Raw genomic sequence first — 72,089 nt, forward strand, 5'->3', positions numbered from 1 at the left:
GAATCTTGGAGCTTGGACACATGCTTATATGTGTTCTGAATGCCAGATCCGGAGACCTTCATCAACTGACTTAGCGACCACATTTCACAAGGTTATCCTCCGACAATCCATCATCTTCATTCCCAACATCCATAATTGCTGATTGCTCCTGGAAAGATTACCTTGTCCTCTTAAGGAACAACTCAAAAATGAAGCACCCTCTTACATTACGATACTTAATAAACTCGGTGGCCCTTCAAGTAACGGTATTCAGGGAATATTACTTGTAGACCTATTCAACAGAAAATTGTCATCTTGATCCAAAAGAAGATCTAGCTTAAAAACAAGTAGAGATAAAAGAAGGCATGCCTTAGTGTTCATTAGAATGCTCCACGTTTTTTACGGTAGCGAATACTTCCACTGTTGCATTGTAGGGAGTGCAACATCATATGCAAGCACTGCAGGCTTTTACACCCAACTAAATATATGAAGGAAGGAACTGCGGATGCTGGTTTACACCGAAGGTAGGCATAAAATGCTGGAGAAACTCAACATGGCAGGCAGCATCTCTGCAGAAAAAGAATAGCAGCATTTTTGACCGAGACCCTTCTTCTGACTGAGAGTCAGGGGAGATGGAGACTAGAGGTATGGAAAGGTACAAAGAACAAATGAATGAATGAAAGGTACGAAAAGAACAAATCAAAGCCAGCAAAGATGACCGAGGAAAGATGGAGCCCACAATGGTCCAATGTTGGCTGTGGAGAAGGTGATAATGAGTGGATACAAACAGTGAAACCAAGCTGGGGTGGGGTGTGAGAGTGTCGGAGGAAGAGGGAATGCAAGGGTTTCTTGAAGTTAGAGAAATCAATATTGATACCGCTGGGTTGTAAGCTTCCCAGGCAAAATATGAGGTGCTTTTCCTCCAATTTGGGTTTGGCCACACTCTGACAGTGGAGGAGGCCCAGGACAGGAAGTAAGCATTGGAGATAGACACAAAATGCTGGAGTAACTCAGCGGGACAGGCAACATCTCTGGGGAGAAGGAATGGTCAGTATTGGTATGGGAATGGGAGTTAAAGTGTTTGGCAATCAGATTTTGTGATGGTTAACAGTTAAATGTTGGCCGAGACTTTCTGCATGGTAGCTTCCTTTAAATAATGACATGAGATTGTTTACATTTAAACTGGGTGGCACAGTGGTGCAGCAGTAGAGCTACTGCCTTACAGTGCCAGAGACCCGGGTTCGATCCTGACTACAGGTGCCATCTGCACGGGGTTTGTACGTCCTCTGTGACCTGCGTGGGTTTTCTCCGGGATCTCCGGTTTCCTCCCACACTCCAAAGACACACAGGTTTGTAGGTTAATTGGCTTCAGTAAAATTGTAAATTATCCCAAATGTGTAGGATAGTGATAGTTTTCGGGGATCGCTGGTCGGCGTGGACTCAGTGAACCAAAGGGCCTGTTTGTGCACTGGTCCTCTGAACTAAACTACACCTGTCTGGGAGGGCAGAGATGGTTTCAGATTAAGATTTCATTCAAAAGATGGGATCTTCGACAGAGCCAAATCCTTTCAGATTGTCACTGAATTATCAGTCTAAGGTTTGGACTGACATTTCCAGAGAAGTGCTTGAGTCCACATCTCCCAGGTTAAAACTGAGTGCTTGACCAACATAGCAAAGCTAAAAAGTAATTGCAAAAGGATATTGAGGTTGCCGGTATCATGCTTAATAAGAACAACATGTTAAATCGAATGTACTATATTAGATTTTCAGCCAAACACTAAGAAAACAATGAATCATATATAAATTGTATTACTGTTCCTTAAAAATATACAATCATTCTTTATCCGCGTCTTTCGGTTTACATCATTCTCATCATCTTTAAATATTGTCCTGGCTCTCGATCACATGCATTAGTGTATTGCGGGCTGAAGACATCTAAGTTCCTTATTTTGATCAGAAATTTAAAATGCCAGGAAATGGGCTACAGTATTGCTGAATAATAGAGCAGCATTTAAACTAAATTACACATTTTATTCAGGATTGATTAGTTGCCATTGTCTGTGGCCTGAGTCGTTAGTCATTCACTTACCACATCCTATCTCTTACGTACTGAGGCGCCACACTGTCATCTTCTCTTTAACTTAAGAGTTCACCGAAAATATCTTACGTGGCGGAAGTGCAAATTGCCATTCTCTCGTGGGCATTTGTAACATTGCGAAAAAATGATTCCTTTATCTGTCAGCTTTATTGGCCTGTGCCCCCTTGGTAAGGTTTCTACTGAGAAACAAATAACAGGTACGATGTTTTAATTTTTTTTTCTCTCGTGGGAAAGATTATGCTTAAATATATTAAATTTTCGTTTTCCAAATCCTCCTCTCAGTGTGATTGATTCAGCCGGCAGCCCACATCCTTACTGTTTCAATGACTGCAATTCCTAAGTGGACCAGTAAATCAATTAGTTGCGCCCAGGGGTGGCTAATGAAAAGTGGCATTGTCACTAATGCCCAAAGTGGGGACGAAATGGCAATATTTCTTACTCATGGAAGTCCGTTCCATTATGTTTTTAGGACGCTAGAACTAACTCGGACCATAAGTCAAGTCCTTGGCATATGTACAAGTATAATGAGTATAATCGCTGGTCGGCGTGGACTCAGTGAGCCAAAGGGCCTGTTTGTGCACTGGTCCTCCAATTTGGGTTTGGCCACACTCTGACAGTGGAGGAGGCCCAGGAAGGACAGGAAGTAAGCATTGGAGATAGACACAATGAAGAAAGACTGGATAGACTTGGTTTATACTCTCTAGAATTTAGGAGATTGAGAGGGGATCTTATAGAAACTTACAAAATTCTTAAGGGGTTGGACAGGCTAGATGCAGGAAGATTGCTCCCGATGTTGGGGAAGTCCAGGACAAGGGGTCACAGCTTAAGGATAAGGGGGAAATCCTTTAAAACCGAGATGAGAAGAACATTTTTCACACAGAGAGTGGTGAATCTCTGGAACTCTCTGCCACAGAGGGTAGTCGAGGCCAGTTCATTGGCTATATTTAAGAGGGAGTTAGATGTGGCCCTTGTGGCTAAGGGGATCAGAGGGTATGGAGAGAAGGCAGGTACGGGATACTGAGTTGGATGATCAGCCATGATCAATGAGGTATAGGTACAACAAAAATATTGCTTGCAGCAGTGTCACAGGCACATAGACTCACAACCCACACAAAAAAAGCCCCATAAATTATACTTAAATTACACATATGTTCCAGAAAATAGTGAAAAGATAACGACTGCCAAAAGTAAGACATTGCTGCAAAACGACATAATTAGAAAACAAGCCCATGGATAGTGAAGGGAGGGGGGGCGGGGGGAGCGGTGGGTGGGGGGGGGGGGGGGGGGGGCTGTAGTGTTGCGTTGCCGAGGTAGGATTAGGCTTGTGCAAGTCGGTTCAAGAACCTGGTAGTTGTAGGAAACGAACTGTTCCTGAACGCTGGTGGTGTGGGTCTTCAGGCTTCGGTACCATCTGCCCAATGGTAGAAGCGAGGACGGGGCATGGCCCAGATGGTGGAATTCCTTGATGACAGATGCCGCCTTCATGAGGCAGCACCTTGTGTTGATGCTTTACAATGATGGGCAGTTATCCACAGCCAGACATAAAAACAAAGCTGTTAAAGCTTTATGTCTGTCAAAGCTGCCACAGCCGGACATAAAAACAGTTTTTATCCACCAGTAGTTGCTCTACTCAACAGCCAAAAATCTGTAGCCTCCCTTTGATCTGGTATTTTATTGGTTCACATGCTTGATCAATGGTGTTTTATCATTAATGTTTTATTATTATTAATATTTAGTGTTTTCTGAGTCATTCGTAACTGTCACTGTATGTCATGTTGTTACTTGTGGGCGGAGCACCAAGGCAAATTCCTTATATGTGAATACTTGGCCAATAAACTTACTTACTTGCTTACTTACTTATTACAGTGGATTTAATTGTAGCATTGGCCTTCAAATCGCTGGGTCCAAGTACCAAGCTCCCAGAATATGGCAACATAAGTAGATAGAATTGTAAAAAAAACATATGCTTGTCTTCATTGCTCAGGGAATTGAGTATAAGAGTCAGGAAGTCATATTGCAGCTTTATAAAACTTTGGTTAGGCCACATTTAGAATATTGTTTGCAGTTCTGGTTGCCCCAGTACAGGAAGGCCGTGGAGGCTTTAGGGAGGGGGCAGAAGAGATTTACAAAGATGTTCAGAAGATAAATACAAGATGCTGGAGTAACTCAGCGGGACAGGCCGTCTCTCTGGAGAGAAGGAATGGGTGAGGGTGTTGTCTAGATTCGAGTCTATAAGGAGAGACTAGACAATTTGAATTATTTTCACGGGAGCATCAGAAACTGAAGACGATGCTGAATTATGAAAGGGTAGACAATCAGAATTGTTTTCAAATGGTGGAAATGTCAAAACCAAGAGGCATAGATTTAATGTGAGGGAGATTTGCAGGATGTTATTTTAGACAGAGTGCGGTTGGTGCCTGGAGCGTGCTATCAGGGTTTGGAGTGGAGGCAAATACGATGGTGGCATTTAAGAGTTTTTCCGATAGGCACATGAATATGCAGGGAATGGAGGCACGGATTATATGTGGGCATAAAGGGTTAGTTTAATATGGTATCATGTTCGGCACAGACATTGTGGGCCAAAGGGTCTTTCCCTGTGTTGTTGTGTTCTATATTCTATGGTTTAGGCACTTTGGGATGTTTAATATTTGAGCATTCACCAAACTCAGTTGTCATGGTTATTAAAGAAATAGAAAAAATAGGCTTAAATTTAAGATGGCTTTTTGGTCCTTCAAGCACAAATAAATCAAAATAACATTTGTACATTGAAAATCATAATATAATTTAAATTGATTTAATTTATTGCTTGTACTTGATATAAACATGCTTCAATAAAAATAATAAACAGTTAAAGCACATGTTATGGAGAATATATACCAGATAGAAATAGATTCAGTGAATCCATTGTTGTAAATCACACCATTCACATTAATGTTCTGTCTTTATGGTCAATAATGGCGAGAATTCAGGGAAAGGAATTGGCTATGGGCATCATAATAGCAGCATAAAATAATTGGCTAATTCTGTCCATTGTGCATGCTGAACTTTCAGTAATCTAATGCTGTACCGTTGAGCTAATGAGGACCAGAGGGAGAATGTAGTTCATAAAATCATTCTGCAGCACATCTTAATCATCATCCCACGTAGACAGTTGAAGATTAAACTGTGATCTTCAAACATTTGGGAAAATTGTTCTCTGTGCAACTGATCTATAACCGAAAATGAATCTCCAGCCAGAAATAACAGAGCCTTGACTATGTTTCCTGTTGTTTGCCTGTCGCTTGATACATTTCATACAGAAAATAAAAATAGTTGCAACAGACATTGCATGTATTGAATGATGAACATTTAGCAAAGCATACTGTAGGTTTTAGGTTGCTCGCTAGAGTGTTCTTCATGTTTTTTGACAAAGTGGATTTTATGGATAAGGAAAGGTTGAGAGGGATATGGAACAAAAGTGTACCCCAGAGTCATGATGTTTCTTCTGATAGGTCTTAACACACAATATCTCTATTTTCTAGTTTCATTAAATCCAAATGCATCATGACACATCTTCCCATTAATATGTCAGTAGAGCCTGTCCTGTATTCAGTGGTAATTTGAAAGAAATGTAACTCTTGTCTCAACCCTTTCACATTTTTTTTCAATGCATTCTCAATATACAATATACAATATACAATTTATTAATTGTCATTTGAACCTCAAATGAAGTTCAAACAAAATTTGGTTTCTGCAGTGATACAACAAGAAAAGAACCAAGACACACAACCGACAAAATTTACACAAACATCATCACAGTGAATCTCCTCCTCACTGCGATGGAAGGCAAAGTCTTGTCTCTCCCCTGTGTTCCATTCTCCTCCCGATGTTAAAGTCCCCAGTGGGCGATGGCAAGTCCCGCGGCCGTTAAGGCCGCGTGGGGCGATGTAAGGCCCCGCTCCGGGTCTTAATGTTGGAGTCCCCGGCAGCCGATGGCAAGTCCCGCGGCCGTTAAGGCCGCGTGGGGCGATGTAAGGCCCCGCTCCGGGTCAATTTAAACCCCGCAATTCGGGCGGGAGAAGTTGCCGTTGCGGGAGCTCCGAAAAGCACTCTCCAACCAGATGTCACTTTCCACCGGACCTGTGGCTGGAGCCTCCGAGCTCCGGAGTCGAGTTGCAGCTGCGCGCCACCACAGCTCTCCACGCTCCGAAGCCGGCCAGCCCCACGATGGTAAGTCTGCAGGCTCCGCGACTGGAGCACCCAGGTCGTTCCGGTTGGAGTCCGCTCCACGGCGCTAGACCCCAACAACAACAGAGACCCGACAGGGAAAAGGTCGGGTCACCCGTTCAGGGAAGAGATTTAAAAGTTTCCCCCACCCCCTCCTGCCCCTCACATATACACAGCTAAAAACAATATAAAAACCACAACAAACTATACATTCAACGGGAAAAAATAGAAAAAAGACAGACGGACTGTAGAGGCCGCTGCAAATGTAAAAGAAATGTAACTCTTGTCTCAACCCTTTCACCTTTTTTTTCAATGCATTCTCCAGTATCTGATACCACAAAAGGCACTGATTCTTCCTTCACTTATCGGGTGCTTCACTTCAAACCTACAGCACCTTGACTCAAACTGGATTGTTTAGAACATAGAACATACAGCACGGGAAAAGGTCCCTTAGCCCACAATGTCCACAATGTCCAAACATGATGCCAAGTTGAACTGGCTGAAGAAGGGACATGTTCTTATGTCTAAAGTCTGAAGAAGATTCTCGATCAGCAACATCACCTTTCCATGCTCTCCAGAGATATTGCATGACCCATTGATCTATTCCACTTTGTGCCAAGTTAAAATATTCTCCTCTGCCTGCATAAGATTCATATTCTTCATATCCAAGTGTCTATGTAAAAGCCTCTTAAATGCCACTATCATATCTGCCTCTCCCATCACCTCTTGCCGTGTGTTCCTGACCCATGCACGGAACTCGCTATCAAAACATGGAGGGGACCGGGGGACAGGGGGGACACAATTATTTGGCGGACCCGCGTGCAAGCGAACACTCGCACACACATGCACGAGGCTTCGGAGGCTCAATCAAGCACTAAATGCAGCTCAACTCTGCCTGTCTCGCCGGGTTAACCTACAGCCCTGCCTGGACTGATGGCACACCAGCGCTGCTAATCCGAGCTGGCCATATTTCCCGCAAGCCCAGGCAGGTTAACCTGGCGGGCAAGCAGAGTTGAGCTGGGTTTAGCGTTCCTTCTCTGCGCTGGCTGTGGGCCTGGTGGGTACAGCTCATAGAAACATAGAAACATAGAAAATAGGTGCAGGAGTAGGTCATTTGGCCCTTCGAGCCTACACCGCCATTCAATATGATCATGGCTGACTCTGACTGCCGACCTCTCTGGCCACCCGTGGGGGGGGGGGGGGCACTCGGGAAGGGACAGGACAGTGCCCAGTGCCGAAGACCTGGCCGGGATCGATCCTGGCTGTGGAAGATGCGCAGGTCTGTGCCACATCTCCCCCCTCCAATCACCGCACTCTATCCTCAGTCCCACCCCCCCCCCCACTCCTCCCTCCTCCAATCATCACGCTGAATCACCATGTCCCGCCCCCATTGACGGACGTCTCTCTCGTCCAATCGGCGCCCTCGATCATCAGTCCCACCCCCACTCTCTTGTTCTGCACATCTGCCCATTCCTATCCAGAGATGCTGCCTGTCCTACTGAGTTACTCCAGCATTTTGTGTCTATCATCTTGTTTAAACATTACCCATCTCACCATAAGGGCCTCTAGACTTTTACAGTAGATTTCCACCAGGGAAAAAGATTGTCTACTTACCTGTGCCTCTCAGAATGGTTATATACTTCGATCGGGTCTCCCCTCATCTTCCAATGTCCCGTGTAGGGGTTTTGTTTTTCCCTTTACTCCACAAAAGGATTCCCCTAGGTTCTAGACCTCGGAATTATGGTGGGATATGATAAAAGGTTGAATTGACCAGAGTGTGCCGATGAGAGAAAACAGAAACCAAGATGGACTCAAAGCAAGTCTAAAATTTACAGGCTTTATTAAACAATGAGAAATCGAATCTCACCAACACTACACAATGCGTGGCTAAACTTATGCTTTAAACTAAAACTATGGACGAAAACTATCGGGCACGTCGTAAAACTTACTTTAACACAAGTTACTTGCAAGCATACTCCCCCTTGACCTTTCTCCCCTCAACCTCCTATTTCGGGAAATTCACCAGGTCACCAGGATACTCACAGCGAAGTCGATGCAGGCCCACGAGCTGTCCAGCAGAGCAGGAAGAGCAGGAAGAGAGAGCGAGTTCTGGCTTGACTTCGGCTTTTATACCTGAGCTTCCTTTGAAACCCCCAGGTGGTCCTCTGGATAAAAGGGGTTCTCTTGATGTTGCCCAGTTTCGATCTGGCATGAACAATAGGCTTCCGATGATAAGGGGTTTGCTGATGTCATGATCCCTCAGCCTGATCGTTATCATCCCCGATGGTGATTGTGCTTGTGCTGGCCTGTTTACCAGCGTCTGCTGAGGCTTGGTTCCTCCCTTTGTGTATCCAAGAGAATCTCGTTATCTCCGTCTCAGCCTTCCCTGTTCACACCGTTGTGTGATGTCCAAGTCCACAGGCCAGACGGGTTTGATTCTTGATGTGTATTGGGGGGGGTTTTTTCCGTTGCAGCCAGCAAATTTGTCTTTTAAGATATCCATGTGCTTATTCAATTTCTTCCATAATTTTGGAGGATTTGCCCAAATAACTTACATGCCCCTACGACACGTCCAGGCTCGCACGGACCGTGTCGATTGACAAAGTTAGTGGGCAATCCTCCAGCCTCAAGAGCTGTAAACACTCCTGGTGAGAAGGTGAAATTATGTACCCCGAAAGCCCCCTTAATCGCTAAACTAGGCCCTCGAAGCACATTAACTTACACTATACACATTTTACTTTACATCAATCCCACAAACCATACAGTACCCTCACGACCATTCCCTGAAAATGCAGGGATTACAACTTATGTACAAAAACTATTGCACTAGAGTACAGACATTTTACAGTGATGGGGTGTCGTTATGGTGACGTCGGGCGGCTCGATTTACCAGCCGTTGTAATTTGGCCATCCTCCTCCGCCTTTTAAATTTGCAATTAATGCATAGCAAATACACCACAATTATCATCTGGCAGATGATCAGAACATGGGACACGATGCGGACCCATGCTGGTACTATGATCCAGGACTCCAGGTCCCACCAACTTGGAGACTTGATCTCTTCGATCTCCCTGGCGATATCCAGAGTCTTTTGTTCCAGGGAGAAGAAGTGTTTGTGCGACAACTCGACCGCCACCAGCAACTCTTTTAATTTTTCATTCACTGGGGGAATATCATACCCAAAATGGGCAACATAGTCAAATAAGTCAGTTACATTTTCTCGTACCGAGAGGTGAACCGAAGAAGGTTCCGGGATGGGTAATATTCGCTGCTGTGCCACATGGACTTCTGCCCTGGGTTTAAAGCAGAAGCTGCTGTGCGGTATCGGGCACCACAGCTGTGATCCGTGCTGATACCGCTGGGCACTTGTGGTGACACAGTACGTCCCACTGCCTATATACGCCACCTGTGGAGGGACATGGTCTGCCGCCATCGCCTCCATGGTGCAGTTTATAGGCTGTGCCCCAACAGTCCTGAACCCACACTGAGGCCTAGCCTCAGCGCCCATGTGCTGGGGACACAGGATTACCTGTGCTCCCCGGCTCCGACAACCCAAAAGGTCAATGCCTGTCACAGCTTGCTCCCTCACTATGACATAGGGCGGGACCTTCCCGTAGCGAATATGCACCCCCCCACGAACAACTCCCACGTTCTCCACTCGGTACAGAGGAGCTGGTCGTGCCGAGGTTCCCATTACCGGGATTCGTACGACCACTCCCATTATGGTGTGATTGGATTTTCCGCAATCCACCGGTACCGGGTAGGCCTCGGAGGCCACACGAAGCTGACAAGGACTCAAAGTGCTGTTATAAGGGTGTAGCGCTGCTAGGTGCTGGTTGCTTATCCAGGAGGGGACCCGACCTTGCCTCAGGTCTTCCAGGTTGCTCCTCCCCTCCCCTAACAACCACGCACCATACAGCCCACACACCTCATTCTGTGCAGCCTGATCGGACGCATTCCGGTCCTCTTTAATCAAAGCGTTTATCGTTTTTGCATGTGTCTCCAATTGTGCTATGATTTCTTTTAGATGTAGAGTCATTGCCACCTCTTCGTGCAGTCCCGATCCTACCACCGCATTTTCCTCCCCCAGAACCTTTCTTAACTGGCCCTTCAACTGATTGATCTGCAAGGCCAGTTCTACGTTGTCCATGCTATTAATAATAGATGTCCCCGTGTTAAATGCTGTAAACCCGTCATTAACCACCCCTCGTCTTTGCCTACCGGACCCCAAAGTGAAATCCCCTCCCCCGCGGTACATCTCTTCTATGTCTATGTCCCCAAAATCCAGGTTGTGGAATTTCTGGAACATGTCTTTTAGCAGGGCCTGATATAATAATTCCGTCTCGCGGGGGCACCATGCGGGTAACCGCACTTCAGTCAAATTTAATACTACTGAGGCCACAGCGTAATGCACTCCCTGGTACAGCACCCTTTTTGTTGGGACAAGTGCTAACCCATTCTCCGGCCCTTTGGTGGTGGATGGACAGTTGTGAGGGTCGATCGGTTGGGCTGTGGGTAGGGGCTTCTTCACCTGAACCAGCAATTCGGTGGCTTTTACTGTCATCCCAGCCCTTGGGGCCACACATGCCTGCCCACTGCGGTCCCAATCTATCCCGTTCCCGGGGTTCTGCCACCACTTGACGAAAGTGATTGATGCCCCTACCGGACACGCCTTGGCAGACCCCCATAGACATAAATAAAGCCCCTGGTCATAGGCCCACCATTTGTCCCAACATACAGTGATCCCTCCCGGTGACCCCGTGATGGTCCGGTAGGTATCATTGTCCAGTCTTTCCCAGTCCGAGGATCGATCCCTCATGTTCAAGCTCAGCTTCCTGAGCCACCACCATCTCCCCAAAGGAACGTCCCCCTTACAGGTTAAACACACCCGCCTGCCCTCAGTCACCCTAACCCGGTCGGTAGCCATCTGTATCTCGGCACAGGGTATGGATGCTTCCCCGTAGGCGAAGCTCCTGTGGCTGGAGAACCTGGTCGAGTTCGACCCCAGCCACCCAGGCCATCTTCCCTCATGGGAGTATCCGGCCTGGCTATCCGCTACCAGGTTTCCTTGCCCAGTAGACACGAGGGGTGCTCTATCCCCTGAGCACCCATATACGATGGACTCCTCCGTGTCCCCGCGACGCGCCACGCACATTCGGAGGCACATCATTGCCATCATCCATACGGCGGGGTTATCCATCTGGAAAACAAAGCAAAACACCTCCTTGCCTCCACAAAGCTATCCGCCTAAAATGGCATTTGGGGTTTTGTTTTGTCTGTTATGGTCCACTTTTCCACAGCACATCCCTTCGATCCCGTACTGTCTGTCCCTGTACTCCCCTGTAGCTATACAAAACCTTATATCTAATTACCAAACACTACATCTACTTACACACAAACCAATGCTATATACAACGCCACCCGTCTCCGGGTGGCCAACTCATAACTGGTCCCCGTCACGCTGGGGCCACCCCTCTGGTGGGCCCTCCCGTGCAGGCCAGAACTCCTCCTGTCGAGGGGCCTGACTGCCCCTCACCTCCCTTTGCACTACGGGGTTTTGAGTTACCCCTACGTTCCCTGTGGAGACTGGGCTCCCTCCAGCCGCACTCCGTAGTGCCCTGTTTCGGCCACTCTCCTTCCCGGCCCTCCTGTGGCCGGCCCCAGTCCTAGGTTTAATTAGGGATGGGGACCACCTTACTGGGGGTTTAGGGACCCTGTCACTCCTACGTCTGACCGGGGGTTCCCACACCAGAGGTGATACCTCCATCTCCTCTGCTTCTGCTAGTTCTGCCTCTCTTAGGCAGTCTACGGTACCTGCCTGCGGAGGGCTGGAGTCAGCCTCCTTCTCCGCTGCTTCCAGTCCTCGCCCTGGAACACAGCCGGCTACTTCAGGCTGACTACCTGTGGACTCACCTGGCTCCCCTACGGTTTCCACATCAACCCGGGTCTGTTCTTGATCTTTACCCCCATACTCCTGCCTGAAAATGGCTGCTGAGGCAGCCTTTAAAATGGGGTCTTGTGCCTGGACCATGGTCAGGTCCGGGGCCAAAACCACTCCCGCACTCTCCTTTTCTCGAGGCTGCTCCCTGGCTGCAGCTACCTGTCCTTCCTCATGGGGATCCCATGCTTTCCCACTCCTGGCTCCTTCCCTGGCCAAGCAATCCGCCCTCTGATTTCCCTCGCCTCGTGGACTATAGGGCGCCCTACTAGATGGAGGGGATGTATGGGGGTTGTTCGTGTGGACAATGCTACTGGAAGCACCAATGTCCAGCAGATAACTCCCGACCACATCCTGGACCTCCATCTTGACCCAGGGCCTCCCACATGGGCCACACTCTAACGGGCATAGGAATGTGGGCTGTTTCACTGGCAGTCATAAAGGTGCCGGGGGTGCGGATACGGGCGCGCCCTGGCCTGTTGCCATGGCTACCTGTCCGGACCCTCCCGCCTTTGACTGCAAATAGGTAATTAGATCTTTTATATCTATTGTTACCGGGGTCCTATCCCCCACTGCTCTACTTAGGTTTCTGCACTCCCTCTTGTAGTGCCCGGGCTTCCCACACCCGTAGCACACCGGCCTCATCTCGGAAGAGGTCTGGCTGCCTTCCTCTTTCCACTGCCTCCTTTTGGGGGGTGCCGGTACTATTTTGTGCACCTTGCCCTTAAAGGGCTCCTCCTCACTTCTCACCCCATTGCGATACGCAAGGGTGAGCTTCCTGATCACCTCCGCCTCGTTAAGGTTTGGGTCAGCTGGGTCGAACCAGTGCTCGGCCCTTGCCCTAACTCGCGGGAGGCAATTCGCCACCAGAGTCTTCAGCCAGTGAGCTGTTCTCCCATCTAAATTCTGCCTATCTAAAGGCATCCCACACGCTCCCTCATACACTGCCCACAGCCTGTCTGCGAACATGTCCGGGGACTCAGCTACCTGCTGCTCCGTCTCCCCCACCCTGGTGAAAGGACTACCCTGATTCAACCCCATGGCCTCCAGAACCGCTGTCTGTGCCGCTACCCATGTTTCAGGTCTTCCCCCTTCCCTGGAGGTCACTGCCTTGCATAGGTATGAATCTAGGGTCATCAGTAGCAGCTTTACCCGTTCTACCTCATCGCAATCGTTTATTTCGGCTGCCTGCTGCACCTCCATAAAATGCAATGACGGGTCTCCTGCCCTGGTTAACTTGGGAACCTGAGCCACCATCCCCCTCAGCACATGTGCCCCATGGGGAATGATGATATCACTCTCTATGGGCCCCCTATCTGCCTGCCCTACCGGGGGACCATATTTCCTTTGCCGTGCCGGGCACATCTGCCCTACTCTGGGCTGTTGCCCCTTTACCCCTGGCTCTCCCACCATGATCGGTAACCCCACCACCTCGTGGTGTGCTACACATGGCGCGGAAGCCGCTAACTGAGGGTGCTCTCCCGCCCCTCCTTGGGCCTGTCCCTCCCCGGACAACCCGAACCCCACCTGCCGACCCGGACCTATCCCCGGCGCCTCAGGAGGCGGTCTATTCCCCTTTGCCACTGGGGAATCATCTGCTGAGGGAAGCCCTCTGCCCCCGGGGGACCCCCCTGGTCCTACCAGGTGAACCCGTCCCCTAGTCTTGGACAGAGTCTCCTCCAGCTGCGCTATCCTCGCCTGGCAAGGCCCGTGATCACTATTGCCTAGCTCGCTACGGGCCACCCTGTATGCTGCTTGTATATCCTGGAACTTTCCCTCCAGCTCCCTGCACTTCTGTGTACTCTGAGCCAGGAGTTCCTGGGCGTTCCTTTCCCTCTCCTTTGCCTCTACCACCTGGCATTGGAGGAATTCCTGGGCATTTCTGTGGGACTCCCTCGCCTGCAAGATACACTGCCTGGCTTTACTGCATTCTTCAGATAGCCCTTCCCCTTCTCTAGCGCTTTCTTCAGCGCTGGCCCTAGCTTCTCTCTGTTGCTCTTCCAGTCTATCTATCTGTCTCTGCATATTGGCTACCTGCTGTGATAGGCACGCTAGCCAAACTGCCTTTTCCTGCCCTTTATTATACAGTTTGCTTTCCGTCCATTGAGCTGCAGCTTCTGCGGGCTGCTCAGCTCTCAACAGTGCTATCACCCATTGTTTGGTGAGATTGATCTTTTTAAACAGATAAGAGGAGATTCTCTCCTCCATCTTGCTACGTTCTCTCACCCCCTCTGACAAATCACATATCCCAAACCACCGAGGTCCTGCCATGGTCGCCATTCTGTAGGGGTTTTGTTTTTCCCTTTACTCCACAAAAGGATTCCCCTAGGTTCTAGACCTCGGAATTATGGTGGGATATGATAAAAGGTTGAATTGACCAGAGTGTGCCGATGAGAGAAAACAGAAACCAAGATGGACTCAAAGCAAGTCTAAAATTTACAGGCTTTATTAAACAATGAGAAATCGAATCTCACCAACACTACACAATGCGTGGCTAAACTTATGCTTTAAACTAAAACTATGGACGAAAACTATCGGGCACGTCGTAAAACTTACTTTAACACAAGTTACTTGCAAGCATACTCCCCCTTGACCTTTCTCCCCTCAACCTCCTATTTCGGGAAATTCACCAGGTCACCAGGATACTCACAGCGAAGTCGATGCAGGCCCACGAGCTGTCCAGCAGAGCAGGAAGAGCAGGAAGAGAGAGCGAGTTCTGGCTTGACTTCGGCTTTTATACCTGAGCTTCCTTTGAAACCCCCAGGTGGTCCTCTGGATAAAAGGGGTTCTCTTGATGTTGCCCAGTTTCGATCTGGCATGAACAATAGGCTTCCGATGATAAGGGGTTTGCTGATGTCATGATCCCTCAGCCTGATCGTTATCATCCCCGATGGTGATTGTGCTTGTGCTGGCCTGTTTACCAGCGTCTGCTGAGGCTTGGTTCCTCCCTTTGTGTATCCAAGAGAATCTCGTTATCTCCGTCTCAGCCTTCCCTGTTCACACCGTTGTGTGATGTCCAAGTCCACAGGCCAGACGGGTTTGATTCTTGATGTGTATTGGGGGGGGTTTTTTCCGTTGCAGCCAGCAAATTTGTCTTTTAAGATATCCATGTGCTTATTCAATTTCTTCCATAATTTTGGAGGATTTGCCCAAATAACTTACACCCGGGGAAAACAATCCAAGTTTGTCTAACTTTTCCTTTCAGCTAATACCCTCTAATCCACGCTGCATGCTGGTAATTAGGCTGAAAATCTCCCATAAACTTCCATAGCATTAGCAAAATGATTCTTAAAAGATACATCCTGTTTATCATTACCATTCAATTGGTTCATTCATGCATGGGAACAGCTCACAAAGTCACGATTCTTCGTGAGATAGTCAAACACAAGTTGTGTGAGTAGCAAACAATATTATTATTATTATTAGAAATATAGAAAATAGTTACAGGAGGAGGCCATTTGGCCCTTCGAGCCAGCACTACCATTCATTGTGATCATGGCTGATCGTTCCCAATCAATAACCCGCGCGTGCCTTCTCCCCGTATCCCTTGATTCCACTAGCCCCAAGAGCTCTGTCTAACTCTATCTTAAATCCATCCAGTGACTTGGCCTCCACTACCCTCTGTGGCAGGGAATTCCATAAATTCACAACTCTCTGGGTGAAAACGTTTTTTTCTCACCTCAGTCTTAAATGACTTCCCTTTATTCTAAGACTGTGGCCCCTGGTTCTGGACTCGCCAAACATTGGGAACATTTTTCCTGCACCTAGCTTGTCCAGTCCTTTTATAATTTTATATGTTTCTATAAGATCCCCCTCATCCTTCTAAACTCCAGTGAATACGTGAATATATTATTATTATTATTATTATTATTATTATTATTATTATTATTATTATTATTATTATTATTATTATTATTATTATTATTATTATTATTATTATTGTTATTATTATTATTATTATTATTATTATTATTATTATTATTATTATTATTATTCAACACCCCACACTAGATGGTGCTATTCCCAAAACAATATATTTTGTGTAAGCACTACTGTGTACATTTGGTCCAAGTTTGCTGCCATTCAGTGCTGAAGACTGCAGATGGCCTTGGAGAATGCCCTCAAACAACTTGCAGTCATTCTCCATGACCCTCAGAATAAAACATCTCAGCGAGTGTGGCGGAAACCAGGAATGGAAGAGATGCTGTTTGCAGGATTGAGGAAGTGCAGCGTAGGTTTACAAGTTTATCTCCCGGGATGGCGGAACTGTCATGTGCTGAGAGAATGGAGCGGCTGGGCTTGTATACTCTGGAGTTTAGAAGGATGAGAGGGTATCTTATTGAAACATATAAGATTATTAAGGGTTTGGACACGCTAGAGGCAGGAAACCGATATTGGGGGAGTCCAGAACCATGGGCCACAGTTTAAGAATAAGGGGTAAGCCATTTAGTACGGAGATGAGGAAACACTTTTTCTCACAGAGAGTTGTTAGTCTGTGGAATTCTCTGCCTCAGAGGGAGGTGAAGGCCGGTTCTCTGGATACTTTCAAGAGAGAGATGGATAGGGTTCTTAAAGATAGCGGAGTCAGGGGATATGGGGAGAAGGCAGGAACGCGGTATTGATTGGGGATGATCAGCCATGATCACATTGAATGGAGGTGCTGGCTCAAAGGTTCGAATGGCCTACTCCTGCACCTATTGTCTATTGTCTATTGTCTATTATCATTTGCATGAGGCTAGAGCTGCTGCCTCACAACACATAGAAACATAGAAACATAGAAAATAGGTGCAGGAGTAGGCCATTCGGCCCTTCGAGCCTGCACCGCCATTCAATATGATCATGGCTGATCATCCAACTCAGTATCCTGTACCTGCCTTCTCTCCATACCCGCTGATCCCTTTAGCCACAAGGGCCACATCTAACTCCCTCTTAAATATAGCCAATGAACTGGCCTCAACTACCTTCTGTGTCAGAGAATTCCAGAGATTCACCACTCTCTGTGTGAGAAATGTTTTTCTCATCTCGGTCCTAAAAGATTTCCCCCTTTATCCTTAAACTGTGACCCCTTGTTCTGGACTTCCCCAACATCGGGAATAATCTTCCTGCATCTAGCCTGTCCAACCCCTTAAGAATTTTGTAAGTTTCTATAAGATCCCCCCTCAATCTTCTAAATTCTAGCGAGTACAAGCCGAGTCTATCCAGTCTTTCTTCATATGAAAGTCCTGACATCCCAGGAATCAGTCTGGTGAACCTTCTCTGTACTCCCTCTATGGAAAGAATGTCTTTCCTCAGATTTGGAGACCAAAACTGTACGCAATACTCCAGGTGTGGTCTCACCAAGACCCTGTACAACTGCAGTAGAACCTCCCTGCTCCTATACTCAAACTTTGGCTTTGGCTATGAATGCTAACCATACCATTCGCTTTCTTCACTGCCTGCTGCACCCGCATGCCTACTTTCAATGACTGGATTACCATGACACTCAGGTCTCATTGCATCTCCCCTTTTCCTAATCGGCCACCATTCAGATAATAGTCTACTTTCCTGTTTTTGCCACCAAAGTGGATAACCTCACATTTATCCACATTATACTGCATCTGCCATGTATTCGCCCACTCACCCAGCCTATCCAAGTCACCTTGCAGCCTCCTAGCATCCTCCTCACAGCTAACACTGCCCCCAGCTTCGTGTCATCTGCAAACTTGGAGATGTTGCATCCAATTCCCTCGTCCAAATCATTAATATATATTGTAAATAGCTGGGGTCTCAGCACTGAGCCTTGTGGTGCCCCACTAGTCACTGCCTGCCATTGTGAAAAGGACCCGTTTACTCCTACTCTTTGCTTCCTGTCTACCAGCCAGTTCTCTATCCACATTTGAGCCCAGGGATTTGTGTTTAGTTTTGTCACGTGTGCCGAGGTACAATGAAAAGCTTTTTGTTGCATGCTAACCAGTCAGCAGGAAGCTGGATTCAATCCGGACCTCATGTGCTATCTGTGTGGAGTTTGCACGTTCTTCCTGTGACTGCATGGGTGCTCCAGTTTACTCCCACATCCAAACAACTGGCAGGTTTGTAGGTTAATTGGCTTCTGTAAATTGCCCTTCGCATGCAGGGAGTGTGTGCAAAAGTGGTATAACGTAGAACTAGTGAGAAGGATGATCAATGGTCAACATGGATTTGTTGGGCCGAAGGGCCTGTTTCCATACTGAATCTTTCAATCAATCACCCGATGTGGTTCACCTGGATGATGATGGTTAAGCTAATCAAAGCTCTTTACGACATTTTACTCTGAAACCCATGGTATCATCACACAATTATGAAAGAGTATTCACAAAGATATTAATAGATTTTTTAAAAATGAGCAAAATCCTGGCAAGTAGATTTCAATGTAGGCAAATATGAGGTAATGCATAGCGAACATAAAAAGGACAGAATGTGGCACGTTTAAATGGTGAAAACCTCATGGAACAGAGATTCAAGGAGTCTGCTTAGTCTGTGATATTTCAAACGTAAAATAAACAGAGGTTACAGGGTTACAGGGTTACAGAGTTTCCTTTATTGTCATTCAGACCGAAGTCTGATCGAAATTTCGTGCCTGCAGTCATACATACATACAATACAATAAAGAAAAAAACGAGATAATGAGAGAGATAAAGGGACTGTTTAGTGTAGTGATACAGGGCGGAAACAGGCCCTTCAGCCCACCGAGTCCACACTGACCAGTGATCCCCGAACATTAGCACTATCCTACGCACACTAGGGACAATTTACAATGTTAACAAGTCAATTAACCTACAGACCTGTGTGTCCATGGAGTGTGGAAGGAAACCGGAGATCCCGGAGAAAACCCACGTGGTCACTGTAGATGACATGTGCATGTGCCTTTAACATAGTGACCTCACCACTACTAACCACTCCCCATATCAGAAGTATAAATGTAACCTCCCCACCCATTGATCTCTCTCTAGCTCCTGTGACAGACCACGTACAGCTAGGGCAGCAATGTTTGTGTATTACCAATAAATGTAGTAAAGACAACAGTGTGTTATCAAGATCTTTACATGGTGTCAGAAGTGGGATTCGAACCCACGCCTCCACTGACGCCTCGGCAATGTCGCCTGCTGATCATGACATTAACTTTGCCAGTGCTGCTGGCCGCCGGCGAAACGCAGGTCCGCCACGGCAACAGGTTTCCCATGCCCCCGGGGTCGGCAGCCCACGACGTTGCCCCAACTGCAATTTTTCTTCCCATCAGTTCAATGTGTGCCCTGCTTTGGGCAAAACATGTAATTTTTGCAGGAAGTTAAACCATTTCTCTGCAGCTTGCCGCTCCAAGGGGAAGCCAGTACCCGCTCCACGGAGAATGTTAAACAACATTGCTCAGGCTGATAGCGAGCTTGGTTCCCAGCACCATCCTGACGAACTCCCTTTGTCTGATACCAGTTCCTCCCAGGGGGAGGCAAGCATTTTTGCGCTCTTGGATGCACATGCCCTGATAGCGGACCCTTCAGTTAGAGTTACTGTCAATGGTTCGACCTTCTCCGCGAAACTCGACACGGGGGCCGTGACCAATGTAATGTCAATAAGCCTTTTCAAAAAGAGCAGGAGCCGGAGCGGTGGACGGAACCGGGGAACCCGGAGGAGAAAGAGCCAGCGGAGGCAGAGGAGGGGACGTAGGTGCAGCAGCGGGTGGACGGGCAGTCGAGCCAGGGCTGGCAGGTGGCGAGTGAGGCTGAAAGAGCTGAGAAGGCAGGGACCGAGGCACGCGCGGGGCGGCAGGCAGCGTGGCGGACAGGGGAGGGGAGAAAGGGGCGGCAGGCGGCGGTGGTGGCTCGTTGACAAGCCGCAGATGTTGGCGGGTCCGGCGGTAAATGGTACCGTCGTGGTCGACCAGGTAGGACCGTGGCGAGCCAGCTTCACCGACAACGGTGGCAAGCCTGGAGGGACCGGAGGGGGACTGCATCCGGACGACTTGGCCGGGGAACAGACGCGGAAGGAGGCGGCAGGACTGGTCGTGGGAGCGCTTTTGCACTTCGTGCTTGAGGGCAATGCGCTCCTGGACAGCAGCTGGCTGGAGGGCAGATGGCACGAGGGACCGCTGGGTCACAGGGAGTGGAGGTCTCGTAGTGCGAGACATCAGCCGCTGAGCTGGCGAGCCCAGGGCAGTGTTGCGGGAGATGTTACGAAGATTGAGGAGGGCCAGGTAAAAATCGGATTCGGACAGTCTGCAATGTTCCAGCAAGTCCTTGGCACTGCGGACAGCGCGCTCCGCCAGGCCGTTACTCTGCGGGTACTCTGGGCTGCTGGTGTAATGTCGGAAGTTCCAGCAGGCAGCGAAACCCCGGAACTCGGCACTGGTGAACTGGCTGCCGTTGTCAGATTGGAGGGTCGCCGGGGAGCCGAAGGTTGCGAAGTGGCGGCGCAGCTTCCCGATGACGGCCGAAGAGGAGAGGGAGTGCAGCTGATCGACCTCGAACCAGCTGGAATAAGAGTCAACAAGGACCAGGAAGTGCTTGCCACGCCACTCGAAAATGTCAGTGGCGAGGGCCCTGCCTTCTCAGCTCTTTCAGCCTCACTCGCCACCTGCCAGCCCTGGCTCGCCTGCCCGTCCACCCGCTGCTGCACCTACGTCCCCTCCTCTGCCTCCGCCGGCTCTTTCTCCTCCGGGTTCCCCGGTTCCGTCCACCGCTCCGGCTCCTGCTCTTTCTGCAGAGGGAGGAGATGGCGAGCTGCGTACCTGGTCCGGCCGACTGGTTAAGCCGCCTGTCCGCTATGGTGAATTTGCTTAGCTGTTTGCTCCTCTGTTTGTTTAACTGTTTGCTTACCTGCTCGTAGCGCATGAGACGTGGTCGCCCCGTCACTACTGTATTGCTTTGTTTCCAAGGGGAAGGATGTAGATGACATGTGCATGTACCTTTAACATAGTGACCTCACCACTACTAACCACTCCCCATATCAGAAGTATAAATGTAACCTCCCCACCCATTGATCTCTCTCTAGCTCCTGTGACAGAACACGTACAGCTAGGGCAGCATGTTTGTGTATTACCAATAAATGTAGTAAAGACAACAGTGCGTTATTGAAGCTCTTTACAGTCACAGGGAGAATGTACAATTCCGTATAGTCAGGGTCAAACCCGGGTCTCTGGCACTGTAAGGCAGCAACTCTACCGCTGCACCACTGTGCCACCCTAAAAGAGATTGTAAAGGACCCACACCATCCTGGCCACACACTCATCTCCCCGCTACCTTCAGGTGGAAGGTACAGGAGCCTGAAGACTGCACCGTCCAGGTTCAGGAATAGCTACTTCCCCACAGCCATCAGGCTATTTTATATCAAAGTCACATGAGTGACTACAGGAAGAGCCCGCCAGCCCACATACGCATCAATACTTCGACGCATGGCGCGAGAATCGGAGCAGTTTGACCGCCGTGGAGGCTCCGTAAGTGCTGGCGGCTGGAATTTAGTCGGCTGACGGCTCGGCCGGGACAACCGCCATGCAGGCTCTAAAAAAGAAGCAGGCAGCTTCATTCATTATGCTGACGACTCAATTCAGACCTAGCCAGAGGCCTTTGTTAGGCACAGGGCCATCGGGCTCACCTTGGTAAAGAGAATGTGTTGTACTCTCTGGTAACTCCTTGAACTCGTATTCCCACACCAAGCGGATGCTACGCTACAATTCAAGTCGCATATGGATCTGATGTATGTTCTGATTCAGTCAGACACTGGAGGTTGTAGGTTAATGCCATCAGTTAAGGCAAATCTAAGTTGAAAGGCTTTAACCCCAGAAAGTTTTGAGACTTCTCAGGGAAGGATTCACCTTGGACAATGTCAGTAGAGGGTCTTCTGTGTTATACGCAGTCTAAACTCAATTTGGCTTGGATGGTACAGGCATAAGGCCTCTCCAATTTATGCTAACATTTCTCAAAAGTAAGAAGATACCGCTCCACGGAGGCTGGTTGGAGCACCAGGCCTACTCTTCTATCAAAGCCAGAGGGCTTTTATCTGCAGGTTCAGCACTCACCACGGTTGTTGTGCTTTTTTCATACTCAGTACTGTCCCCAGAGGGTCATGATGTATGTGCAAAGGGACAGAGCAATGTCTAGGATCAGCTGACTGTTAGTCCTTCTGTCTGAGGCCAAGGATCTTCTTGGTGGATGTTACAGCAAGTGCCTTCTCAGGAACTGCCTTGATCTCATCTTCAGTCATCGTCTGTCTTCTCATGGACAGCAAAGCAACATTGAGCTGGAGGTGGTTTGAGTATGCGAATGTTATTACATTAGTCACATGAGAGCTGCTGTCAATATTTAAGTTGGGGTTCGACAAACAAGTGGGGACAAATAACCTCTGGAATCTTTTCAGTTTACAAATCACAACCGATTATAAGGTTCATTTTCTGGTTGATTATTCCTCCGCGGCAAGAGAAGCCAAAAAAATTACGTCCTTAGGGTCAATAAAGGAAACTATGGTTATCCAAGTGGAAACAGAGACATCTCACAAAGGTTGAGCAGTCTGCCCAAGAACAAGAGGGGTGTAGTTCTAATATTTTCTCAAGGTTGAATAAAAGTGGAGCATACCAAATCAGGTTAAGATTTGGCTAGTCTGATCATGTGTTTGGTTAACCAGTTTAAGATGGATAAATGCCTTTCAACAATTTAGCTGATTCACAGGATGTAGGGCCTCAATCGATCTTGAAGATGCATACTTTTCCATATCTATACACGAGAGGCACAGATATTTCTGACGTTTTTTGATAACAAAGCCAGTGGTGGAAGTTTCAGGCCTAGGGGTTGTCTTCAGGCCTAGGATATTTACAAAGATTCTAAAGCTAATGCTGCCCTACTCAGATCAAAAGGGCATTGTGTCATGGTATTTATAGATGACATGCTTTTGTAGCTGATAAGACTCAGAGGTTTTATCAGTGGATGCCTCTTACGATAGTAAAGATGAGGCGACATGAATTTTAATAGTGCCAGTTTGGCCTACTCATTCAGGGTGTCCATTGTCAAAGGTGGCTAAAAGAAGCTTCTACTTGCTCAAGGTCACGATTGATGGCTAGTTCAGCCTATTTCTCATGCAGCTAGCTCTGCATGGTTGTATGGAAAGTTTGTGAAGAAGACACGTGAGCTACTTTTAAACAGAAGTAGCAGAGGTTTGTGGTTCTTTCAGTTTGGGCTTAGAGAAGCGATTATGTTATAGCACAATTGACACTGCTCCTGCTGCTTTGTCCTTCCCTCTAGTAGTATAAGTGGGACAATACATGATTGGTTATTCACCCACTGTTGACTAACGTTATGCAAAGTGTCTTTTATATGAACACTCTAAAGCCTAGACTCATAGTAGTGTGGAATGTGTATCAATAAAAAATATTATTCAGATATTCATCTACTGTATTCCTAATGGGAGCGGTATTTTTTAAGTTAATTATGCTTTAGCAACTGATTTCAGCACAAAGAACACAGTATTTACTCAATCTCCAGCTCGGTCTCTGTGTCATAACTGACATGAGGGTAGCTTGTTATGGGAATGATCTCATAAAGCAAAATGGGCATGGTTGGGTACAATTTGTAGTTGACAGCATACCCATCAGATTGGAGATTGGGGGTGTTATTATGTATAAAGGTACACTGAGCTTGCTAGTACCTTTGAGATGAAGGATAGTTTCTACATTGTTATTTCATAGTTTTCTCAAGAGATTGCTGGTGCAGACTATCTCAACATGAATAGAGGGTAAGCAGCTAATAGCGGGTGTGAATTCAAATAATCTCAAGTCTCACTCTTCAAAGGGGGCTGGCTCATTGGCAGCAATAGAATGGATATTCCCATTTGATCATCTTCTTGCAACAGCAGGAGGCTTACATAGTGCACTTTCAGAAGTTATAAAATTTGGTTGAATATGTCTGGATGATAGAATTCTGAACAGTGTTGCATGAGTTATTGTCTAACTCAAAGTCAATTGGGACAGTGGTCCGATTAAGGGCAAGGGACATGCATGTCAGTTAGCATCATGTTGTTAATAACCCAAGTCTTTTCTACCATTTATGTTTCACACGCAGATTGGTTTACTGCATGAAACCACAGAGCTTCGAAGGCTTCACGTAGTCACTCACATGACTTCGATATAAAATAGAAAGATTAAACGAGAACTTACCATTTGATGTTTGACCTTTATTTTATGAGAAACGTGCCCTCCACCCTGAATCTCATAAAGATCATTCGGTAAGACGAGGATTATTAATCTTTCTATAGTTTAAGTTCGTGCAAGTGGTCTGTAGTTTGATACAGTTCTTCTGAAGATTGACACGCATGCGGGCTGGCGAGCTCTTCACGTAGTCCCTCGCTTCTACTTCTCATAAAATACAGAACAAACTTCAAACGGTAGGTTCTCGTTTAATATTTCTATTAAACTTGGCTCGGACAAAACTCTAAACATTAATAGCCCATTATCTGCTTATTTGCACTTTATCTGTTTATTTATTCATGTGTGTATATATTTATATAATGGTATATGGACACACTAATCTGTTCTGTAGTCATGCCTACTATGTTCTGTTGTGCTGAAGCAAAGCAAGAATTTCATTGTCCTATCAGGGACACATGACAATAAACTCACTTGAATCTTGAATCTTGAAAATAGTTAACCTTTAATAAACTCTAATTGTCATAGTGATGAGGAATGAGAGACCAATTAAGATGTTTTAGAGACCAATTAAGATATATGTTGCTGTTAAAAAAATCCTACACTTGACTGGAAATAATAATAGTAAGATTAAACGAGAACTTACCAGTTTGAAGTTTGATCGTTATTTTATGAGGAGTAACGTTGAGGGAATACGTGAAGAACCCCACCAGGACGCATGCGTGTCATTCTTCAAAGCAGCGGTGTGAAATCACAGATAACTGTAATGACTAAACATAGTAAGATTAGAGAAGAGATACCAGTTGAGTATATGATCAAGGGTGGGAGCGGAGGGCACGTGTTCCCTCAACGTTACTCCTCATAAAATAACGATCAAACTTCAAACTGGTAAGTTCTCGTTTAATCTTACTATTTTACTTCAGAGTCACGTGAGTGACTACGTGAAGATTTTAAAGCTCTGTGATTTCATGCCGTTGAAACGAGTCCATGCATCACATCTGCCTTGATTATGGGGAGAATAGTGTTAACATCATTAGACATCAATACGATATTGAAAAAATAACGATAAATTTATTAACACCAAATTATAGCCCCTATTTATGGGGTAAAATTATATTACAGAACTTAAAATTGTTTCTGCAAATGTTCCAGGTTCAATTACTGGTTTGTTATAAAATCGTTGGAAAGTTTTCTCCGTTGACCATCCTGCTGTTTTGAGGATTTGGTCCATAGGAACATCCAACTTCATAGCTGCCGATGTAGCTGCAGCCCTGGTGGAGTGAGATTTAAAAATGTTAGTGTCTACTCCAGCCTTTATTAGGACCTGCTTTAGCCATCTCAAGATGGTCTGGACTGTCACTTTTTTTGTGTGGCTGTTTGTAGTTGATTAAAAGTGCCATTTCTTTGCCTCTGATGATCTTAGTATACTTCATATATAATAGTAAGTGTGTTACAATACAGAGACAATCATCTGTCGGGTAGGCCCTGAATTCTATTTTTAGGCCTGCTGACCCCTGTCTGTTTTGTTTGACTAATTCATTGATGTGAAAAGTTAAATTTCCAGATGAAATAGTCATGTTGTCCAGCCTTAGTTTCTGTAGCGACTGGACCCTTTGTGCCGTGACCAAGGCCATCAGCATGACTGTTTTCATAGTTAGTTTCTGTAGGGACAGAGCTTTAGCTGGAGACCAGTTTCTTAACATGGTCAGTACAATGCTCACATCCCATATTTGGGAGTACCTGGTTCTTGGGGGATTAACATTAAAAATGCCCCTCATGAGTTTGGTTACCAGGGTGGGTCCCAACAGAATGCCGCTCTGTTCCTTGACACAGGTATGTTGACAGAGCACTTCTGGCACAGTTGATGGCACTATAACTGAGCCCCTCATCGTAATGGAGGCTTGCCAGGAATTCCAGAACAGACGGGATGTTCATAGATCCGTGGGTGATGTTATTGTTGTGACAGTACATTTCCCATTTCTTGATGTACACCAAGTACTGTTTTTTGGTGGACTGTCTGTGGGCCGCTGAAATAATATCCACTGTTCGGTCCGTCAGTCCCAGGTGTAGTAGAGGTGCTTTCAAACTCTACAAATTAATAGGTTTGTATAATTATGACATGGGTGACTTTCCCTTGTTACGGGATGAACCAGTAAATTAGGTCTATGATGGATGGTGATGCATGGTTCTAATACCATGTCGAGTATCACCGGGAACCATGGTTGAGTAGGCCAATCGGGTACTAGCAAAATACCAGACGCAGAGTCTTGCTGTATTTTCCTTAATACCCGACTGATGAGGCAGAAAGGAGGGAATGCATGAATAAATAATTTCCCCCAATGCAGCGGAAATGCATCTGTTGCCGCTGCCCCAGGGTCTGGTTCCCATGAAACATAATTCGATAACTGGTGATTGAGCCTGGATGCGAATAGGTCGATATCTGGTGTTCCATACCGTGCTGTAATTTCAGCAAATACATTTTTATCCAACATCCATTCAGTGTTTTCATTGAATTTGCGTGACCTGGTGTCTGCCACTAAATTTAGTTTACCTGGTAAGTAGGTAGCTGATATCCAAATATCTCTCTGGATACACCATTGCCTAATTTTGTTGGCCAGATTGTCACATTATGTCGATTTGTTTCCACCCATATGGTTGATATATGCTACCACGGTGGTGTTGTCAATTTGTAGTCTAACATGCTGGTGATATAACCCAGAACAATATGACTTAAGGCTATGGAATGCACTTAACATTTCCAGGTAGTTTATGCCCAGTGTTTGTAATAATGATGCCTCCTGTGCATTCCATCTCCCTCCACAGCTGGAGATGGAATTGGTAGCACCCCAACTAAGTGCACTGGCATCAGTTTGTAGTACCATAGACGGTTTGCTGATAATGATTGGATTGGAACAATGCCTAATGTTATCTTTCCACCATTTTAGTTCCATTATGGCCTCTGTTGGTAGCTTCATTGGTCTGTCAAAATGACCACAATTAATTTTGAGTGCTCGTATTTTAGCCCTCTGTAAATTTCGATAATGTAAAGGTCCGAATTGTGTGGCTGGAAATGCAGCCACTATTTTGCCAATTATTCTTGCTACCAGTCTGATGGATGGTTTAGTGATGTCAATGATTTTGCTGCAAGCCTCTATTAAGGCTGTAACCTTTTCTTTCGGCAAAGTCACTGACATGTGAACTGAGTTAATGGTGAACCCCAGATAATCCATTGTGTTAAACAACATCTGTGGTCACCTCTTATGGGTACTGTATAGTAAGCATCTTTTAAATCGATGCTTGCCATGTAGTAACCTTTGGAAATCAATTGCTTAGCAGTAACAAAGGTTTCCATCTTGAAATGAATATATTGTACGAAAGTATTCAAATTAGTCAAATCTATGATGATGCGGCAACCACCATCTTTCTTGTTTTTGATAAAGATTTTGGACACGAATTCTTGTGATTCGTGTTGGGTTTTCTCAATTACTCCTTTTTTATAAAGCCGCTGTAGTTCAGCATGTGCTTTTGATTTTTCTTTGCCTGTAATCGCGAACATTCGGTTCAATACATGCTGAACTGGAGGGTTATGTTTTTGTATAAATTCTATAGTATAACCCTATACTGCTTAAAATATAAGTGTCGGTAGTTAACTTATTCCATGCATCCAGATAGAATTGTAATCTCCCACCAACCTCCATGCTCCCTTCAATTCATAAGGAACCAGACCCACCTACCTCCATGGTTACTAGTGGTAGGTTTGTTACTTTTTCGGCATCCTCCGTGGACGTTGAGGCGCCGGTGTCTGGGTCTGTAGTTGGGTCGGTGTTGAGGGTTTGCGCATTTTCCAGGAAGGCCGGTCTGGGCCATGGCCTAAAAAAGGCCGATGTTGAGTGTTCCTGGCCTTCGAGCTTTCACCAGTTTGTCTTGGCCGACTGGTGGGTGCGTAGGGGTGCTGTTTCTGGCCAAAGTAGTTTTTGGACGTTGCTTTAATGAGCCCCAGGGTTTTAGCCTCTTCGTCAAGTTCTTTTACCTCTTTGGATAAGTCACCTCCAAATAGTAATATTGGTGGTTTGGAGGTTCCAGGTTTGCACAGGCCTGCAAATTTGGGGTCTAAAACCGGTTGGATGGCACTCTTCCTAATACTATTTAACTCGTATTGGGAGTTGCAAAATAAAGCCAGTGCATCCTGCTGATCTTGTGTCATGTCTTGTTCGTTTAATGTGCGGGCGAAAGCCGTAATTCCCGCTGTTACGACTTTCAGAACTTTCTGTAGTTTCAAGTCCCTGGCTCTGATTGATGCTCCGACATGTTTCCAAACACATTGGTTGACACTGGGAACATTTAGTGATTTGCAGTTCCCTGGTGGTAAGTGTCTTGCTGTGGTGTCCAATAATGCCTGTCCTTGTAGCTGGTTGAATGACATGTAGTCGATACTTGCAGCTATTTTAGGCTCCAGGTTTTGGCTAGTTTGGTCGGGTTGAATGAACTGGGACACCATATCCAATAGGTTTTCTTGAACCCCATGCACACTAGGGGTATGTTCTGCACACCCCTCTTCAGGGTCAGCCCAGAATTGACCCCCCGTACTCCCCTCTGATGAGGGAGAAACACTGTGCAGCCCTACAAGAGGCACTGCTGTAAGACTTACTAGCTGCCCACTGTGACTAGGCTCCATCTTCCGGAGCCTGCCACTTTGGAGTATTTGCTCCAACAGCCGCTCCAACTGGCTCCAATGCTCTCGGGCACTGGCCGCTCGCGGCTGCTCCTGTTCCTCAAGCCGCTCCAACCGGCTCCAATGCTCTCGGGCACTGGCCGCTCGTGGCTGCTCCTGAAGCCGCTCCAACCGGCCCCAATGCTCACGGGCACTGGCCGCTCGCGGCTGTTCAAAGTCGGACTCATCGGAGTCAACGACTCTGTCAGTTTTTTGCTTCGCTCTACCGCCCGGCCGCGGTGTTGATTTGGCCGGTGCGGGAGCGAAGTCGGGCACAGCTGTTCCCATTACGGGAGATTGGTGTGCCGTTGGCCGCTGCTGGCTGCCCGCAACTCCGCGGTTCTCCCCCGCCAGCTTTTTCGCAGCCTTCTTGTTTCTCGTGGATCTGTCCATGCCTCCACCTGTGAAGTAAGTGGAATGAACGCAGAGTCTCCTTACCTGCTGTTCCCGGCTTTCAAATTCTGCCGCTAAGGGGAACGTCGTTCCCCCTGCTGTGACTCGTTGCAATGCGTGTAGCGATATGACATGCATGCGTCCTGGCGGGGTTCTTCACGTAGTCACTCACGTGACTCCGAAGTAATATCTATATTATTTGGCTTCTTTAGAGGATACTGAATGAAATAGGGGTTGTTGGCTATGGTCCAGAACTGCCTGATCCTATCCAATTGTATGAGCTAGGCAGCCTTGGTTCTGTTTAATGTTTGAACAGCACACCACTTATGATCACAGAGCACAGTTGGAGAAAGGGGTGCTACTAGGTCACTCTGCCTGAGAAACACATGCATTGGCAGACATAGGACCAAATAGCATGTTTGAATGAGTGGAAACTGCAATTCCTCAGCATTCGTAGGTTTAAGGTGAAGGGGAAAATATTTAATAGGAATCTGAGGGATAACTTTTTCACACAAACAGTGGTGGGTTTAGTTTAGTTTAGTTTACAGTGAAAGCAGCCCTCTTCGGCCCGACCAATGATCCCCGCACACTAACACTATCTATACACACTAGGGACAATTTCTACATTTACCAAGCCAATTAACCTACATACCTGTACGTCTTTGGAGTGTGGGAGGAAACCGAACATCTCGGAGAAAACCCACGCAGGTCACGGGGAGAACGTACAAACTCCATACGGACAGCACCCGTAGTCAGGATCGAATCTAGGTCTTATTCGCTGTAAAGCAGCAACTCTACCGCTGCGGCATCGTGCCGCAAAACAAGCTGCCAGAGGAGGTGGTTGAGGCAGGGACTATCCCAACCTTTATACAAAAGTTAGACAGGCACATGGATAGGACAGGTTTGAAGGGATATGGGCCGAATGCGTGCAGGTGGGACTAATTTAGTTGGGACATTTTGGTCAGTGTGGGCACGATTGGGCCGAAGGGCCTGTTACCACACTGTATCACTCTATGGCTGTGACTCTACGCGTCCTAATGTTATCTCTCTCAATAAGACATCAACGGCATGGAATGACCCTGAAAACTGGTTGGTGCAAAGCTATCCAAGTCTACATGAGGCTGCTCTTGAATTTGCAGCAGCTCGGAGAGTTCTGTGAGCTTCATAAACGATTGCTTAAAAAGCATGTCCTTAGAAACATAATTATTCATGTTTGGTTGTTGGCTGGAATTGCCATCTATCAGCCCAGTGAGTTTGGAAATCAAACTGAAGATGAACTTCAAATGCTGCATCGCAGCAAAAAGGTACTGAGGCATCGCAAATCCCACAGCGATATCAGGAACTGTGTTTCCTAATGGTTATTAAGATACTGTGTGTAGGAATAAAACTGCAGATGCTGTTTTGCACGGAAGATAGACAGACACAAATGCCAGAGTAGCTCAGCAGGACAGGCAGCAATTTTAGTTTAGCTTAGTTTAGATTTTGGGTTCAGCGCAGAAACAGGCCCTTCGACCCACCGTGCCAGCACCGACCAGCGATCCCTGCATATCAATATTATCCTGCACAAAAAGGAAAATTTACATTTAAATACCAAGCCAATTAACCTACAAACCTGTATGTCTTTGAAGTGTGGGAGGAAACCGAAGATCTCGGAGAAAACCCACGCAGGTCACGGGGAGAACGTACAAACTCTGTACAGACAGCACCCGTAGTCAGAATCGAACCCAGGTATCTCGCGCTGTAAAGCAGAAGCTCTACCACTACGCCACCGAGCACTCTGGAGAAAAAGACTGAAGAAAGGTTCTGAGATGAAACGTCAACCTATTTATTTTCTCCAGAGATGCTGCCTGACCTGCTGAGTTCCTCCAGCATTTTGTGTATTTTTTTGTCATTAAGATTCTCCGAGAAATAGTCAGAACATTGTGCTACTCCATCCTAAATTGACTTTCAGCTCCACAGTGTAACTGCCCCACATCGGCAGTTAGTTAAATTCTGAACCTCACGGTTTTTGGTTCCTAGCTGTAATAGTGGCGTTCCTAAGGGCGGAACTAAATTGCCGACAGGTGGCACGGTTGTTGGCGCACCTTGGAGGGCAGCAACGAATAAGGAAGCAACACAAAGGGGATAGATACACCGCCAAAATAAGTTAAATGTTAAATAAGCAAGATCATAAAGAAAGACAGAAGCCATGACTAAAGCGGCCTTTTCACGGGGCGACTTGACGCAAGAGTTAACCGGAGTTTAACATCGTGGGAACCTCGTGCGATAACAGTACGGCATTCGTGGACCACCGTGGACCACCGTAGCGCTAACGGCAGGTAATCGTGTAACTTGATCACTCGGGAGAAAATTCAAGAAAGTTTGAATTTCTCCAAGATTGACTTGTACACTTGTGGTTGAGCATTGCAACATTATATGAACGTAGTGGCCAGTGCGATATCCGTAATAACTCTTGCGGGTACCGTTGGAACTCCTGCGAACGGTGAACCCGGAAGCTGGACAGAGGGGACAGAAGGTGAGTAAAAATTATCTTCTGTGGGATTGAATTTTAAAAATAAATAAAAATAAAGATTTGCATCCGCATATGGACATCAACTTATTCATGAGTTATGTTAATGAGATTCAAGAAAATAACTATAATCTTTAAAAGGGACTTTAAAAGGGACTTTACTGAAAGGTTACGCATTTTTATGGTCCGTGAGAAAATTTTCACGTACTTCTTTGAGAGATACAGCTCGGAGTCCTCGGGTCCAGGGGTCCGGAGAGCTACCAATCAATGTTGTACAGAGACCCGTGTAAGGAGTGAACTGCACATGCTGCTTTAAACCGAAGACAGACACAAAAAGCTGGAGTAACTCAGCGAGTCAAGCAGCATCTCTGGAGAAAAAAAGCTGATGTTTCGGGACGAGACACATCTTCAGACTCAATTCCGATTAGGCTGTCTGAAGAAGGGCTCCGATTCGAATCGCCACCTATTATTTTTCTCCAGAGATGCTGCCTGACCCGCTGACTTACTCCAGCTTTTTATGTTTTTCTTCCCAGATCTGACTTACCTGCTGAGTTACACCAACATTTTGTGTCCTTCTGTGCGTATTAACCAGCATTAACCAGCGTCTGCAGTTCCATCAGATTTTAGAGATATAGCGCGTGGGAACTCCTGCGAACGGTAAACCCGGAAGCTGTACAGAGGGGACAGAAGGTGAGTAAAAATATCGACAAGGGAACATGTGTCCTTCGAGGACGTCCCACCTAATTGTCATTGTTGGATAATCTTTTTAACAGGAACACTTGCAGAGATGGCTCCCAGAAAATCTCAAAGAAAGGGGGTGAAGCGTGTCAGAGATGTTTTTGCCATGTTGCGCTATTCAGTTTCTATATTGTTTCAGTTTCTATATCTATATTGTTGCTCTATTCAGTTTCCCAGGGGGTCGGGACGGGACTGGAGTTGGGAGGGAAATGTGGAGTCGAGGGAGAGGAGGGGGAGACAGATGGGGGTGTCTTCATTTACTGGCGGCGGGTGTCTGTCACTGAAACAGGCAGGTGAGATTTCACATCCACCTTGTGTGTGTCTTTCTCTCTCTCACCCTCCCTCTTACACAGGCTGAGAGACTCTGCCTCTGTGAGTGTACGTCTCTTTCTCCCCCTCTCCCACACGCAGTAAGACCGAGGTACTGTGCTCAGTCCATCTGTGTCTCCCACATACACAGTAAAATATGTCTCCAAATGAGCCAATTCAACCAAGGGAGGATATATATAGTGTGTGAAAAAAAAAGTTACATCATTTGTGTCACGTGTAGTTCACGATGTTCATTCAAGATTTAACGCGAAAGCTCGGGAAACGGACAAGTCACTCGCACAAATAACAGAAATGCCGAGTACCGTGGGAACTCTTTATCTACCCCCCGTTATATCGTGCGAGACTCGTGCTGGACCACGACCTCTTCACTCTGGTGACATCTTGCGTCAACTCGCCCCGTGAAAAAGCCCCATAAGAAGAAACCAAGAAATACCTCTTAAGTAGTAAGCAGTGGACGAGGTATGTTGTTTATTTGCTTGGTTAGTGTGGTGTTGTGTTGCTGGATGGACGTACATGCATGTATTTTGTAAACTGCATTTTTATTTTTGTTTGTTTCCTCGTTTTTGGCTCAGTTCTCACGGGTTGGTTGGAGCCGAAAATAAACCCCGTATTTAACCACGATCTCGGGCCTCGTGTACTACTTGGGAGCTACAGTGAGAACTCGACTGCTCTGCATGAGTAGCCGAGGAGGACGTCACCAGACGGCAGCAGCCGAGAAGAGACGAACCATATCCATGCTGCGTGTGTATCTTCTACCACCACCTACGCCGAAACACAAGAAGAGCAAGCCCACAGGAAGGCCCAGGTGCCCCTAGTGTTAATATTGCTGCTAAGAAAAAACTCGTGTTTTGCACAAGAGACTGATATATTATCTACATTTTCATTTAATAAGTTGATGTTGTTATTTTCTACAACTAAAGGACTTTAAGTGTTTTGCACAAGAGACTGAGATATAATGTGCATTTCATTTATGTTGTTACCTTTCCTTATTGAAGGCCATTGATACTCACACTGTGTTGATATTGAGAATTAGTTTATTGATGCTTACACTGTAAAAATCCTGTTAAAACAAGCAGTACTCATAGTAATTTAAAGGTGCATTTCTGTTACTTAACAAGTGTTTAATGCATATGTAACTTACCTGTGGAAGAGTTGATACCTTTATTTGTCTAATTATCACTCATAGTGATTTAAATTGATAACAGTATAAAAATTATTTATTAATTAGGTACTTACTCAACATAAGAAAATATTAGATTTAAACCAAACTAAAGTAATGTCAGAGTTTGAGCTATCCCCTGAAAGTGACAGAGAAGATGATGAAGGCGATGACACAAAACAGCACTGCCCAGACGCACAGCCACAAACGAGCAAAGGCACTGGAGATGATATCCACACTTCCTCACAAGAGCCACAAAGAGGCCAAAGAGTCCGCAAGCCAACGGAAAAGGGCCAAGAACTGCACGATGAGCAAGTAAGAAGGGTTGCACACCGTTTCAGCGTGAGCTACGAGAAGTGGAAGGCTGTCATTAAGGACGCCAAAGGGGCGCTGAGTGGTCAATGCTCAAACAACCTGCTGAATGAACACATCACCAAGGTAAGCAATGCTTCAAAGAATCTGAACGCTGTTTATGAAGAGCTGAGACACATCGACATTCTAGATCATGACACACATCGCAGAGTAGACACCTGTGGAGCAGTAACAAAGAAGATAATCAAAACTGCAAGAGGTTATCTAAAGACGGGAAAGAGTGAATGTCAAGTGGATGAAGAACAAGGTGTTAAAGATACAGAATCTGTGTTCAAGTCTGCAGCCTCAGATAAGACGAGCATCAAATCTCACCGCACCAAATCCTCCCAGTCCTCTGCTCGTTCTCAAGGCAACTCAAAAATCACATCCAGACGTTCAAGCCAGTCTTCTGCACACAGACTAGAAGCCGCTGCTGAAGTCGCAGCCAATGAAGCCACATTACAAGCGCTGCTAGAGCATGAACAGCATATTATAGAACCTGAAAGACTTGAAGCGGAAGATGCAGAGAGAAAAAGGGTGCTAGAGGCCAAACGCAGACAAATAGAGCGATTGGAGACAATAGGGAAGCTAAAGGCTGCCAAGGCTCGACAGCAAGTATATAAGCAGAATGAATGCTCAGACGATGAAATAGACGAGCTGCTCTATCAACACGTCTCTCTGAAGGAGAAGAAGGAAGTCAACCAGGAAAGTAATCTGTCGAAGCATCACCCTCCACCACAAGCTATGACACTTCCAAAACAAGAAGATAGCACAGCAGCTCTTGTGAGAATGTTTGCAGAGTCCATCAGTGCGAGTCGTCTTCCTATACCGGAACCGTCAATGTTCAACGGCGACCCACTCAGATTCAATGACTGGAAGGTTTAATTCAGACATTAATTGACAAGAAAAACCTACCAGGTGAAGAAAGGATATATTATCTGCGAAGGTATGTGGGTGGAGCTGCCAAGAAGGCCATAGTGAGTTACTTTCTGCTAGGCACAGAGTCAGCCTATCATGCAGCGTGGACCATCCTAGAAGAGAGATATGGCAATCCATTCCTCATCGCCAAAGCCTACAGAGACAAGCTTGATTCATGGCCCAAGATAAGCTCCAAAGGCAGTTTAGAACTTCAAGAACTCACTGACTTCCTTCGCAGCTGTGAGGCCGCCATGTCTCAGATTAGAGGTCTTGAGGTACTCAATGACTGCAACGAGAATCAGAAAATGCTTGCTAAACTTCCAGACTGGCTGACCTCAAGATGGAACAGGAAAGTCATAAAAGTGGAAGAACAAAGTCACAAGTTCCCAAGCTTCAGCCAATTCGTCAAGTTCCTCACACGTGAAGCAAAAATTGCTTGCAACCCGATAACGTCCCTCTACGCTCTAAAACCAAGTGAAATCGAGAAGAGCAAGGCTTCAATGAACAGAGGTCCTGGAGCAAAGGTATTGGTAACAAACTCTGATGAGAAGGCTGTCGCCACAAGCTGTGTGTTCTGTGAGAGGGAAGGTCACAGTCTACACAAGTGTTATAAATTCATGGATGAGACGGTCTCTGAGCGAGTCAAGTTTGTTCAAGAAAGGAAGTTGTGCTTTGGCTGTCTGAAGTCTGGCCATCGCTCAAAGGAATGTGAAAACAGAATGATCTGCAAAACATGTGAAAGGAGACATCCAACTTGCCTCCACGACAATCGCACCAAGGAAGGAAGGATGTTAACAAGGCCTGATGAAGCAAGAGACCGTGAGCGGTCAACGGAAGGCAAGATGAACCGATCACAAAATAAAACAACAAGAACCTCACCTGAGGCAACATCCAATAGAGTCATCCAGCATGTCAAAGACACCCATACATCCACCATCATCCCAGTGTGGGTGTCAGCCACAAGTGAGCCTAATTGTGAAGTTCTTGTGTATGCACTTCTGGATACACAGAGTGACACAACCTTTCTCCTAGAAGACACTGCAAAAGCTCTACATGTGAAGAACGAACCAGTTCAGCTAAAGCTCTCCACAATGGCTTCAAGAAACACAGTTGTGTCCTGTAGGAAACTGACTGGTCTACAAGTAAGAGGATTTTACTCAGACAAGATAATCCAGCTGCCAGTGACCTACACAAGAGAATTCATACCTGCAAACAGAGATCATATTCCCTCACCAGAGACTGCAAAGGCATGGCCTCATCTCGAACACATCGCAGATGACATAGCTCCACATCAAAGCTGTGACGTCGGCTTACTAATTGGCTACAACTGTCCTCAAGCTTTCGTCCCAAGACAAGTGCTACCTGGTGAAGAAAATCAGCCCTTTGCACTGAGAACCGACTTGGGCTGGAGTGTAGTTGGCTATGGCAACCTATGTCTCGATTATGGAGATGCTATTGGAGTGAGTCACCAGGTTATCGTGAAGCAAGTGATATCAGGTATTCAGTCCTCTTCAAACCTCACAAGCGAAGTGCATTATGTCTGTAGAACACAGATCAAGGAAGTAGTCTCACCTGCAGCTGTCATCAAGGTGCTGGAAGCTGACTTTGTGGAAAGAATTTCAGAGGAAGGCAACATCTCTCAAGAAGACCTCCGATTCCTGTCAAGGATGGAAAAAGGCATCAGGCTCAAGGAGGATGGTCACTATGAGATGCCACTGCCGTTTAAGAAAGAAAGACCCAACTTACCAGACAACAAGATATGTGCCATCCATCGTCTCAGGTGCCTAGAAAGGAAGCTGAAAAGAAATGAACAGTGTTACAAAGACTACAAGACCTTCATGGACGAGACCATAACCCGTGTAGATGCAGAAAAGGTCTCACTAGATGACGTCAGTAAAGCTCCAACATGGTACATTCCCCACCATGGGGTGTATCATCCGCAAAAGCCTGGGAAAATTCGTGTCGTTTTTTACTGTTCCGAGAGGTATCAAGAGACAGCCTTGAATGATCATCTCCTGACAGGTCCAGAGTTGACGAACACCTTGTTGGGAGTCCTTTGTCGTTTTCGTAGAGGTCCAGTGGTGATCATGTGTGACATAGAACGCATGTTTCATCAGTTCCATGTAAAGGCAGAAGATCAGGATTACCTACCTTTCCTATGGTGGGAGAATGGAAATCTTGAAGTACAACCCTCCATCTATCGGATGAAAGTCCACTTGTTTGGTGCAGTTTCCTCTCCTGGCTGTGCCAACGTTGGACTCAAACACCTGGCCGCTGAAGGACGAGGACGCTTCAGCGAAGACACCATCCAATTCATCCAGAAGAATTTCTATGTGGATGATGGCTTGGCAAGTGTAGCATCTGAAAGGCAAGCAATCAAACTAGTGAAAGAAGCGAGAGAGCTATGTAGCACAGGCAAACTTTGGCTACATAAGTTCATCTCTAACAGCAAGGAACTCCTAGCCACAATCCCTAAAGAGGAATGTGCTGAAGCTGCCAAGGACCTGGACATGGCACTGGGAGAACAACACATGGATAGAGCATTCGGTGTCCAGTGGTGTGTGGCTTCTGACGAATTCCAGTTCAGGGTAATTGTCAAAGAAAATCCATTCACCCGAAGAGGAGTCTTGTCCACGGTTGCCTCAGTGTATGAACCGCTCGGATTTGTGGCACCCTTCATCTTGGTGGGAAAGCAGATCTTGCAGCAGATGTGTCGGGACAAGCTCAGTTGGGATGACACCATACCAGATGACCTTCTACCCCTGTGGGAATCTTGGCTCCAAGACGTGAAAAAACTGGCTGGTGTGAAGATCCGGAGATGCTACGCTCCACCAAGTTTCAATGTCCAGCACTATGAGCTCCACCATTTCTCCGATGCCAGCGTGACGGGCTATGAAGTGTGCTCATATCTCAGAGCGGTCAGTACATCAGGTGAAGTCCACTGTACCTTGGTAATGGGAAAGTCAAGAGTCGCCCCTACTAAGGTGAAGACCATACCAAGACTAGAGCTGTCAGCAGCAGTGGTAGCTGTCCGCATCAGCGACATGCTCAAGAAAGAGCTCGAAGTAGAATGCCGTCAAGAAATCTTCTGGACTGATTCAAAGGTTGTACTTGGATACATCAGTAATGAAGCCAGAAGATTCCACGTGTTCGTAGCAAACCGTGTGGAATGCATCAAGCGAAGCACAGAGTCTGCGCAATGGAGGTATGTAACTTCTGAGGAGAACCCAGCAGATCACGCCTCAAGAGGTCTCACAGCAGGACAACTTATAGCCTCTAACTGGTTCACAGCCCAGACCTTCTTAGGCAGGAAGAGATACCAAGTGGAGATGTCAAGGTGGGAGATGTCTCAAGTAGTGACCCAGAGCTCAAGAAGGCCCAGGTTCATGACACTCAGGCAAAGGAGGTGAGGTCGCTCTTAGATCGCCTACAAAGGTTCTCCGACTGGTCAAGAGTGGTGAAAGCTATTGCCAGGCTCAAGCGCCATGCAAGGGAATTCAAGGGCAGCAAGCCAAAGTCCTGTGAAGCCACCAGTTTAGAGGAAAGGAGAGAGACCGAAGTGGACCAAAGACCGCAGAAACGCAAAGGTCAATGACATTGTTCTGCTAAAGGATGATGCGACACCACGGAATCAGTGGAAGTTGGCAAGGATCAGTGAAGTTCATCCCGGCAAGGACGGAAGAGTGAGAAGACTCCAGTTGCTGATAGGTGACTCAACTCTCGATGAAAATGGAAAGCGCACCTCCGAGCCGGTTCACCTGCAGAGACCCATTCAGAAGATAGTAACACTGGTGGAAGCAGACTGAAGACTCCAGTATCTTACGCTCACCTTAAGTCTATTAGTGGCCCATAGTTAGATAGTATTTTGAAATCATGTTTTATATGCAGTATGTATGTCTCTTTAAGTTGTTCTAAGAAATCACATGTGATTTGGTGGGAGTGTAACTGCCCCACATCGGCAGTTAGTTAAATTCTGAACCTCACGGTTTTTGGTTCCTACCTGTACTAGTGGCGTTCCTAAGTGCGGAACGAAATTGCCGACAGTTTCCGGGTGGCACGGTTGTTGGCGCACCTTGGAGGGCAGCAACGAAAAAGGAAGCAACACAAAGGGGATAGATACACCGCCAAAATAAGTTAAATGTTAAATTAGCAAGATCATAAAGAAAGACAGAAGCCATGACTAAGAAGAAACCAAGAAATACCTCTTAAGTAGTAAGCAGTGGACGAGGTATGTTGTTTATTTGCTTGGTTAGTGTGGTGTTGTGTTGCTGGATGGACGTACATGCATGTATTTTGTAAACTGCATTTTTATTTTTGTTTGTTTCCTCGTTTTTGGCTCAGTTCTCACGGGTTGGTTGGAGCCGAAAATAAACCCCGTATTTAACCACGACCTCGGGCCTCGTGTACTACTTGGGAGCTACACACAGCACATTTCGTTTGGAGTTTTGCAAAGCTGTTTATGGTATATTCTCAGTTTTGGGCCTTTTACAGATTCCCATGTGAGCCAGTGCATTCTTGCTAATGAAGCACTTCCCAATTTTCAATATTTCATTGTGGTAAATGTGACACCCTCCATCGACATAACAATCTCATTGAGTTAACAATACACTAATAGCTCAATCATCAACTGGAGATATTGGTTAAAGAATAATTATTAGGCACATTGCTAACAAGTCTGCGATGACCAGCGATCACTCCGTACACTTAGAAACATAGAAACATAAAAATTAGGTGCAGGAGTAGGCCATTCGGCCCTTCGAGCCTGCACCGCCATTCAATATGATCATGGCTGATCATCCAACTCAGTATCCCGTACCTGCCTTCACTCCATACCCTCTGATCCCCTTGGCCACAAGGGCCACATCTAACTCCCTCTTAAATATAGCCAATGAACTGGCCTCGACTACCCTCTGTGACAGGGAGTTCCAGAGATTCACCACTCTCTGTGTGAAAAAAGTTATTCTCATCTCGGTTTTAAAGGATTTCCCCCTTATCCTTCCCCCTTACACTTACACTATCCTACACACTCGGGACAATTTACAATTCGTACCAAAGCCAGTTAACCTACAAGCCTGTACGTTTTTGGAGTGTGGGAAGAACCCGGTGCACCCTGGAAAAATAGCTGATTTCCAAATATCTCGTTTAGTTTGCGAAAAGTTAATTCGTAAAAAAAAAAACTCCAATACTGACAAATCTCGATCATTTAAAAAAATAATTGTTGATGATCTCATTGACTGAAAAAGAGCCAATTTAACAAACCTGCGCTCCCCACATCATCCACTGCAATCACTCAACAGGAATTTAAACTGTGCAGAACTGTGATTTTATATTTTCCATTTACTTTCCTAAAACCAACTCCTGGATTTCACCCAAACAGTAGCGGTTCCATTGACACACGCAATTAATGTCAAATACAGGTACAACAACATGATTTGTTTTGAAACAACACTTGCTGGTAAAAAATACTTAACACAGGAGTTGTTCACTAAAAATAAGCAAAAAGAGAAGACAAAAATAATGTTATTCTGATCACCTTCTTAGCCTTACCCGCAAAAGTGACATTGGAACAACACTGATATCGTCTTAAGGCAAGCTTAGTGTGAATTCTTCAACGTTTGACTAAGATACCAGTTAAGTAATAGGTGTCAGGGAGAGATTAATGGTGCAGGGTGCATAATCTGTCAGCTCCCACCAAGATAACCAGCGTCTATAAAATATGGCACCAAAACAAATCTCATAGTTCAGTGCTGCAATTTGAAGCATGGAATGAGATTCATGGGTTCATAATCACATTTGTGGAATTCTATACTATTACAATTCTGGGACATTTTTGGTCCTGATTTTATTTGGCATTGGAGGCGTATATTGTGGACTGTAGATGTCAAGGTGATTGATGTGAACCAGTTACTTCTGTTACATTGATGTTTGTCGATATTTGCATTGAAGTAATAATGGCGCTTTGTGTAATAATTATTGGCTTTAGTTCTACGACGAAACGCTGAGAGTTTTATCTGAAAATGCAAGAGTTACCTCCAATAACTGCCAGAAAGCTTGGCAATGTGTGCAGGAATGCAGAAGTCTCAGGCTATGAGTAGAGCTAGGTGAGGTCATAAGGTCATAAGTGAAAGGAGCAGAATTAAGCCATTCGGCCATTCAATCGTAGCTGATCTATCTCTCCCTTCTAACCCCATTCCCCTGCCTTCTCCCATAACCTCTGACAGAGGTACTAAACAAGAATCTATCTATCTCTGCCTTAAAAATATCCACTGACTCGGCCTCCATAGCCTTCTGTGGTAAAGAATTCCACAGATTAACCACCCTCTGACTAAAGAAATTCCTCCTCATTCACCTTCCTAAAAGAACGTCCTTTAATTCTGAGGCTATGACCTCTAGTCCTAGATTCTCTCACTAGTGGAAACATCCTCTCCACATCCACTCTATCCAAGCCTTTCACTATTCTGTACATAGAAACATAGAAACATAGAAAATAGGTGCAGGAGGAGGCCATTCGGCCCTTCGAGCCAGCACCTCCATTCATTGTGATCATGGCTGATAGTCCCCTATCAATAACCCGTGTCTGCCTTCTCCCCATATCCCTTGATTCCACCAGCCCCTAGAGCTCTATCTAACTCTCTTAAATCCATCCAGTGACTTGGCCTCCACTGCCCTCTGTGGCAGGGAATTCCATAAATTCACAACTCTCTGGGTGAAAAAGTTTTTTCTCACCTCAGTCTTAAATGACCTCCCCTTTATTCTGAGACTGTGGACCTGGTTCTGGACTCGACCAACATTGGGAACATTTTTCCAGCATCTAGCTTCAATGAGGCCCTCCCTCATTCTTCTAAATTCCTCTAAACTCCAGCGAGTACAGTTAATTTCGACAGAGGGGAAGACCTGCGATAGCGTAAATGTGAGAGTTTACAGTCTTTGAATTAAATCAGTTATTTAAATGTTTTATTTATGTATTTTTAAGTGTTAATTTAATCTATTTTAAAAACAAAATTAACAGTCTTTAAATAGTTTTATAGCGTTATTAATCTTTAATGGCGTTCGGATGTGCTTTAATATTTGTGAATATCAGAGATGCTCTCTGACATCACGAACATTTTGACAATATTGAGTAGCAATGTTCATAAGTGAGAGGAGCAGAATTAGACCATTTAGCCCATCAAGTCTACCCCACCATTCGATCATGGCTGATCTATTTTCCCCTCTCAACCCCATTCTCCTGCTTCTCCCCATAACCCCTGACAAGAATTTATCTAACTCTGCCTTAAAAATATTCATTGACTTGGCCTCCACAGCCTTCTGTGGCAATGAATTCCACAGATTCACCAGCCATTTTTGTAAAGAGCACCTGCACTCCCAAGACCCATTGCACCTCCGATTTCAGGATTCTCTCCCTATTTAGAAAATAGTCTACGCCTTTAATCCTACTACCAAAATGCATGACTCCACACTTTGCTACATTATATTCCACCTGCAACTTCTCTGTTCACTCTCCCAACCTCTCCGATTCCTTCTGCAGAGTCCCTGTTTTCTCCACATTACCTGCCCCTCCACCCATTTTTGTTTCATCTGCAAACTTGGCCACAATGCCTTCAATCCCTTCATCCAATTAATATTCAACGTGAAGAGTAGCGGCCCCAGCACCTGTCTAGTACTCTGGCTACTCTTTGGCTCACCAGCATCAGCAATTTTGTTTACAATAGTGAGCAATTCAAGCTACTGCACTTAGAATCAAGCCAAAACGTAACACCCAACTGTATCTTGCCATTGGAGAACAGGAATATTTGATAATCACAAACATAAACTAATTATTTATTCATTTCAATCTTTATGTACATTGTCCAAATTTTAAACTGTGGAGAATCCCAAATCTGTTACACACCTGGTTTTGCAGATGCCAGCTTTTGAATATTGGGACTGATATGTGTATTGTGTGAGGTTCAGTTTACTTTAGTTTAGTTTAGTTTAGTTTAGTTTAGTTTAGTTTAGTTTAGTTTAGTTTAGTTTAGTTTAGTTTAGTTTAGTTTAGAAAATACAGTGCATAAACAGTCCCTTCGGTCCACCTAGTCCGCCCCAACCAACGATCATAGCACAATCCCACACACTGGGGATAATTTACAATCTTTACCAAAGCCAATTAACCAACTTACCTGTGGATAGACACAAAGAGCTGGAGTAACTTAGCGGGACAGGCAGCATCTCTGGAGAGAAGGAGTGGGTGACGCATCGGGTTGAGATCCTTCTTCAGACACAAAATGTCACTTATTCCTTCTCTCCAGAGATGCTGCCTGTCCTGCTGAGTTACTCCAGCGTTTTGTGTCTATCTTCGGTTTAATCCAGCATCTGCAGTTCCTTCCTACAATCTACCAGCCCGTACGTCTTTGGAATGTGGGAGGAAACCAGAGCACCCAGGGAACTCCCATGCAGTCACGGGGAGAATGCACAAACTGTGCATGTAGCACCCATGGTCAGGACTGAACCTGGGTCTCTGGCGTTGTAAGGCACAAACTCTACCGCTGTGCCACCGTGCCACCCCAGGTTAGCGCAGATGAGATGCAATGTTGATTTCTTGACATTAAGCACTTAAATTTGTCATAAGGTAATAAGGTCATTAGGGATAGGAGCAGAATTAGGTCATTTGGCCCATCAAGTCTACTGCACCATTAAATCATGGCTGATCAATCTCTCCCCTCTAAGATCATTCTCCTGCCCTCTCTCCATGACCCCTGGCATTTCTCTGTCTGCTATTTTAGCAGAGCATTAATCCATTTAAAATTACAATAAGAGAGAAAATGTATATCAAAGATACACATTCTAGTTTTATCAAACTGTTTGAGAATAGAACTGTGAATCGCCTCATCTTGTGAAAAGTCTCCAAAATTACAGACGCAAACTAAAAAGGAAATGCTGCAAAATTCCAAGTATGAAAGAATTAAAGCAAATTAGGGAACAATTTATCCCGATGTGATTAATGCCGCCATTAGTCTTTGAGGGATACAGCCAGCTCCTATGATTAAAAAGGTTAGCAGTTGACCTTATATTTCCTGATGAGTCCCGATGGACAACATATCACCAGCATTCGTCAAGAGATTTATGGTTGTGAGATATTTTGTTTCTCACTCCCATTTATTGAAACTTTTAATCCTGTTTGGGTTGGACACTTTGTTGAAACGAGGTGCCTAAAAGTTGTTCAGAATGGGACAAACTGCAAGAAACAAATGTGACTCTTGGGCAGAGCACTGAAAATAGTTCAAGGGAGGGGGGCTGCTGATTTTACTATTCCTTTCCTTTTTCTGCCCATCCTCGTAAATAAACCCCATCAATGCCTCTACTTCAAGTTCAAGTTCAAGTTTGCATTTATTGTCACTTAACCAACTAAGCTACAGTGAAATTAGAAGATTGAGGAAACTGGGTCGTCGACGAATACTCTCTTGAACTTCTACAGATGTACGGTAGAGTGACTGGCTACGGTATTGACTGGCTGCATCACAACCCGCTTTGGCAACTCAACCATCCAGGAACAAAGGAGAGTGGTGGACACTGCCCAGTCCATCACTGCCACCGTTCTCACCATCGAAGGGATCTACAGGAGGCGTTGTCTCAAAAAGGCAGCTAGCATCATCAAGGATCAACACCACCCCGATTACGCTCTCATTTCACTCCTGCCGTCTGAAGGAAGGTATAGGAGTCTGAAAACTGTAATGTCCAGGTTCAGAAACAGCTTCGTCCCAGCGACCATCAAACTATTAGCACCATGAACTCCAGATAATCTCTGAACTGTGAACTGTCTTGGTTGCACTGGGGACTTTGTCGTTTGTTTTGCTTTGTTAATATATTGTTTTTGTTTTTGAACTTTTTTTAACATTTGTTTATTACATCATCGATTGATATTATTCATCTACTGTGTTCACAATCCTATTGTGCTGTTGTGTAAGAATTTAATTGTCCTGTTCTGGTACATATGACAATAAAGCACTCTTGATGTAATCTCTTCCCCCGACACACGGGCTCACAATCTGGGCTCTTGCTTCATTGCAGTAAGGGGGAGTACCGCATTATGAGAATCGCTGTTCTTTGGATTTAACCTAAGTTTTGACCATACACTCCAGGTGGATAGAGACAATCTCAAAATGATATCCAACAAAGGGAGACATCATAATCTCTTAACTAATACTAATCCTTCAACAATGATCTAAAATGGATGATCTGAATTCAACTGTGATCAGGGAACCTGTCTAGGTGCAAATTCTGTGCCAAGTTTCACCATGAGGCGGCACAGTGGCGCAGCGGTGGAGTTACCGTTCTACACCCCAGAGACACCCTGAACGGAGGTGCTGTCCGCACGGAGCTTGTGCGTTCTCCCTGTGACCAAGCGGGTTTTCTCCGGGTGCTCCAGTTTCCTCTCACACTCCAAAGACGTACGGGTTTGCTGGTTCATTGGCTTCATTAAATTGTAAATTATCCCTAGTATGTTGGATAGTGGTAGTGTACGGGATGATCGCTGGTCAGTGTGGGGTGTCGGTGGGCTTAAGGGCCTGTTTCCACGCTGTATCTCTAAACTAAACTAAACTAAAATGATAAGTTTAGTTTATCCTGGTGGTATCACATTCAGCACAGACTTTGTGGGCCAAAGGGCCTGTTCCTTTGCTGTACTGTTCTATGTTAAACGCTGCATAATGAGAGCTACCAGCCTTTCTACTGTTTTTATTTCAGATTCTCAGCATCTGCAAATTGTGATTTATAGTTACTGATACTGATTTAGGGAATATGAACATGGGAATTATGGAAAAGCTTTCTGTACCATTAAGACTCTCAGGTACAATATACAAGCCTGTACATTTTCTTTCATAATTTGTGAAGATCTTGCACTTCAGTTTTACTATCCCTGTCAGTCAGAGTTTAAATCAAGTGAATCTCTTAATTGGCCACAGATCAACCTTTACCTTAGAATGAATATTTCTTCATTGTTTTATGTCACAATGACCTTCAATGGTATTCAGAATCAGATGATCTTCAAAGAAAAGTAGAAGAAATGAATGCAGGGAATGGCTAGTTAACGCTGTGAGGTTTCCCCACCATTGAATTAAATCATGGCAGCCTCTGCACTTTGGTTACAATCTCATTCAATTGCCACATTCTCTGATCCCTTTGGTTTCCAAAAATGCACAGATCACATTGATTGAAAGCCTTTTTTGTTTCAGTCATTTAGCAAAACATAGATTTTGATTAGGTTGCCAGTTGAGCAGTGCATTAACAAATCAGAAGGCACAATTAGCAATCTAAACATCAGTCTGAGGAAAGGTCCTGATTCAAAGTGTTGCATATCCTTTCCCTCCACAGATGCTGCCTGACCTGTTGAATTAGGGGAGTTCGATCCCGACTAAGGGTGCAGTCTGTTCGGAGTTTGTATGCTCTCCCCATGATCACGTGGGTTTTCTCCAAGATCTTCATTTTCCTCCCACACTCCAAAGACATACAGATTGGTAGGTTAATTGGCTTGGTATAAATATAAATTGTCCCTGGTGTGTGTTGGCTAGTGTTAATGTACGGGGATCACTGGTCGGCGCAGACTCTGTGGGCCAAAGGGCAGGTTTCCGCGCTGTATCTCTAAACTAAACTCGACTAAACTAAACTAAACTAAACTAAGTCTAAACGTTTATCTCCTTCATCTCCGGTACACGTTGAATTCACAGTGGACCATCTACAAAATTCACTTTTGAGGGAAAGGTTATTGTTCTTAAATGAATATGAAGTAAGTGGATGGAAACAGGAATGGAACAGGAATAAAAAGGGTGATGGGGGGGGCAGGAGTAGGGGGGTATGAGAAAGAGGACCAAAAGAAGTGAGAGGACTTGGGGGGATTGCAGGAGAGCTGAGCGGTATAATATGGAAGGATTTATTCTTCAATATCCACTTCTTATTGGAAAATTCAATGCTCATACCATTGGTTGGTAGACCATATAAAGTTCTGAAGGGATTGGACAGGCTAGATGCAGGAAAAATGATCCCAATATTGGGGGAGTCCAGAACCAGGGGTCAAGTTTAAGAATAAGGGGTAGGCCATTTAGAACTGAGATGAGGAAAAAAAAATTCACCCAGAGAGTTGTGAATCTGTAGAATTCTCTGCCACAGAAGGCAGTGGAGGCCAATTAACTGGATATATTCAAGAGCGTTGGATATAAAGTAGCTCTTAGGGCTAACGGAATCAAGGGATATGGGGAGAAAGCAGGAATGGGGTACTGATTCTGGATGATCAGCCATGATCATATTGAATGGCTGAATGGCCTACTCCTGCTATTTTCTATGTTTCTTTATTTCAATCCAAGCGGATTATGAGGTATTCTCAGACTACCATTTTACCAACAACTAGAGAGCAGTCCTGAGCTTCTTTCTACCTCATTGGAGACCCGTGGACTATCTTTGATCGGACTTTACTGGCTTAATCTTGCACTAAACGTCATTCATGTTATGCCCTTTATCATGTAACTGTACTCTGCGGTTGGATCAATTGTAATCATGTACGTATTGTCTTTCTGCTGCCTGGTTAGCATGCAGCAAAGGTTTTTCACCCTACCTCGGTACACGTGACAGTGAACTAAACTCAAACTGCTGCTCCAGTTTGTGCTGGGCCTGAATCTGGCAATGGAGATGGCAAAGTATTGGCAGGTCAGCGTGAGAATGGGAAGCTTGAATTGAAATGGGGTGCAACTGGGAGCTCAGGATGGGCATTGCAGACAGAGCACAGGTGCCCAGGAAGTCACTCACCTAGTCTTCACTTGGGGAATGTGGCCCAGCAGTCAGGAAGGTTTGGGTGGGGTGGGGAAGAGTACACCAGGAAGTCACAGCGTGAAGGGTCAAAGCACAAGATGCAAAAGGGTGGGGAGGAGATGATGTGGTTGGTGACAGGATCTTGTTGCTGCTGGGGGGGGGGGGGGGGACGACGACGATGTGCTGGATGCAACATCTCGTGGGGTGACAGGTGGGATCCAGGGGAACTCTATCTATGTTCTGAAGATGGACACAAATTGCTGGAGTAACTCAGCGGGTCAGGCGGTATCTCTGGCGAGAAAGGATGGGTGACCTTTCTTTTGGGATCCTTCTTCAGATTGAAAGGATAAGGGAGGAAACTGGAGGTAAGAACAGGCCAGAAAAAAACCCAGCATATGACCAAGGAAGGGTGGAGCTCATAATGGCCCATTGTTGGCTGGGGAAGAGGTAATAACATAGGGATGCAAGGATGCGAGCAGTGGAACTAGGAGGACGACAAGGATGGGGGAGGGGTGTTGGGCGGGAATGCAAGGGTTACTTGGAATTCAAGAAATTAACGTACATACTGCTAGGTTGCAATCTATCCAAGTGAAATATGAGGCGCCATTCCTCCAATTTGCTTGTGGCCTCACTCTGACAGTGGAGGTCTCCTTCTGGACTTGTCTTACCTCAAATTTCCTCCTATATACTTCCAGTCTGAAGAAGGGTCCCGACCCGAAATGTTACTCATCCTTTATCTCCAGAGACGCTGCCTGACCCGTTGAGTCACTCCAGCACTTTGTGCCTATCTTCGGTATATACACCAACATCTGCAGTTCCTTTCTACACAATCTATCTATGTTCTGCCTGGTGGGAGGAGGGGTGAGGGCAGTCCGAGAAACAGAGGAAATGTGAGAGCGGGCTCAGTCATCCACAATAGGAGGGAAACTATGTTTCATGAAAAAAGGACATTTAAGATGGACATATCGGTGATTAAGTTGAAAAATAGCAAAGCAGCGTGGAGATTTACAATTGTCTTTCTGATGTGAATCCCTTACCAGTCCGAATGATATTAAGCAGCTGCCACTCCTGGAGCAGAACAGGCTGATGAATAGGTTGTAGCATGAAATGACTTCTTTCCAGCTTGGTATAATGTCACGTAAATGTGCAGTGCAGAGAATGAATGACAAGACTAGAACTCGACGCTGAGAGGAAGCTGGACACTTTAATTGAAGGTTGAAACATGTTATTTACAGAGAAGAAGCATGTGGTAGAGGGAGCAGTGAAGCAGCAGGGACACAGGGCACCATCTCCAATAATCATCCACCTTGTACAGGGAGCGTGTGTGAATACATATGGATGTGAGGTTAACGTTCTACTCCAAAAGCTGTGGAATTTAATTTCCTGAGCAAATGAAATAACCTGACGTGTGAAGGGTCCTATGAAAATGCCACTTTTCCTATCTTCTGTATTAATATGATTTAATAATTGAAATTGGGCCATGTCTTCCTCTGAGACTATTCTGCAACGGGTTAATCCAGACCTCAAGAATTTATCCCAATGCTGAACAAACCCATTCTCTTTTTCTTTGAAGCATTAATTATTCCATATCCTAAATTAAGAAATTCTACCATTGCTGCCTGCACTACTGCAGTTTAACAGTGTGAAGTTTAGCTTTTGCTGAATTAGTTAAGAGGTAGAGCATGGAAACAGGGACTTTGGCCCACCGAGTCCATGCTGACCAGCGATCACCACACACTAACAATATTCCCCCTCCATACACACCCGGATCTCCTGCCATCAGGCAAGAGATACCGTAGCATCAAAGCCCGGACTACCTGTCTGCTAAACAGCTTCCTGCCACAGGCTGTGAGGCTGCTAAACAGTCACTCCACCTGATTCTGCGGCTTTGCACTGACATTTTAATAACTCTGGCACTGGCCACTCAAATCAGCTGCCCTGGACATTTTAATGACTGTTTTTACTGTATTTTAATAGAAACATAGACATAGAAACATAGAAAATAGGTGCAGGAGTAGGCCATTCGGCCCTTCGAGCCTGCACCGCCATTCAATATGATCATGGCTGATCATCCAACCCAGTATCCTGTACCTGCCTTCTCTCCATACCCCCTGATCGCTTTAGCCACAAGGGCCACATCTAACTCCCTCTTAAATATAGCCAATGAACTGGCCTCAACTACCTTCTGCGGGAGAGAATTCCACAGATTCACCACTCTCTTTTTTTCCTCATCTCGGTCCTAAAAGATTTCCCCTTTATCCTTAAACTGTGACCCCTTGTTCTGGACTTCCCCAACATCCGGAACAATCTTCCTGCATCTAGCCTGTCCAGCCCCTTAAGAATTTTGTACGTTTCTATAAGATCCCCCCTCAATCTTCTAAATTCTAGCGAGTACAAATCGAGTCTATCCAGTCTTTCTTCATATGAAAGTCCTGACATCTCAGGAATCAGTCTGGTGAACCTTCTCTGTACTCCCTCTATGGCAAGAATGTCTTTCCTCAGATTAGGAGACCAAAACTGTACGCAATACTCCAGGTGTGATCTCACCAAGACCCTGTACAACTACAGTAGAACCTCCCTGCTCCTATACTCAAATCCTTTTGCTATGAATGCTAACATACCATTCGCCTTCTTCACTGCCTGCTGCACCTGCATGCCTACTTTTAATGACTGGTGTACCATGACACCCAAATCTCGTTGCATCTCCCCCTTTCCTAATCGGCCACCAATCAGATAATAATCTAATGTTGCTGTTTTACCTGTTTTTAACTATTTATACTGTTTCATCAGGGACTGGTTTGTTTTTACTGGTATTATGTGTGAAATGTTTTAAGTTTCATGTGCGATGCTCCGGTATTCCCTGGGAAACGTCTTCTCATTTTGCACTGTGCAACTGTTGCTTTGCAAGATGACAATAAAGGTTGATTGATTGATTGATTGATTGATTGATTCTTCACATGCTAGCGACAATTTACGATTTTACCAAAGCCAATTAACCTACAAACCTGTACGTCTTTGGAGTGTGGGAAGAAACCGCAGCACCTGGGGAAAACCCACACGGGGCACGGGGGGAACGTACAAACTCCGTACAGACAGCACCCGTGGTCAGGATCGAACCCGGGTCTCTGACGCTGTAAGGCAGCAACTCTACCGCTGCGCCACCGTGCCACCCCAAAACAATCAAGCTACATACTACCAACTGGCACTGCTGCACAATAAATGAACGAGAGCCATGTACCACGCGAGACCTGAGCCAAAAGAACAAATTGGTGTCTGGTTCCATTCCATTTCACAAAGAAGGAGCCAGGCTGAACAGCGACAAGGAGCAGAAATTAAACTGAGCAATGCTTTCTGGCTTTTCTTTTCCTCCTCTCTTCCTTGCTAGGTTGCAAAGCCAAAGGAAGCCGGTGTGTTTTTTCTGCAAATCCTTGGAGTCAGCCAATTGATCTGTGCTTTTTAAGCAAGAAAATACTGCAACTGTCATGTTTGCCCAGCAGGGAGTTCGAGCTGGCAGGAAATGGAGCATCAAAAGAAGAACTGGGAGGTTCACACTGAAAAGCATCTCATGGTGTTCTCTTTCAGAGGTACGTGGCTGCTCTTATTATTGTTTGCACAGCAATCTATTGTAGGAACATTGTATCTGATCGGCTTGGTTGGAAAGCACTAAAATTCTGGGTGAGCATTAAATTCAATACATTACTCTAGATAGACGCAAAAAGCTGGAGTAACTCATCGGGTCAGGCAGCATCTCTAGAGAAAGATGATCTTCTCCAGAAATGCTGCCTGACCCGTTGATTTACTCCAGCTTTTTGTGTCTATCCAGAGTAATATCCAGTGTAATATACCGGCCTATAGTTTCCACACTTCTGCTTTGCTCCCTTCTTGTACAGTGGGATAATGTTTGCATTTTTGCAATCATCTGATTCTCGTGATTCTATAACTGTAGAATTCTATAAAACTATAGGTCGAGTCCAGAAACATCACCTATTCCCTTTCTCCAGTAATGCGGCTTGATCCGTTGAGTTACTGCAGCTTCTTGGGTCTCTCTTTGGTGTAAACCAGCATCTGCACTTACTCTAACCATATAACAATTACAGCACGGAAACAGGCCATCTCGACCCTTCTAGTCCGTGCCGAACACGTATTCTCCCCTAGTCCCATATACCTGCGCTCAGACCATAACCCTCCATTCCTTTCCCGTCCATATAGCGATCCAATTTACTTTTAAATGATAAAAACGAACCTGCCTCCACCACCTTCACTGGAAGCTCATTCCACACAGCCACCACTCTCTGAGTAAAGAAGTTCCCCCTCATGTTACCCTTAAACTTCTGTCCCTTAATTCTCAAGTCATGTCCCCTTGTTTGAATCTTCCCTACTCTCAGTGGGAAAAGCTTATCCACGTCAACTCTGTCTATCCCTCTCATCATTTTAAAGAGTCTATCAAGTCCCCCCTTAACCTTCTGCGCTCCAAAGAATAAAGCCCTAACTTGTTCAACCTTTCTCTGTAACTTAGTTGCTGAAACCCAGGCAACATTCTAGTAAATCTCCTCTGTACTCTCTCTATTTTGTTGACATCCTTCCTATAATTAGGCGACCAAAATTGTACCCCATACTCCAGAATTGGCCTCACCAATGCCTTGTACAATTTTAACATTACATCCCAACTTCTATACTCAATGCTCTGATTTATAAAGGCCAGCATACCAAAAGCTTTCTTTACCACCCTGTCTACATGAGATTCCACTTTCAGGGAACTGTGCACAGTTATTCCCAGATCCCTCTGTTCACCTGCATTCTTCAATTCCCTACCATTTACCATGTACGTCCTATTTTGATTTGTCCTGCCAAGATGTAGCACCTCACACTTATCAGCATTAAACTCCATCTGCCATCTTTCAGCCCACTCTTCCAACTGGCATAAATCTCTCTGTAGACTTTGAAAATCTACTTCATTATCCACAACCCCACCTATCTTAGTATCATCTGCATACTTACTAATCCAATTTACCACACCATCATCCAGATCATTGATGTACATGACAAACAACAGTGGACCCAACACAGATCCCTGTGGCACCCCACTAGTCACTGGCCTCCAACCTGACAAACAACCATCCACCATTACTCTCTGGCATCTCCCATTCAGCCACTGTTGAATCCATCTTGCTACTCCACCATTAATACCCAACCATTGAACCTTCTTAACCAACCTTCCATGAGGAACCTTGTCAAAGGCCTTACGGAAGTCCATATATACAACATCCACTGCTTTACCCTCATCAATTTCCCGAGTAACCTCTTCAAAAAATTCAAGAAGATTAGTCAAACATGACCTTCCAGGCACAAATCCATGTTGGAAATGTGAAATGAAAGCAGAAAATGTTAAGCAAGTTATGTCATTTCCTTGGAAAGAGATATTCTGGCGAAAAATAATTGTCATGAACTGTTAGAACACAAAGTGCTGGAATGACTCAGCAGGCCAGCCGCATCTCTGGAAGACATGGTTAGGTGACCTTTCGGGTCAGGATCCTTCTTCATTCTGATTGTGGTAGGGTGTAGAAAGCTGGAAATGAGGTGGTGGTGGGACCAAGCCTGGCAAGTGATAGGTGGATACAGGCGAAGGGAGGGCTTTGAATGGCAGATGGGTGGACAAAGGCTGGAGATGAAAAGGAGACAAAAGGGTGCAAGATAAGGAGTAAAAAATAAGTCATAGAGTCATACAGCACGGAAACAGGCCTCTGGCCCAACTTGCCCATGCCAACCAAAATGCTCCATCTACACTAGTCCCACCTGCCTGCATTTGGTCCATATCCCTCAATCTGTTGTTGGATTTTTGTTTGCTTTCAAGCAGTGATCTTTGTAAAGGGTCCTGTTTGTAATTAAACATCCGAGACATACAAGCATGTAGAAAACAAGAATCCACTTTTTACATCATCCCGTCTATTCCTTGCGAATTATATTAACTTTCTGCATTGGAATCATTTCTGGCTTTCTTGTACAATACAAAATACTTTCGAGGCACGCAAAAAATCTACAATACAAACAGAACATGTTGGAAACACACAGCAAGTCAGGTAGTATCTGTGGAACGAAAAGCAATTTACATCTCAGGTTGATCACCTTTCATCAGAACAGACGAAAGGTTATTCAACTGAAGTTAGGCTGCAGTTGGAGTTCTGTGTACAGTTTCCATTGCAGGAAGGATGTGGAAGCTTTGGAGAGGGTGCAGAAGAGGTTGAATTAGAAAGTAATAAATGTAAGGAGAGTTTGGACAAGTGTGGATTGTTATTTCTGAAAGTTAAACAGAGGTTAAGAAGGTACCTTATGGAAGTATATAAAATGATGAAAGAGATAGATAGGATAGACAGCAAGATTGAGGTATAAAAAGATATATACATCTATATATATATTATACATCTATCTAAGAACAATGATTGGAATAAATAAGGCAGCAAGTGAAAAACTCAAAGGTGTTTTAAACAAAATCTCCTCCTGGTGTGTAAAAGAGCCTGTAAAATATTTCATGGTCCTCCTTTAAAGACATGTCTCCCATAGTCCCAGAATAATCCTTGATGAAAAGATTATCTTCTAGCCTTTTATATATATTAAAAAAATTAATATGCAGAACAGTGACTACACTATGAAAGTAATTAATTAGCTACAAAATGTACTCAAACATCCTTTGACCATAAAAGGAACAATGATCATTTCATTGTTGGCCGATTGCCTAGGTCAAGATTGCAAACCAATTATAAACTAGCTGCATATGTAGGAAATAAATATCCAAGGTATCTATATTTCTGTGGTTTGCCATTTTTCACGATAATAATTCATAGCGATTTGAATTGAGTTGCCAACATTCATTTAAAAACGTAGACATTCTGCAGAGCAGTAGATTTCAGCTCGATTAATTTATACTTTCATTGTTACCTTATTTGTAAATGAACCATATTTCAAAACAACATCCTGATTGAACTGCAGGAAGTGGACATAACCATGTGCTCAGCCGACACAAATCCATCAGTAATGAATGACTTGGTTGAACCACTGTAAGTAATTAGAGAGGCAAATGGAATAGGCATGACAGATGGATGTCTTTCTTGGCGTGCGTCTTTGATAATCAAAGAATAATGAGAGGAGAAAGCTCGGAGACAGATTTCTCTGGCATAGCTTCATTTACTTAGTTAATCACCTAATATGACAAGGGAAAAACAAGCATGAAACATCCATCGAACCTAATGAATTACAGTGCATTACTCTTCATGAGTATTTACTGAAATTAATAACATTTGCCACTTTATTCAGGAACTGACAATATCTAAACGTTAGAGTGCTGCACAGGCTTCACCAATTCACATCTCTGAAACACCTCAAAAACTACCCCCCTGACTCTCAGGCTGAAGAAGGGTCTCAACCCGAAATGTCACCTATTCGTTTTCTCCAGACATGCTGCCCGACCCGTTCAGTTATGCCCCTCTCCCACTTCGGAAACCTGAACGGAAACCTCTGGAGACTTTGCGCCCCACCCAAGGTTTCCGTGCGGTTCCCGGAGGTTTTTGTCAATCTCCCTAATGGTCGAAAGTGGTTTCCGCTTCTTCTATGTTCCGGCGATTATTTCAAAAAATTCAAAACCGGCCTAGACTAAAAATGGGTTGCCGTTTAAAAAATCGGTAATTTTTTAGTCGAAGCCGGTTGCGATGCTAGTTGAAGGTGGTTGCTGGAGGTTGCAGGTAGTGGAAGATCTTACCCAGGTGGGACAGCGGCATTACTCCAGCTTTTTGTGTCTTTCTTCAAAAAGGACATCATGGTTGTAGGTTTTAGGTATGAGATTTAATATTGTCATGTGTGCCAAGGTACAGTGAGGAGCTTTTGTTTGATTATCTTGATCAAATCAGATAATATTATACATGAACACAATCAAGTCAAACTCAAGTATAAATGTAGAGCAAAGAGAGAGGTACAGTGGGCAGAATATAATTCTTAGCATTGCAGCGTAATATTTCCAGAGAAAAGTCCAATGTGCACAATGAGGTAGGTTGAAGAATTGGGGTAGTACCCTAGCTTATGGAATGGCCATTCAGAAATCTGATAACGGAGGGGAAGAAACTGTTCCTGAGACCGACGATGCACTCGTTCAACCTTCTATATCCTCTAACAGGCAGAAATAGATAGGGTAGATGCGCACCTTTACCAGAGTAGGAGTATCAAGAACTAGAGGATATAGGTTTAATGTGAGGAGGGAAATATTTAATAGGATTTAAAGGGGCAACTTTTTGAAGGTGGGTATATGGAATGGGCTGCCGGAGAAGGTGAACCTTTCCTATCCATGTACCTGTACAAAAGGTATAGAAGTGTGAAAACGCACCCCTCCAGATTCAGGGACAGATTCTTTCCAGCTTTTATCAGGCAACTGAATTATCCTACCAACAACTAGGGAGCTGTTCTGAGCTACTATCTATCTCATTGGAGAACTTTGGGCTATCTTTGATCAGACTTTACTGGACTTTATCTCGCTGAATTGAAAGTTTTTCACATTATTCCCTTCATAATGTGCCTGTACACTGTGGATGGGTCTATTGTAATCATGTATTGTCTTTCCGATGACTGATTAGCTCGCAAAAAAAAAGCTTTTCACTGTACCTCGGCGCATGTGACAATAAACTAATTTCATAAACTCATAACCATTTAAAACGCATTTGGACGGGTACATGGACAGGAAAGGTTGAGAAGTATTTGTGCCAAATGCAAGCAGGTGGGACTAGTGCAGATGGGGCATCTCAGTCCCCATCTGCACTAGTCCCACCTGTGTCAGTTAGGCTGAAGGATCTGCTCTATTCTGGATGACTCTATGACTGATTCATTTGCTGACATGGCAAAATCAAATTTAAATTTGGAAATCGAAAAATTCAGCCTGAAGGAAGCATGGAGAAGATCTTTGATTATGCTGGTTTCTTTTCTGAGGCAGCATGAAGTATAGATGGCTCATTTCTATCTAACTTGAATCAAAGGCAAAAGATCCAGGGACTTCAAAAGGGGACCATGAGCTCCTTGAGTACATTAGCAAATGTTTTAGTTATTAAGTCATTGAGTCACAGCATGATAGTCACACAGCATGGAAATAAGCCCATTGGTGCAGTGTGCGGATGCTGGCAATCAAGCATCCTATCTATACCAGGATGGGAAAGGTTTAGAAGGATATGGGTCAAATGTGGGCAAGTGGCACTTACATTGATGGGATTCTTGGTAATTGTGGACTGAAGGGCCTCTTTCTGTGTTGTCTCCAATGACATTTGAATGAATGAATGAATGAATGAATGAATGAATGAATGAATGAATGAATACCTTATTGTCACATGTGTCAAGCCACAGTGAAATTCTTTGCTTGCATACCCAAAGGTATGCAAATAGTCGCTACATAAAGGGCACTGACATTGGATGGATTATGACTATGACTACAAATTAATCCCATTTTCCTGTACTTATTCAGTAACCTTCCATGACAATGTGATTTAAGTACTCATCAGGTGGCGCCAAGATGGCAGCCTCGACAGCAGCTTGTTTGTTATTTTGACTTTTTTGTTGTTTTTAGTGTGTCTAAAATGTATGTTTTAATGTTTCTCAGTATGTTTTTATGTGGGGTTTGAGGGGGGGGAGGGGGGTGAGGAGAGGGGGGAATAGTGGGAAACCGTTTTCAGTCACTTACGTTGACGGAGATGCTATCTTTCTCCATGTCACGTCACCGTCCCCTCCCCGCATCCTAACAACTGGATTGGTGCGGCCTTTCCTGAAGACCGGCCTGGAGCTTCAAGCCGCAAGCGCGGCACGGACTTACCATCGCGGAGCTGCAATCCTTTTCTGAGGATCGCTGTGGAAGTGCTCCAACCGCCGGATTGTGGACTTTAACACCGTGAAGCTGCGGTCTCCGGTAAGAAAAGGCCGACTCGGGAGCTCCATGCCGTGGAGTGTTTCCGTTCCGCTCAACACCGGAGTCTCCATCATCCCGACAAGAGGGCTTAAACATCGGGCCATCGGCAGAGGCAGCGCTGAGGGTTCGAGGTCCCAACCACCACGGGTGAACAAAGGAGGAAGGTGACAGAACTTTATTGCCTTCCATCACAGTGAGGAATGTTGATTACACTGTGATGGATGTTTATGATAAAATTATTGTGTATTACGTTCTTTTTTACTTGTATGGCTGTTTGATAATTCAAATATCACTGTACCTCAATTGGTGCATGTGACAATAAATGTGAACTTGAACTTGAACTTGAACTATTCCTTAAATACTGTGAGAGTACTTGCTTCCATCCATTCCATTCAGCAGTGTGTTCCACGTTTCAAGCTTGCAATGGGTGAAAATATGTTTTTATTTCCAAATCCCCTCTGCAATTTGAACTACATGAGCATACTTTCAACCATGTCAGTAAGTGCTTTGAACACAGATTAATACTCATCTCATTAATAGATTTCTGATGGATCCCTTCTAATTCCAGCTTGGCGTCTGCCTACCCTGGATGAAACAATAAGCCATGGCAATTTTAGCTGGTGATCTTTATTAATATGTTACTGGTCCATTTCCTCTCTGTACAAATAAGATACAATTGCTGAATCTTTAAGGCCCAGATTTTGAGACCCATCTGTCTCCCCAATATGGAAATACACAGACATAACAAGGAAAGGTTGCTTAAAAAAACAACAACATTAGAATTTCCTTCTCTAAAGCTGAAGCACCGTGTGTTTCAAGCAACTTGATGAAAATTAAACTTGAATAACACCTCTTCTTTGATGTCTCAATTCTAATGCATTCTTTGTTTACCTTTGTTGCTGTGAAGTTAAATAACGCTGTGAATAATCTGCTTTTCCAGTAAAATGGGCTGACATTAAAGGCTGAATGGATTTGATAGTTTATTGTACCACCGGATCACAATGGAAAGATGAGGAAAAACAAACATTGTGGAACAGATATCTGTGATCCTCACACAAAACTCATTCACACAGGATCCATCTCACACATCCTCAGTGCGCGTTAAATATAAACTCAGCCAACTTATGATATGCAAATGTTGATATTTTCATCTGTTGAAATGAGCCTTTAATCTTTCTGGAGTTGGGAGAATAGGAGACACTTACATTGTGCATCCATCAATGTTTGGTTTCACAAAAACTACAAGTTGTTAGTGATTGCAAAGCAAGCGACTGGAATAAGGAAGTGTTATTACTTCTGCCCCACTTTCTTGAGAACAAATTAGCAAGAGGCAAACACGGATACAAGTGGATTCAGCATAACATGAGCTTTGCGCTTGTTAAACTGTTGTATGTCAGGTGGAGAAATTCATTGTTCTTTACACCGCTCGAATTGCGGGGTTGAGAGTGACCTGGAGCGGGGCCTTACATCGCTCGGCGTGGCTATAAATGGCCGCGGACTTGCTAGCGCCCGCCGGGGGCTCCGACATCGGGACCCGGAGCAGGGCCTTACATCGCCCGGCGCACGCCGGGGGCTTTGACTTTGACTTCGGGAGAGGAATGGAGAGCAGTGGAGAGACAAGACTTTGCCTTCCATCACAGTGAGGAGGAGATTCACTGTGATGGATGTTTGTGTAAATTGTGTTGGTGTGTGTCTTGGTTCTTTTCTTGTATGACTGCAGAAACCAAATTTCGTTTGAACTTCATGTGAGGTTCAAATGACAAATAAACGGTATTGTATTGTATTGTATTGTATTATTGTATTTACCCAAGAGGGCATATCTTTGTGGATCAGAGTTGAAACGCCAAGAAAACAAGACAAAAAAGATTTAAAAAGACTCTTGGACAGGTGAATGGATCAGAAAGTCATGGAGGGAAAAGGGAGGCAAATGGGACTACCTTTGATGGGGAATCTTGGTTGGCATGGCCGTTGAACCACAGGGCATGTTATCATGCGGTATTACTCTACACCTCCAAACAAATGTCTCAGAGGTATAGAGTCAATAAATGCATCAAACCAAAACACCAATGTTCTCATAAGTTGATGCATGACACTGACTTGTAATTAAGGCTGAAAGGGAATACTTAACATGATTCAGAAACTGTCTGCCTTTGCAATTGTAAATCTTTGGAAATGTATCATCAGCATTATTGAAAACTTGTTTTATTCTTCCATAGTTCTCAGCAGGGTGTTTATGCATCCTATTATGAGAACATGTGTTTGGATTTACACAGTTCATTGAGTATTTCAGGACCATTCTGCGATGAGAAAAAAGTGATTTGTTCCTGATTCTATACAGGTTAACCAGGGAAGGTGATTGTACACTTAAACACATTATTTCAATGACCTGATGGAAAGCAAAGGATTGAAAGGAATTTCAAAGAGTGGAATAAAGATGGACATGAGTGCCGGAGATGGGGAATAAAGCTTAAAGAGGGATTAAGTCACTGGGGATGGCTCTACATAGTGCAGCATTTACAGGGGTACAGATCCCTCCCAACTTCCCCCTGCTTTGTCCCCTTATTGATTGAGGAATTGCATGAGGAATAGCAAGTGTGGCACGGTGGCGCAGCGGTAGAACTGCTGCCTTACAGCGCTTGCAGCGCCAGAGACCCGGGTTCGATCCCGACTACGGGCGCTTGTCTGTACGGAGTTTATACGTTCTCCCCGTGACCTGCGTGGGATTTCTTCGAGATCTTCGGTTTCCTCCCAGACTCCAAAGACGTACAGGTTTGTAGGTTAATTGGCTTGGTATAAATGTAAATTCTCCCTGGTGTGTGTGGGATAGTGTAAATGTGCGGGGATCGCTGGTCGGTGAGGACTAGATGGGCCGAAGGGCCTGTTTCCGTGCTATATCTCCACCATTAAAACTAAAAAATCGAAATACACATCCAGTTTCATTTGTATATAATTCATGCCTGTTCAAAGAGCCTTTTCAAAAATAGTTAACCTTAAACCACTGCTTACACCTGCGCCATAGGCTATGTACAACTTGAAATTATTCTCATGAAAATGGAATGTGTACATATCCATGAAAATACTTAGTAGATAAAGGAAAGAAATCCAAACGTTAATGCTAAATGTTTAGTGTAGTTTCATTCAGAGACACAACATACAAAGATATATGGTGTCATCCACTCCGGGGATGAATACAGTTCTATCATATCGTACCGTATAGTAAACAAGTTATTTGTTCCCCCAAGTCTGCGCCAATCAGCAATCACCCATACACTAGTTCTATCCTATTAACCAACAAACCTACATGTCTTTGGAGTGTGGGAGGAAACCGGAGCATCCGGAGAAAGCCCTCGCGGTCACAGGGAGAAGGTACAAATTCCGTACAGACATCACCCGTAGTGAGGATCGATCACAGGCCCCTGATGCTGTATGGCAGCAACTCTACAGCTGTACCACTGTGCCGCACCAAATGACGGGCGACTCTCCGATAGGTTGTGGGTGGGTTGTTAGTTCTGGCAAATGAACCGCTTCAATGTGAGCAAGCTACAGTCACGGAGTATAAGTTCCACCTCTCCAAGAACTATGGAAAAATTAAAAAAAGTTTTCAATAATGCTGATGGTACACTTCTGAAGACTGGCAATTGCAAAGGCAGTTTCTGAACCGTATGAAGTATTCCCTTTGAGCTTTAATTACAAGTACGTTTGATGCATCCTATATGAGAAAATTGTGTTTTAGTTCAGTAGCTAAATACTACTGATGACAAGGTCTACACACAGTCCACCTTCATTCATCTTATTATCCTCATGACACATTACAACCCTGCAGGGTTTTTACGATGCACAGTAGCATAATAATTATGTTATTTGACTGGCATTCTGGATAAACTTGGACAGATTAGTTCAAAACCACTAGGCCAGCTGGGTGCAATTAAATTAAGTAAATCATTCTAGTATCAGTAATAGTTCCCATGAATCTAGCAGATTGGTGAAAAATCTCTTGGTGGTTTAACATCCTTACATGATACCCGTGGCAGGGGGAACTCCCCCCGACCTGACCTTAACAGCTGGATGAAAGTAAAACATATAGCAATATGGCTGAGATACAATTCCAACCTGTTTCATGGTTTTGTCTTGTTGAAGTTGACCATTTGCATGCAGTGAGACAACTGCAGTCCAAACAAAAGTTACCAGTTGGCCATTCCAAATGTATAGCATTTTGTAGCATTTGGACGACACGGTTGAGCTGTTGAGGTTGAGTTGCTGCCACCTTAAAGTGCCAGAGACCAGCTTCGACCTGGAATCTGAGTGCTGTCTGTGCGCTGTTTGTATGTTCTGCCTGTGATGGTGTGGGCTTTCTATCGTCTTACCACTGTAAATAAAATATATCACGCGAGTTCACCCTACTGCGAGTGTCGGTGTGGTCACTGCCGAACCCAATGTCATCCCGGATGCCACAGAGGACATACTGTTTATGACAAAGATTGTGAATATTTGGATCTCCACTCCAAAGAAGGTCATAGAGGCTCAGTTGTTGATCATATTGGAGATGGAAATTGGTAGATTTATGGCTTTTAAAGAAATTGGAATGGGATCAGAGCAAGAAAGTAATGATGAGGCAAAAGATTGGCCATAGTCTTATTATATGATGAGACATATATGATGGAACAAGATGTTTATTCCTATGTTCTTAAAAGTTGGAGAGAAAGCAGGAACGGGGTACTGATTTTGGATGATCAGCCATGACCATATTGAATGGCGATGCTGGCTCAAAGGGCTAAATGGTCTATTCCTGCACTTGCAGTATATTTTTATGTTTCTACGTTTCTGTGTTTAAAAGATCCTTAAGGTATTTTTCTTAACCTGTGGCGTAGAATAAATGATCAGCGAATTCAGCTCAATGCTTGTGAGGCCATTGGTTGAGTATCATATACAATTCTGTTCACTCATCACAGGAAAATACTGCTGCAGAGAGGAAGCAGAGATCACTTTAGCGTTAATAGAAGATTGGATAGAACAAGGTCATTTTCCCCAGAATTAAGAAAACTGAGGAAAGAGTAATTTTTGGTGCATAAAAAAGGGTGATAGGAACAATGTGTTTCTTTCAGCTGAGGTGTCAAAATACCAATGGGCAAAGATTTATTATAATTGGTATAAGGGTTGGGGGAGGGAACAATTCCCCTCCCCTCACTCCCCCCCCCCCTCCATCTCCCCTCCCCCTCCTCCCCCTCAAAGACTGTGGTAAGGGTCTTGAACTCACAGTCTGAAAGGGTGGTTACCGTAACACTTGCCACATTTACTGATTGTGTGACTGCATACATGAAGAGCTGTGACCAGCAGGGCTACATATTTAGAATCATAGTTATAGTCATATAGTGTAGAAACAGGCCGTTTGGCCCAACTTGCCCACTGCGACTAGCATATCCCATCTACGCTACTCCCACCTGCCCGCGTTTGGCCCATAATCCCACTAAATCTGTCCTATCCAGGTACCTGTCAAATTGGGGTCTTAAACGTCGCAATAGTCCCTGCCCCAAACTGCCTCTTCTGGCAGCTCGTTCAATGCACCCACCACCCTTTGTGTGAATCTAGTTTTGGAAGATGGGATTAAGTTGAGTAGCTCTTTTTTGACTGGCAAGGAAACAGTGAACCAAATGACTTTTTTCTGTGTCATAAATTTCTTGGTTTCAAAGATTATTACCACTCTGTCAGAATCCAAATGTTTCCTCGTTTTGTTTTTCGTCCGTCACTTTGAATCAGATTCCTCTGGCCTTGATTCATCTGCTACTAGGAAAATCTTCACTGTATTTATCCTGTTTAAACCTGTCACGGTCTTGTACACTTCTATCAGATCTTCTCTCAATCTTCATTGCTCCATGGAACGGCTTCTCAAGTCTAAATGTGTCGCTGAAATCTTCCGCTCCCTTGAACAATTATAGAAAATCTTTTCCCACAACCTCTCCAGGACTTTCACATCCTTTCTAAAGTGTGCTGACATGAAATGGATACAGTAAATTAGCTGAAAATCAAATGTAGTGCAGATGCTGGAAATCCGACATAAAAGCAGAAAAACGCTGGAAAAACTCAGCAGGTCAGGCAGCCTCTGCAGAAAAAAACAATGAATGTTTCAGGTTGAAAAAACCTTTGCAAGTTTTTGATTTTGAACTCCAACCCAACAGTTCCCAGTTAAATCCCTGTAAAATGTGCACCACACTAAAAATATTGAGTCAATTCATATGTGAACTTACTGAACGGGCAGCTTAAACAGCAAGATGCCTAAAAAGGACAACACAAAAAAACAAGGTCAAATCTTACAATAGATAGGTTGGATACAAGGCAGAAAGGAGACACAAACAGTCCATAGCCACCTCCGGAAGGTAGTCGGTTCGAATCCCGCTTGGAGTGCATACTGTCGTTGTGTCCTTGGGCAAGACACTTCACCCACCTTTGCCTGTGTGTGAATGTGTGTGAGTGATTGGTGGTGGTCGGAGGGGCCGTAGGCGCAGATTAGCAGCCACGCTTCCGTCAGTCTGCCCCAGGGCAGCTGTGGCTACAGAAGTAGCTCACCACGACCGAGTGTGACTGAGGAATGTATGAATAATGCGATGTAAAGCACCTTGAGTATTCTAGAAAGGCGCTATATAAATCCCATCCATTATTATTATTATTGTGCTGGTTTTAGTTAGAGACCTAAACCGTTTACGTATAACCAACAATGCCATGTCAATATATCTGCGGATATCCCTATACCCTTATAGATTGGAATATCCCCATATTCCATACCACCAACACGATGTACAGGTTTGCAGGTGACACCACTGTGGTGGGCTGCACCATGAACAATGATGAGATGGAGTACAGGAAGGAGATAGAGAATTTAGTGACATGATGTCAGGCCAACAATCAATCCTTCAACATTAGCAAGACGGAAGAACTAGCTTAGTTTAGTTTAGAGGTACAACACGGAAACAGGCCCTCCGACCCACGAGTCTGCACCGACCAGCGATCCTCGCACATTATCCTGCACACCAGGGACAATTTACAATTTTACCAAGCCATTTAACCTACAAACCTGTCATCTTTGGAGTGTGGGAGGAAACCGGAGCGCCCGGGGACATTGTGGGTTGCGTCACAGTTTGCTTCGAGAACAACTCTGCCCAAGACCCCAAGAATTACCAAAAGGTAATGTGATGCGGCCAGTCCATCACACAGACTAGATTTTCCACCATTGACTCCATCTACACTTCATGCTGCCTCGAAAAAACAGCCACCGTAATCAAAAACGTGTCACTCCCTGGTCACTCCTTCCTCTCCCCGCGCCTGTCAGGCAGAAGGTATAGAAGCTGGAAAGTGCACACCACTAGACTCAGGAAGAGACTCGTGCCCTCTATTATCGGGTTTCTGAATGGTTCTTCCATAAGCTCGGGTACTGTCTGATTAACCTCTAAACCATTGCGAACATTGCACTGTCTATGGAACTGATGTGTTACAATGCTGAGAACAATATTCACAATCTGTTTTCCCCTTTACCCTTGTACTTAAGTTTAATGTGATTGTATTTATGTACAATATATATGATCTGATTGGACAGCACGCAAAACAAAGCTTGTCACTGTACCTCGGTACATGTGACAATAATAAACCTAAACGTCTATATCTTCCTTGTGCTTCAAACAAATTCTATCAATTGCCTACCAACAGTGAAAGATGATGAAGAAGCATTTGAACAGACATTTCAGTTCAACAATTTCATTGCCTGATTTGACAAACATATGAGCTATCACTCCTTTCCAGGTTTGCAAGACACATCTTTGCTGCCAATTCAATAAATTGCCAGAACTTGTGTGGGAGTCAGCATTCCTTGATTTTGATTTTTCCACTCACCCTGCATTCCTTGTTGTATCAGATGCCTTGGTGTGCCCACTTATCTAGCAGTGTCTAGATTCCGACAAAGTCTCTAAACCTATAATATTAGCCCACGCACTTTCCATTAAAGACACTCCATCATCCACAGCTCACTATATATCCAAACGTTTCCTGTGATCTTTACAGTCTTCTCCCTTACACTCACGACCTGATGTAAAGCTGAACAATTTACACATAAAATACCATAAGAACCTTAGTCAAGCTTTTCAAAATGTATTTACTGTGATGCCCAGTTAATTTATTTACTGTGAATGCTGGCATTACTGTGATGTGAGCAACACAGTATTACCAGCATCCATAGCCTGTCCATGGAAGCCTTGAGGTGGCGGTGAGCAACCTTCTTAAACTGTTGCTTTGCATTTGCAGTTCCTACAATACTGTTGGATAGGGATCTCCAGAAGTTAGAACTAGTGGCAATGAGGGAATTACTTTAGACTTTAGAGGTACAGCGCGGAAACAGGCCCTTCGGCCAACCAAGTCCACATGGGCCAGCGATCACCTCAAACAAGAAGACTATCCTACACACACGAGGGATAATTTACAATTTTACCGAAGCCAATTACCCTACAAACCTGTACGTCTTTGGAGTGTGGGGAGAAACCCAAGCACGTGGACCCATAGTCAGGATCGAACCCGGGTCTCTGGCACTGTAACGCAGCAACTCTACTGCTGCGCCATTGTGCCTTCCAACAAAATAGAGGACAATATAGAGGAATAAGAACAGATTTCCAGGCTGGGTTGGTGTGAGGCTCGAAGTGAAACATGCGGGCAACGAGTTTGCATGTGGACTTGTGGATAGCGACAATTTTGGGAGGTGCTTGTCTGAGGAAATCAGGCATCTAACTACAACACGGAAAGTTCTGGAAGAAGAGCAGCAGTCTGAAGAAGTCTGAAGAAAGATCCTGAACCAAATCCGTGACTGCCCAATCCCTCCACAGATGCTGACTAACCCATTGAGTTCATCCAGCATTTTGTTTTGCTGAATATTCCAGCATCTGCAGATTCTCGCGCCTCTATATAACTACAACAGGTTTTGTAGATGGTGTGCACAGTCGTAACTGTCTGCTGATGGCAGAGAAAATGGATGTTTAGGAATGAGGTGTCTATTCAAACCACTGCTTTATCCTGAATCGTGTCAAACATATTGAGTATTGTTGTCTGTGTCCTGATCCAGGCCATTGAAGCGTATCATTCAAACACCTATTGAAGGTGAGGTGGGGGGAAGTGTGGTCAACAGCTTACTATACACAGGAACTGCAAAAAACCTAGGAGGCGGAGGGGCACAGCTGGTGCCTCACAGTGGCAGAGGCCATGTTCAATCCTGACCTTGCATGCTATCTGTATGGCATTTGCACATTCTCTCTGTGACCACATTGGTTTCCTCTGGGTGCTCCAGTTTCCTCCCACATCCCAAAGTTGTGCAGACTTGTTGGTTAATTAGCCTCAGAAAAAAATTACCCCGCAGTGTGTAAGAGGTGGATGCAAAAGTGGGATAACAAAGAACTAGTGAGAACGGGTGATCAGTGGTAGATGTGGCAATCACTAGACCGAAAAACCGGTTTCCATTCTGTGCCTCCAAAATAACGTCCCTCATTCAGTCCCGTGAGCTTCATCTGTTGAAAGACTGACCGATAAGCTAAGCATTTATCCATGTTCCTTGCTATCCTAATCCAAGGCTTGGACACACTAGAGGCAGGAAACATGTTCCCCATGTTGGGGGAGTCCAGAACCAGGGGCCACAGTTTAAGAATAAGGAGTAAGCCATTTAGAACAGAGACGAGGAAACCCTTTTTCTCAAAGAGAGTGGTGAGTCTGTGGAATTCTCTGCCTCAGAGGGCGGCAGGTTCTCTGGATGCTTTCAAGAGAGAGCGAGGTAGGGCTCTTAAAACTAGCGGGGTCAGGGGATATGGGGAGAAGGCAGGAACGGGGTGCTGATTGGGGATGATCAGCCATGATCACATTGAATGGCAGTGCTTGCTCGAAGGGCCAAATGGCCTACTCCTGCACCTATTGTCTATTGTCTATTGTCTATTGTCTAATCAAATAAAAATGTGAATCAACCCAGTGTCAATGACCTTTTTAGATTTCACAGCCATGTGTGCACAACAAATGCTTCTTCAATGATTCAGTGTATAATTTAGTTTAGTTTGGAGAAACAGCGCAGAAACAGGCCTTCAGCCCACGCCGACCAGCGATCACTCCATACACTAGCACTATCCTACACACTCGGAAAAACTCACAATTTTTTTTCACAAAGCCAATCAACCTACAAACCTGTACGTCTTTGGAGTTTGGAGTATCCGGAGAAAACTGACACGGGAGAACGTACAAACTCCGTACAGACAGCACCCGCAGTCAGGATCAAACCCGGGTCTCTGGCGCTGTAAAGCAGCAACTCTACCGCTGTGCCACAGTGCCGACCCAATTATTCAATGGTACTTTATTGGCACACGCACCGAGATACAGTGAGATTCATTTTTGTACACAGTTCAGTACAAGCAGCACTATACATAAGCTCTTGGCTTCATGCTCAAAATAACTATTTCCAATTTTCACACTTCCCCAACCATTCTGCATTTCCGTTAGTGAGAAGTTTGTTTCTCTGTTGTTCCTCTACAAAATCCATTTTATCAGCTTAAAGACCTCAACTAGAGTCAGCCTCTTTAAACTAAAAATAATATTCATTCAATCTATCTTTGTAGGTTGTCCCTGCAGGGGCGGCACTGTGGCGCAGCGGCAGAGTTGCTGCCTTACAGCGCTAGATACCCGGACTTGATCCTGACTACGATTGCTGTCTGTAAGGAGTTTGGACGTTCTACCTGTGACCGCGTGGATTTCCTCCAGATGCCCCGGTTTCCTCCCACATTCCAACGAAGTACCAGTTTGTAGGTTAATTGGCTTCAGTAAAAATTGTCCCTCGTGTGCGTAGGATAGCATTAGTGTACGGGGGTGATCACTGGTCGGCATGGGCTCAGTGGGACGAAGGGCATGTTTCTGCACTGCATCTTCGAAGTCTTTAACCATTGAACAAGTAAATCCACATTGTGCGTTTTCAAAGAAAATGGATGACATATCTTAACGTCTAAAACTACACACGATACCAGAGATCTCAGTGATAACTTCCATTAATCCACCTGTTTGGGTCCCTCTCCTAAAGCCCCATTATTTATTAACTGAGGTCAAATGCTGTTCATTGACAGAGAGTGAAAATACAGAATGTTGTTCGTCATTGTAATTAAATGGTAAAGTGGAGGTTGAAAAACAGAACAGTAACAAGATAAGCAGTAGTGCTTTCTATAAAGTAAACAGGATTACCATTTCATTGCTTACCAGATAAGATTAATTCAATCGGCACCATGATTAATTGATATAATTAGTTTACAAAGGCAAGACAGCAAGGTTATCTGATTTCCTGATTTGCAGGGCAGCACCACAGGTAACAGAATCAATGAAATGATGATCATCTTGACCTTTGAACTGGTTATTTACAGGTTTTTACTACTTGAAGCACATGGTGGGGGGGGGAAGCAAAACACTGCAAATGATGGAAATCTGAAATCAAAATCAAAAATGAACCAGTACAGCACTAGAACAGGCCCTTTGGCCCACAATATCTGTGCTGAACATGCTTCCAACATCAACTTATCTGCCTGCACATATTACTCCAATGGTGACCTTCTACAAACCCCCCACAGTGTCACACCACCCCATTTCCCGCCCCCCCCCCCCCCCCCCCTTTTCTTCCATAACCTTTTCAGGTTTCACAGCCATGTGTACAGAGCAAATGCTTCTTGACTTAAGGGAGAGATAGAGATCTTCTTCATTCGTAAGGGAGTCAGGGGAGAAGGCAGGAGAATGGGGTTAGGCAGGAGAGAAAGATCAGCCATAATTGAATGGCAGAGTAGACTTGATGGGACGAATGGCCTATTTCGGCCCCTATCCTTATGTCTTCATCCTCAAAAAAAATTGTTTAATTTCCTCCTCCTCCCCTCAGTCCAACATAACTCCGACCCATTTCTCTTCTTCCACCCCACCCCTCCTTCTCGTCCTGCTGCTTTCCTCCGCTGGCTTTGTACTTAGCAACACTTCAACCCTGCCTTACACCCTCTGAGATCCCTTATTCCCACCAGCCCTGAACAACATCTCCCTGGTCTGCACGATATCTAACATGAGTGGGGCTGGTGAGCTGTGGGCAGTTGGTGAAAAGTTGGGGAAAGGCTTAATTAGCGGAACTTTTCACCCGTGGTAAAATTAACCAGAGTTGTTACTTGTGTTCTCTATTCTCTTGAGGTCGTGTTTGAGCCCGAAGCACAGAAATCCAAATAGATATTTCAGTGTTGTAGTGAGGAAACTGTGCTTTCTTTGGTGTTTTCATTCAAATAAGATTTTACACCAAAAGTTCCACACCATCATTTAGAATCATAGAAACATAGAAAATAGGTGCAGGAGTAGGCCATTCGGCCCTTCGAGCCTGCACCGCCATTCAATATGATCATGGCTGATCATCCAACTCAGTATCCCGTACCTGCCTTCTCTCCATACCCCCTGATCCATTTAGCCACAAGGGCCACATCTAACTCCCTCTTAAATATAGTAAGTAAAGTAAACTTTATTTATATAGCACATTTTAAGTCAACTTGCATTGACACCAAAGTGCTTCACATAAATTAAATAATAAGTTCCATTGCAAACCATAGAAAAAGGTTTAAAAAAAAAAAGAATAAAAAATGGACACAACTTATTATAGAGTTCAACACAAAGGCACCAGAAAGTTAAGTCCTCTTCCTCTGTGAAACACCCGAGGTCAGGGCCCATCTGTGGCCGTGCAGCCAGTCCGATGATTTTCAGGGCCCTCTTGCCGTAAAGATGGAACATCGGCGTCGGGTGAAACATTCCTCAGCGGCTTGGAAAGTCTGGAGCGGCTGACTCCTCCCCGGAGACCGGAGACCGGGGCACTCGTAGTCCTCAGGCCGCGCCGGTTGGAGCTCCGACCCCGGCGAACTCGATCCCTGGCTCCGCGGCGCTCCAAATCCAGCACCGCCCGCGGCCGGACGCCCGCAGCCACAACTCCGCGATGTTGGGAGTCGGCGGCCAAAGCGCTCCGGAGCTTACTGCTCGGCGACCCGGTAGGCATCGCCCGCTCCTTGTTAGTATCCCAGCGCTGCGCCACCGCCGCCGAAGCTGTAGTCCCAGCCGGTCCAGACAGGAAAAACGCCGCTCCATTTTCGGTGGTAGGCCGCGAGGACGGGGCGAAGAAACAGCACGGAGGGATGCTGCCTCTCCGACCAGGTAGAGGACTAAGAATAAAGTTTCCCCTTTCCCCCCCCCCCCACATAGAAGACCTCCACTAACATTATTTAAAATGACTTAAAATGAAATAAAATAAAGAAAGGTGTAGAGACGGTCTGCGGGCAGGCTGCCATACACAGACGGCGCCCACTCCCGCACATCCGCCATCTATAGCCAATGAACTGGGCTCAACTACCTTTTGTGGCAGAGAGTTCCAGAGATTCACCACTCTCTGTGTGAAAAATGTTTTTCTCATCTCGGTCCTAAAGGATTTCCCCCTTATCCTTAAGCTGTGACCCCTTGTCCTGGACTTCCCCAACATCGGGAACAATCTTCCTGCATCTAGCCTGTCCAACCCCTTAAGAATTTTGTAAGTTTCTATAAGCTCCCCCCTCAATCTCCAAAATTCAAGCGAGTACAAGCCGAGTCTATCCAGTCTTTCCTCATATGAAAGTCCTGACATCCCAGGAATCAGTCTAGTGAACCTTCTCTGCACTCCCTCTATGGCAATAATGTCCTTCCTCAGATTTGGAGACCAAAACTGTACGCAATACTCCAGGTGTGGTCTCACCAAGACCCTGTACAACTGCAGTAGAACCTCCCTGCTCCTATACTCAAATCCTTTTGCTATGAATGCTAACATACCATTCACTTTCTTCACTGCCTGCTGCACCTGCATGCCTACTTTCAATGACTGGTGTACCAT

General features: G+C 45.0%; 1 long non-coding RNA gene across 1 annotated transcript; it reads left to right on the top strand.

Annotated features, from left to right (window-relative positions):
• The first annotated feature begins 33,453 nt into the window (after window positions 1–33,453).
• LOC116976608 lies at window positions 33,454–34,225 on the top strand. Its single transcript, XR_004412998.1, has 3 exons — window positions 33,454–33,500; window positions 33,614–33,998; window positions 34,137–34,225. It is a non-coding gene; the product is annotated as an uncharacterized LOC116976608 (long non-coding RNA).
• The last annotated feature ends 37,864 nt before the right edge of the window (window positions 34,226–72,089 follow it).

The sequence above is a fragment of the Amblyraja radiata genome, chromosome 9 (assembly GCF_010909765.2).
Source record: "Amblyraja radiata isolate CabotCenter1 chromosome 9, sAmbRad1.1.pri, whole genome shotgun sequence".
NCBI classification, from domain to species: Eukaryota; Metazoa; Chordata; class Chondrichthyes; order Rajiformes; family Rajidae; genus Amblyraja; species Amblyraja radiata.